The sequence below is a fragment of the Lissotriton helveticus genome, chromosome 4_1, assembly GCF_964261635.1.
Source record: "Lissotriton helveticus chromosome 4_1, aLisHel1.1, whole genome shotgun sequence".
NCBI classification, from domain to species: domain Eukaryota; kingdom Metazoa; phylum Chordata; class Amphibia; order Caudata; family Salamandridae; genus Lissotriton; species Lissotriton helveticus.
Genome location: NC_136063.1, coordinates 1,965,230,230 through 1,965,302,318, shown reverse-complemented (window position 1 = coordinate 1,965,302,318; position 72,089 = coordinate 1,965,230,230).

Sequence of the window (72,089 nt, the reverse complement as noted above, 5' to 3'; positions counted from 1 at the left end):
AAAGTCTCAAATTAAGTCTGTCAAATAAATGTGGCAATTTAAGTAAGTGAACTACCTTCAGTCACTTCAATTATTCTAGCCACACCGCAACTGTAACACAGGTAGGGTCTTAATCAACTCTAAAGGGTTGAACACACATTAATACTCAGCTTCTCCCTTACTCGGAATTGGCATTTCAGACACTACCTGAGCATGAGCATACATCCTCCTGTTTAGTTCCTTCCTTGTGAATATGCCCTAAAATGGCCATCTTTCACAGGAGGGAAGAAGGCTTAGCATTTTGGGACCTAGCCTTACCCAGCATAAGATAATAAGAGTGGCATGACGGGGACTTTGAACACAGATTGACGCTAGTCAGATCTCTTTGTCACTAGTCTTGCCATTCAAGTACACAGAGTGTCAATTTTGGATGCCCCAGTGTAAGAAATCATGTTTTTTGAGGGGTTGGAAGCCCCATTTAGGCTACAACTACAATCCTTATCAGGGTGAACCACAAAAGACAATAAAGTAACTTGGGATTAACCTCTGGTAGCTTAATACATTCAGTAGAATCAGAGATATACAATTTCAAAGTTTTATGTATGTAGATATAGCATCAATAACCACAACCTGACAATTGTGGTCATCTGGTCATGCTGGAAGTGGAGAAAGTTAAAAGTTCAGGCCGACTGCTATGAAATGCGGGTCAAATACAGGGACCGAGATATTCCCATTGAAAAAGTTACCATCTCAAAGTAATCAAAGTGATCCATTTGCGGTGGAGGAGGTTACAAAGGAGAGCATTGCAGATGGTCATTTGTGTAGCGCAAAGAACCGGATGGGCATCGTGGATGGTCGTTACTTGAGCTTTGCATTGGCGAGCAATGTGGGCTGTGGTTGCTGTAACGCGAAGTGCAGATCTCACATTGCACTTTGCCACTGTTGCGCCAAGACTCGGGTTCACCTGAGCTTCATGTTGGAGATTGCTGCAGGAGGCAGAGTCTATGCACAAATGGGCCCGTTCACGAGCTGAAAAGTTTAGTATCACAGGAGTAGCTCAACTGATGCCAGCCAAGGGTCCGGGATGGCACTGTTTGATGATCAGGAACTCACTCCAGCAGAGGTCAGGAGTTTTCAGGCAGTTCCAATTGCAAGTCCAGGCACCTCCCATGCAGCAGGCCAGCTGGGTAATTACAGCAAGGCCTCTGGAGCTTGTTGTGTTCCTGTTGCTCAGACAGAAGACCAGCCAACTTACACTAGACCCACTCAGCTTAGGATAGGATGAAGGGAGAAGATCAAGTCTTCCTTCTCAGAGAGCAAGGCACTCATTAAGTGGCAGGGAAGTCCAATGGTAGAAGCAGGGCAGTCATCTGTAATGTCCACATGATCATGAATGCACTGATGAGTGCCTCTGGTGGTACAATATTTATACCCGGTGCCAGCCTTTGAAGTGGGGGTTATTCCCTACACTACTGCCATAACTGGTTCTGAAAAGTTCTTCCCTTCCCCTCTCAAATCTCCAGTATATCTAGGGTGGGAAAAGGCTGGGCATGCCTGGTGTCAAATTCATGTGTGTGTGTGTGTGAGGCAGAGTACTTTGAAGGGATGTATGACATTACAACGCATGCATTTACCACGCATGCTTTTACATCGCAGTTTTTACAACCCATACCATTACAACGCATAGCGCTTTGGGGTGCTGGATAGTGAATAGTTTAATTTACTATTCCAACTCCAATCCCCGTGGATAGTAGGGAAGGTGTTGGATAGTAAATTAAATCTATTCCCTATCCTAGAGCGCCCCCAGCGCAATGCGTTGTAATGGTTTGCGTTGTAAAAGTTGCGATGTAAAAACACTGCGTGGTAAAAGTTGCGTTGTAAAGGATGTTTCCCACTTTGAAGTGCAAGTAGGACTGGGTGCCACTCCCCACTCCCATCCTTGCGGGATAACCCAACCTATACACACCTAATCCCCCCTTTGTGCCATTGTCTGGAAGGAATATTCAAACCCCAACAAAAAACCCATTCATGTGACCCACAACACAGACAGAGGCTACATTTGGATGAGGAAATTAAAACTTTCTTAAAGTGGCATTTTCAGAATTGTGACTTAAAAACCGAGTTTATCATTAAAGAGGGGATAAATTACAAGTTATTTCATTGTAAACATCATATCTCTATCTGCTCCTAATCTAAAGTTATCACTTATTAAATGTAATTAGGAAATCCAGTATTAGTCAATGGGAGAGATAAGTCTTACCATAGTGGGAAAAAACATAAGGAGGGATTCACTACCAGGACATATAAAACTTAAGCCCACATGGCATACCATTTAAATGCCATGCACCCTGCCCTAGGAGCCTTTACAGCCTAATTTATGGATGGCTTATAAAAATTAAAAAGGAAGGTTCAGGCTTGGTAAAAGGTTTATTTTACCAAGTCAAAATGGCAGTTTAAAACTGCACACAGGCTGCAGTGGCAGACCTGGGACGTGTTTGAAAATGCTGCTTAATGGGTGGCATAACGAGTGCCTCCGGCCCTTTGGTATTATTTAATTTACATGCCCTGGCTGCATGTGGTACTATTTGACTAGGGCCTAAAACGTACATTAAATGTGCCATATAGGTGTAGTTCAGTTTCACCATGTTTAGGGTGAGAGTACAAGCACTTTAACACTGGTTAGAATTGGTAAAATGTACTAAAGCCAACAAAAACGGGTTCAGCAACAGACAATTTGCAAAAATCTGGGGAAATGGGCCAGTTCCAACGTGAACTCCCTCCATCCAAAACTCGAATAGATTAATCAATACATTGATGGTCTTCCCTGCTTAGGCAATATATAATGCAGGCAATGTCCCTCTTATGTAGAGGCACTTGTCAGTTCTAGCCCAATCCAAGCCTAACTGTAGCCCCCTGGCACTCTCCTCTGGGGTTACTACTGTAGCCCGTGGGGAATCCTTCTCCTCATCAGTGGACACCATCCGTGAAGCTCCTGTTCTTAACTTGCTCACAGATGCATCCTTGTTGGCAGGCAGTACTACAATGGCCAACACGGTGATGTGGATCATTGCACCCCTTGGGTCAAACTTCTGCCCCAACCCAGGGAAAACTCTACCCCTAAAGACAGCTACCAACAGAGGCAACTGACAATTGTCATTGTTAAGATTCAGGCTTCTGGACATCTACTGCAAAGTAAAGGCTCCGAGCGGGGGCCTTCCACAAGCCTCACTTCCATTCTTGGCACTGGCAAGGGATTCCCTACTTCCACCTGAGGGTTCTCTGTACACTGTGGATTCTCTGAGTGGGTAGGAACAGCCCAAGGTGTTAGGGCTACCAACTTCCACTCTCTTTTTCACCAGTCCCGAGGTGGTATTCCTATGTCGGTCAATCTAAAGTTTGAGAAGGTAATCCCAGTGGTGTAACAATAGTCCCTGCAGCCCCTGCAGTGATAGAGGCCCCCAAGCCCCCAAGCTCCAGCTAACCCCCTACAGCACTGTGCATAGGTGGCAGCCCCCTTGTCTTGGAGTTCCTACTGGATCCGGAGTGTGGGGGGCCCCCTCCATGTAATTTGCAGAGGGAACCCCTCAAGTTTCTTTATGCCACTGGGTAAGCTGAGCAGTTAAGAGGAAAGGACCAATGAACTGTTGATGACTGGATTAGAGTAAAGAATGGAAGAATGCTTAGAGAGGAGTCTCTGAACTCTCTCAACATTTGAATTAGTCATGGCTGATAGAACACCTTATTTTTGAGTGATTGAAGGATGTGACGTCAAAGTCAAAGGAAGATAATGAAGATAACGGAGTGTTTGTTAAACAATTCAAAGAAGCAATTATCTAAGCCCAGCAAGATGAGAAGTAGCAGTAGCTAGAGGGTTAAAAAAACAAGAAAGAACAAAAAAACACATTCACTGAAGGATTATCAAGTGCTGCCTGCTATTACATTTTTAGAGGCGGTGCAACATTTTGCTCCACCGGCAGAGTTCGGGGAGTTTTTTTCTTGCACTGTTCACTAATATCAAATTGGCAAGCAAGAATTTGCTTCCCCTAGCATGAATTTCCACTGCTAGAATGCCTCCCAGGGAGATTTTCTCAATGCAGGTGGTCGTGGCAGAGTACGACCGTTTGTGCTGAGAAATCTGCTGCTCAAGTAGAAAATCTACACGAGGGGCAAAAAGAAGCAGTGACCTCTGGTATGCCGCGTGGTACAGTTTGCGCTGATTTTACATTGTGGAACAAGCTCCGGCATTAAAAATCAGCACGAGCGGAGAAACGCGTCTAAAACAACCCATTTGAGGAAACAACACGAAATCTCGCAGAGGTTCCACATAACTCTGTGGAATTTCACAGAGTGAATCTCTGCGAGCTCTGCCCACTCCTACTCATTTCGTCTTCGATCTTTGTCCCACGATAGATGTTGTATGTAAATGTTTATAGGCTGTCTATAGGTTTATTTGATATTTTGTTTCCTTTTTTAAATCTGTGCATATTATGCAGAATGGCTAACATTCCATTAATTCTATATAATCTTCTGCGAATGGAGAAGTGTAGCATCTAGCTGGAGCAACTGTGCAGTGAAGAGGGTCCTACCCTTGAACTCTATATATATATTTTGTATTTGTTTAAGTGGTGTTAGGATTCCAGTCTTGCTAGTTAGCTAGTGGTTCCTATCATGAACAGAGGTTCTTCGTTAAGCCCACCTTCATACCATACTCTGCAGTTCACTCTCCTGCTTTGTTTCGGGAATCTCTCAGCTAAACACTGTGTATAGCAGTAAGTCATGACAGTACTACCACTATAACACCAGGTATTTTCCCTGTGATTGGGATTGGTTTTTGGCAACAGACATAAATGATGGAACCAAGGTGATATAACAACCGTCACATGTAGCACCAAATTTAGGGTAGAGTAAAATCTATCTGTGGGACATGCTCCCATTTCCCAGTCCTAAAAGTGTCAGAGATAGATGCCAAAAAAGATGTGTTCTAAATGATGTATCTAGTACATCTAGTTTGACCCTTTAGACATACTGAAAAGGATCTTGTTTTATCTACATACATAAAAAATATAATTAATGCAGTTGTCAAAGTCTGAACACGGAGTCTTAAAGAAGATGGGGGACACTGATATCAAAAGATAAAAGAAATAAGGACCACTACCTGTTATTATCCAAGTTAACAAGAGCAGACCAGTGAAATGGCTAAAACTGTTAGTTTAAAACCTTCAAAGAATGAATTAACAAGTCTTGGTCAAATAAAGCAAACATGTTGTTAGGGAATGCCCTGCTCATGCTTTGAAGGTGTGACAAAACAACAAAGCCTCTTTAACAAGTGAATGGTCTTTTAAAGGCCTGTGAAGTACTCGGTGCTGCTGTAATAAGACGGATGCCTATCAAAAACTCTGTGTGTGAGGGAGGGAAGCTGTCTCAGGCCGGGCTGACACACACGATGGGGAACAGAATCTATTAAATTAAAGAAGAAGAAGCACACCATACCCTGCCGATCCAGCCCACTTCGACCATTGCATGTGTGGTGCTTTTAGGATGCATGCAGACTACTTTGAGGGTTAAGGATCGTCTTGCCACTAGAGGTGTGGTGCAGTGGCTAGGGCAGCTGACTCCGGAGCACAGGCTTCATGGTTTGATTCCCGGCTCTGGTGGCAGCTCAGCTCAGCACCCTGTGACTCTGGGCAATAGCTCACTTAATTTCCACGACGGCCCCCTGCGCATTCAGACACGTACAGGTGAGTAGTTCGCACTTTACAAATACGGATTTAGATTTAGATTGGCTGAACTAGACTGCATAAGGTAAATCAACATGATTGAACAGAGTCACTACAAAAACATATTTGTGCTTGAAGTCGGAAAAGAAAGGCAATCCGATTAACATAGTTTGTTTGGCAGTGGGAGAGAACCCCGGCAGAGCGGCATTTTCATTCTATTGCTGAAAGATGTCTAATTCCCTTCTCTGTGCAATATGCAGAGTATTCTAATGAAAGCTCTACTTTTTACTCTTTGGGTCCTGAATACGTACATATGGAATTACCATTCCCTTTCCCTGAAAATCTAATTCTTGACCCCTGAAATGATGTGCCCTCAGCAGCAGCTACTGGTTGACAAGACAGTAAGACTGCGGCACCCCATCTTTGGGGAGAAGATAGTAGTTGAGGTAAGGGTTGGGAAACAAACTTAATCTCACGAAGCCCATTTTCTAAGGAAACAAAATTGTCTTTTTCGGAGGCAAAGCAAGGTTCATTGACAGTGACACTAGTTAAACAATGATAATTCAAAAATTGTGGCAAAGCAGATTATTTCCAAAACAACGTTTTTTGAAGTATATAAGCGATTATTGCTTTAAACCCAGATCATACAAACAGAATGTTTATAAATATGGATTGTAAGCTTGTTCTTAAAAACACCTTTACCTCTGCCAGTCACACTTAAACACTTGTGTGCTGCTCTGACCACTGGTGTGGCAAAGAAAAACAAAGCAATCTTTGAAGCATGTGTGTGCTTCTGGTCACCAAAAGGGTGGTGTGATTGTGAGAAAACAGCAGGCAAGACCTGTCCTAGGGATCACGCACATGATGGCTGGTACCCCCAGAGTAGACTTACAGGAAGGCTCGCTATTGCAGGTCTAATTGATCTGTCAAACTCTGGCCTGCCTGCTCAGCGCTGTTCATGAATATTGTATCTCTGACACATAGCATTTTAAATTTGAAGGTGCAGTTGCATACATATTATGTTAGATAATTTTAACGTGCTGGTGCTGTCTCATGGCCAGTGCACCTCAAATTCAGTATTGCCAGAGGGGCACTAGAAAGAGTGACTAATGCATTTTATTGAGCTGATGCAAACACCATGCATTAGTCTAATACAAAGGTCTTCAATCTGTGAGACTCTACCCCCAGGGGGCCGTGGAAGCTTCGGAAGGGGGGTCTAACATTTCCCAGCTCCACTTGTAAAACCCTAGATTCTAGGCTGTTATAAATGCTCAAATAAATACATTGGCTCGCGGTTTTTATAGCTGGTTAAAGCTTACGTTAATTGATTCATTGATGAATCTCCGATCTGGAGACCAACACATGCATAGAGGCAGCCAAACATACCAGTACCCTTGCACATTAACCAGCATCCATATAGACACCGGTGCACACAGGACAATGAGCATTTAGGCACACACGTGCACAGGTAAATAAGCGACCAAAATGAATGCAGTCACCCAGAGAAATAAACACGGTAATACTCATATACACAGTCCACATGCAGGCTCCCATGACAGACCAGGCACACAGATCAGTAGGCATACAGAAACCCTTGCACACACACTACCATACACACATGTTTCCCCTCAGCGCCATGAAACCTCTGGGTGACCGTGCGCTTGACAAGTTCCGAATAACATAACATAACAAACACCCTTGAACATAGGCCTAGAGACACACACGTTCCAATGCACACACGCTAACAGATAGACACCGATGCACACAGATCGTGGTTACCCAAAGGCCTCCCAGCTCTAGAACACTCTACAATATCAATTTTTCACCTGTTACACATACAGTCATCAAGCACAGAAAACATTAGACATACAGCACTAATGCTTTTAGTTTGGTGCTTACTAGGGCTGAACCAATGGGATTTAGTTTGAATTCATTCCCCTCATGTTTCACTTGTACATTTGCTAAAAGGATTGGGGTTTGGGTATTCATATTCTTTATCTCCTCAAAAGTGCTATGTATCTCCTATAACTTTGTTTATGGCCAGTTGCTGCAAATAGGGGTTGATATTGTTGACAGAAGTGAAACCTGTTTCAGGTTTCCTACTGTCAAAATGGGGGAAGGAGGCCAGTTCCTCTACAAATTAAGGCTAGGTAATATGTATGTTGCTCTCTCCTTTTCTCATTTTTTAAATTGTCTGTGAAATAGCAATGAGACATTTAATTGGCTATTCAGTAATGCCATTTTAAACATTGTTAGCATTAATAAAATGAATAAATATATGTTATGTTACTGCCCATCCTGTTTGATGAAATTATGACAGGATAAATAGTCTAGATTGTTGTTCCCTTATTTGACCTTTAAGGGGAGCTAGATGTGGGTAGTTTTTGTTCTAAAATTCTTAGATTATAACACCAATATTGTATGTTTGTCCATGCTACATAGTTTTGCAAGGGCATTGCTAGTTTTGTATTAGCTAGTCTGTGTAAATAAACTGACAGTCCTTATTAGAGCTGATGTTGCATAGTTTGGATCATGAAAAGTAGAACGTAGGGAAGATGCCCATGTGATCCTTAGCAAAAAATGTTTTGAAGGAAATGTTGTTTTATAGATAAGAAACCCTGTTAAATTATCAGTTTTAGATTTTCCTGCTACTCCTATAACACGAGAGCATGGTCCTAAAGCATACAATGTAGGTGGTTTTATTAAGAAGAATCATTTTAAAAGTGTCTGCAGTCCTGTACAAGTAATGTAAAGTTTATGAGCAAAAGTGTAGAACATTTCCCTTTTTGAGGGTTTTCAGATTAGCAGACAGGAATACACCAATGTAAGGGTTTAGGGTATGTCTGTGTTGTTTTTCTCTTTTCCTCACAATTTAGTAAATGAATACAAACTTCCTTGGCTGCTTGGGATTGGGTGATATATTACTCTTGTTCACCAAAGAGTTCCTTTTATACTTGCCAATAGGTCCAGGCTGTTGTTTTTTTTTCTCTCTCTCATAGATAGATGAAAGTGGTTCTTGGGTGCCTTGCTAATATATGGGGCGTCCCAAGACTAGGAAGTATTCTGACTATCCTCTCTATTGATAGACTGTTTCTGTGCCTTGTCTAAAGACCTTTTGTTCTGTCCACCAATAGATATTTGCTGCCTTACAACCATTGCCAGCGGGGCCCAGGAATCAGATTCAGCCTGGGGAGTCAGCGTCAGCACCAGTCCAGCTTGAAGCCAAAGTGAAGGTAACCATCACAGGCATTGATGGCAACTAGGACCTCAGTGAAGGCGGAAGCCCTGGGATGTTAAGTGTGTACCCCTGCCACTGTCTTGGGCGAAAGACAGGGTCACAAATCAGAAAGGAGAAATCGTGAATCATGCCCAGCAGAGAGTCACAGACCGACCAGAATGGCGAGGAAGCTTTGCTTGAGGTGACCCCTTTAGAAACAAGGGATACTTCCGAGATCCTAGCATCAGGCCTCTGAATCCTGGTCCTAAAGTGAATGCAAGTTTGCTCCTTTGTTTGTTGGTCAAGAGACACCTGGGTACACTGGATGCAATGTGTGGCCCCAACGAATGAGCAGTGCGCCAGCAGAGCAATACAGGAGTTAGTGAAGGACTTGAGATTAGGGTACAGTTGCTGTGTCTCTGGTGCCTGTTAGATTGAAGTGAAGAAAACTGGTGCACTGCCTGAGACACTGGACAGGATTGCTAAGAGCATTTGCCTGGTGGGTGACTGCCCTATCCTGAAAGAAGAAACTTTTTCCTTGAAACTGGGTTGTGATTCTTGAGATGCGGGTTGTGCAGCTCCACCGTGGAAACAACAATGTGAGGCTCAAATGGACACAGGAAGAAGACTCCCCTCTGGTTTGTTGTACAGTGGCTTCAATTTCCCCAAGGACTTCTTCTTTTTTCTTGTCAATAATGTACCCCTTTAGGCATCCCATTTTTGAGGAGGAGGAGCCCTTTGCAGCTTTTCGTTCTAATTCTTATGACCCTGTGTTGTCCTCTTGGTCCCAGATATGATTGATGTTCTAGCCCTCATAAAAGGAAAATGTAAAGGTCAATTGGAAAATGTTTTTATTAGATATGTGTTGTTGGCTATTCTGAAATTAAAATTAATAGTCACTGAAATGCATAGGAGCCCTGAAAATGTTTACTAGATGATTTTAGGGTTTGCTTTTGCATAGGACTAGAAAAATTATAATTCTGTTTGTAATAGTGGTCATTACTTTCTCCTACTATCTGAATATTAATTATGACCCGATGCTTTGTTCCCTTTGTATTCCTGCTTATGCTTATATATATCCGCTTAATGAAATGTTTAGAATGGAAAATTCCCACCTAGCAATGAATTAGGAAATTGATAAAATTATGAAAATTAATGTGCAAATATTTTCTGTGTTCCTACTGGACCGTAGGAATGTCTTTAGCTCATGTTAACAGGACCATCTGTTAAATATTGGAGGGATTTGTTAACATGAGCTGAAAGCCATTTTGTATTTCTGGCAGCCATCTTGTTTTCCATGTGCTGCCACATGCTCGCCATGAGCTCTGTCCTCCCTCAGTGTTGACTGCTCTTGTAATCTGCCTAGAAACTAACTATATTTATCATCTTCCACCTTCGCACATGCCCAGAAGGGCCTAGCTAGTAGAATGCACGTGCTTCTCTAGTATAACTGTCAGGCTATTTTTGCTGCTGTATGGAGAAGTAACTCTCCTCCCACTTTGTTGAGCAAGCAGGTCTTGTATGCCCATCTTAGTCATTTTGCATGCTTACATGTGCCAGGACTGCCCCTTGGTCTTATGCTGACTAATTAACCCTAAGCATATATAAGGCCTCTGTTTTTTGTACTCCTCAGACTGCCTCATTCATTTGCTAAGGCTTCTGTGTGACGTAGTCTCCCTCATTTGAGGTTAATAAAGATGTTTTTAGCTTCTGTGCCAATTTTTTCTTTGTTGGTTTAAAAGGACCAAGTATCAGTGGGACCCCTGAGAAGGTTTCTATTTTCTACAGAGCATGTCACCAAACAACTGTTTGGAGCCCTTTTAAATAAAAGGAATGCATTTGGCTTGTTAAGCCGAGTGCCCAATACTTTATCTAGGGACTTATAATGGCCAGATGCATCAAAGGGTTTTGCTCATTCTGTGTCTATGGGAAAATGTGTTCATGCATATGGCCCTTACTCTCTTATGATTTTCGGACTTTCATCTATAAACCAGACCTATTGTCATTGCAAATGCTTGTTGATATTTATGTAATCAATGTATTCTGCATCGACTTGTCTTCATCTTAGGAAATGTAGCTTTCTTTTTTCTTGACTAGAATGCTTGTTTGGAGTTTTCACATTGTTGCAGTGGCATAACATAGGCCTCCAGCAGTCACTGCAGAGCGGGGGTGGAGGGGCACGCGTTCCAGGAGGGGCACTCAGCCCAGTACCTTGGCCTGAGAGCTCCTGACAGACTCCATAGGGGGGGCCCTCCATGTACTTTTCAAAGTGGCCCCTCAAGTTTCCTAACGCCACTGCTTTATTGTACCATGTCATGTGCACATTTCTTTGAGGGAGCCTTGCTGCGGGTGCCAAGTTGAGAAAGCTGAGCTTTCAATTCTTCACAGAAACCGGTGTACTTATGTCGATATATATTATATAGACTTTGTGGGATCTCAACCACATAGTGAGGTTTTTTCTGCCTATAGAAATCTGAGTTGCAGCTTATACTATTAAATTTTCCAGAAGAATTTGAGGTTGTATTCTTTAAATTTGATTGAAAGTGTAACCCTGTACTACATGTTTAAATAAATGTTGTATTCTATTGCATTAGGCGGATCTACCACAACCTTGGGGTCTAATTTAGAGTTCAGCGGACAGGCTACTCTGTCACAAGAGTGAAGGATATCCCGTCCACCGTAATAGAAGTGCATTACATCCAATGGCACTTGTTTACAGCGGAAGGGATATTCCTCACGTTTGTGACGGAGTAACCCGTCCACCAAAATATAAATCAGGCCTTTAATCTTGCAGCTGTGTGGGAAATAAATGTCCAGCTCACCTATAGAAAAAGGTCAAAGATTTATTGTTAACATGTAAAATAAAGCATAACATTGAAGTCGTATAAAAAAATCACATTCGAGTATTTATCTTTCCATGTAATTCACTATAATGAGCAATTCCCTGCTGCATTTTTTCCTAGACACCTTTACTATGCTTTTTGCACAAATTCAATTTTCTCTACTATTTTTCATATACGGCACAGGTTTTAGGAACAGAGAATTCATGCTTGCTCGATATTACTTAATTTGCAATTGAGAGCATTTATTTTCCTTTCACATGCAGGCCACTTTCTTTATCATTTATTCACACAGCAATGCAGTCCTCCAAACAGCTGCATGAATATCATTCTCATATGGTGAAACTACTAAATAAATACTGTTGTCTGAAGCATAAAAAGCGCTTTAGAAAGACTGCTGCCACAACGTGGGACTGTTAAGCAGTGCAAAAAACATAAAACCGATATATGGCAAAGTATCCTTTCCCCAAGTGTAATCTGAAAACAAACAAGCATTGTCAAAGCCAGTACATCTTGTCCTGATTTTTGCTGATACAGTTCATCACTGGTAAAAATATTTTTATTACCAATCCTGTAGAGGACTGGCAGAGAAATAGTCCCTAGAGCGAAAATGTATGGTTGCATATGCATTACTAAACGTGTGCATCCATGTGTCACGATACTTTGGTGGCCCCAGTGTGATGATGTACGCATTTGCATGCATTATGAGATGGCAGACATTTTTTTAATTATTTGCTATTCCAAGATGGCCAAGTAAACACTGTTAACGAGTAGGGGCAGTGAGTATGGAGTTGCATTGTAGAAAATACGGAAAGGGTCAGTAAAAAGCTAAATTAAAAGGGGAGTGTTAATGAAGCAATAGGGGAGTTAGGGTGGGGAAACAACACAGAGAACAAGGACAGGGATGTGAAAGGGAAAACAGCCCACAGGGTAGAAGCAAGAAAGGAGGTCTAAAAGCAATTTAAACATTATTTTCTTGATGTCAGCTGTGGAAGAATACAAGTCGTGCAGTCGAAACGAATGATAAAGACGTTATGCTGCAGGGGAGAGAAAAACACACAATAAAGAAAAGTCATTGATTAAAAAGCAAGAAATGAGATTGGCAAGAAAGTCAACCAATGATCCGCAACGGACTGACAGAAAGCCCACTACAATCATGGTGTTCTTGTACACTCCAGGCCTTGTGTCGATACCCAACAACTGGGGTCCCATGTGTCCTGGCATCCTCCACATAGGTTTGTACGTATAGTAAAGCCTCTCGGCATCTGCTGGGCCATTCTCTGCTGCCTTCCAGGTTTAGATCAAATGTTAGTCCTGGCACAAATAATAAGACTGTGGGAAGGTGTAATGAGACTTATCTCTGGCAAGCTTCATAATGAGCGAGAGGCCAGCAAATTAGCCTTCAATGATAGAAACAGTGGCCTGTTGGTACCAAACTCTGATGTATCTGCACTTTAAGATTCAAACAGAGCTAAAAACAGAAAATGTGTTTATGCTGCTGTATCTGTAGTCTCCGCAGCTATCTCATCTGGATGTAATTATATGACCGATTTCCGGTCCCAATAAATCTGCATTATAATCACATCTTTTAATCCAGACACTCACCAGCGTTTTACGGACTGGAAATGAACACAGGGCGATCATCAGTATTTTGCCGAAAACGATCTCTATTAAAAAAAAAATAGAAAGGACGGTGATTCCTTGCTTGAATTAGAGCCTAAAAGCCCGTGATATAGAATGAAAATGTTGTGTAATTGATGTCACTAAAGAGAAGAAAAAAAATATTTTCCACCAACAGTGTGACTTATCTCGCCAATAATGTCATGTTGCTTCTGTTCAATTGCGATTCGTACCCATTCTGCTCACTGTTTTAACTAAGACATGACTGATTTGATCATAAAATCACAGGCAGATGCAATGAAGAAACGAATGATTAGTCCGTGCATTACTTACAAACATTAGTGACAAGTTGTAATGCAGTTTTATAAACCCACTTTATTTCAAGAATTGCCTCGTTGCATTGTCGCTGAATGACTCCTGCAATGTAAGGTCATAGGAATGTATTGAATAGCATAGATGGATAGCGTGTGAGCATTGCTGATGACAATGTATAATAGCCAGGCTCCCTTTGCCTACCCCATGCGATAGAACTTTCTTGGGTGCCTGAGGAGCAAAAGGAGTTGGGATCAATTTAAATTTTCAATTACAGTGCAACCCATTTTGTCACACAGTCAGGGGCGTAGCTTCAGGGAGGGTGGTTGGGATTTTACAACCCTCTAAGAAATGTATTCTGTAGTTATTAGTTGGGTACATGTGCTTTAATTTGAGTATAATGAAGTATCTGTCGGATTTCACCTGGGAATTTTACATGCCTACACTGACAAAACAATACATAAAGGCACACTCGCTCACCTCTGTTTTTAAGGCCAAAAAATGTGGACTATTTTGGGAAATGTTTTTTAAGTGCCCCTATCAGCCCACCCTTTTCTGTCTTTCTGCTGCCCTTAAGCCCCTCTCATTTTGATATTCTCTATTAAAGTGTTTTAAAAGATGTTTCAAGGAAATCAATGAGAAATCTGAAGCTCACACAGCCTTCCATTTTTTTGACCAAGCTATGCCCCCGCACACTGTAAAGCTCAGAGTCAATAAGTGGGATTGAGTATAGATGTATATTTTTTCTTTTTTTTTTTATGCCTCATTTGCCTTTTTTCCACCCTTCTTCTAACGTAACCAACCCTGGGTTCCATACCTCATATACTGGGCAGGAAAGGAGAAACAGCACAAAGCGAGGCCTCCCCTCATAACACCCTCATATTCATCCATGGAGACCTCATCTCTGTTTAGCCATCAACAATCCCCAAGTCCTTGCACTTACGCAGACAAGACTAGAGGTAGCTGAGGTGGACGAAAACCATTTTTTTTTCCTTTTTCCCTCTCGGCCATCAACCACACCAAGAGAAGAAGGGAGTCCAAAAATCATATCTCTTTCTTGTCCGATCTGAGGTATCCAACTTAGCAATATATTTCATAGACTGAAGCCAGCAACATTCCAATGGGGGAGCAGGAGATACCCACAGTTTACACATCTCTCTGCGCGCCAAAAGTATAGCATAGAATAGTAACTTTGCACCATCTTTAGTAACCCCACTTTGCAGATCCAGTCTCCCAAATATTATCAGCTCAACGCTTACCTTGATCTGCACTTTTAAAATGTTGGCTAGACAATTACTCACGGCCTCACAGAAAGATTGGATCTTCGTGCACTGTCTTCATTTGGACTGCCACACTTAGGACACACCACCACACCTCCTGATCCAAATTTCAACAGCCTCCGTGGGGTCCAATGAGCCCTGTGCAGGGTGAAGAAATGGTTCCTTCTGAGATAGGCAGGTTTGACTACTTTATAGAGCATAGTCATAGATACTTGCCATTGGTCTTCCAGCATAGTCTCTGGCAAGCATCTTCCCCACAAATCTTCAGGTAGCGTGAAAACACCGCCTTCCATCTCGAGCAAAGCCAATACCACAGTGAAATTTCTTTTTGTACACTGTACTGGACAAAAGCTTTTCCTCAAGCTCGTTCAAACTACCTATTTCTTCACCCAATGGCATATACCAGCTCTGGATCTGAAGAAATTTAAATCTTGAAAGCCTCAAACCCGACTCCTGCTCAAACCAGGTCCATGAAACCAAATGTCTATCTGGAAACAGCTGCTTCCACCTTAAAAGACCTGCCTCTTAAGTGGGCGAGCCAAGAGATCCTTAGTCCATACAGGAGAGCCTGGCGCATCCCAAATCGGGGCTAACCCACTGAAATACGAAATCTTCAGGACTTTTCTAATTCTATACCATGTTTCAACCATGGATTTCAGCACCTTTAATCTAACTTTCTTAAAATACCTCAGATCGGCAAATTTAAACAGAAATACAGCTTCTGCTCCCTCTTCTTCTTTCAACATTTCCTTAAACATCCTACCTATCTCCGTCTCTATTGGGAATTCAAATAACATCCTCCCATTCTTCAAAAGAAATGCCCAAGAATAATATAACAAGTCTGGCAATGCTAAGCCCCCCTTAATCCGTCTTCTTCTCAATTTTTTTCCAAGAAAGTCGTGGTCCTTTTGCTGCCCAAATAAATGAACTAATTTCACTTTGCAATTTTATGAACAACTTTTAGTCAAAAAATAAGGGGATTGTTTCAAATAAAATAGTTATTTTCGGCAAAACACTCATTTTAACTAGATTTACTGTACCAAATAATGTGAGTGGGAGATGCATCCATCCTCGTAGACGCGCCGTAATCTCCTTCTTCACATTATCAAAATTCACCTTAGTGAGATCTGCAATATTCTGGGTGACCCTAACAGCCAGATATCTTATACCTTTTTTGCATCCATCCCCTCTGTCTCCATGTTCCAGGCCATAATTTCAGTTTTCTGATTATTAATACTATATCCTGATATCTTCCCAAACGTATTTGTTATAACCAACAAACACCCCATTGTTTGTTGTAAAAATTAAAAAATCGTCGGCATAAAGCCCAATCTTTTTATTCCAGCCATGAAATTTAAAAGGCTTTATACTCTGACTTCTCCTGATTTTTCTACCCAGGGGTTCGATATAAAGATCTAACAAAAGGGGGGACAGCGGGCAACCCTGCCTAGTTCCCCTCTCAATCTGGACACTCTGGCGTTCAGAGCCTTATTTATAGCTTTTAAAATTGTACAGAAGTTCACACCCAAATTAAGGCACTTTACCAATGTCTGCAGGTATACCCAATTTACACGATCGAATGCCTTAGGGACATCTAACGCTATTACTGCCAGAGGAAGATCGTAAGCCATGGCCATGTCAATAGTTCCTATAAGAGGAAGTTGAGCATAGACTTATTGCCAATTTAGAGCCAAGGTAATATAAACCAGTCTCAGAAACACAGTATAAAAGCACAGCTTTCCCAACAGAAAGCCAAATCAGTGCACAATGTTTATCCTGAATAATAGAAAGCAAATGAGCAAGTCAGTAGCCTCAGTACAAAGGCTAGGGAATACAGTCTGATGATTTAATTGAAACTTTCTCCTGCCTGTGATGCATGAGGAGATTCTAATTCTCCTTAACTAACCTAAACTAACTATTGGTAGATGGGAAAACCCTATTGAGATCCAGTAAAATGCAATGGTGTCTGTTAGCAATGGGAGTCTCTAGCTGGCAGAGGTAGGTACCTTTGTCCACATAGGGACCATTGCTTCTTCTCAGCATGAGGGGGATACATTCCTAAAATAACCCCTGCTCAACCCTTTGGTCACTTGGCACAAGCAGGCAGGCTTATCTCAGCGGCAGTGTGTGAAGCATTTGTGAACACGGACAATGGACACCACACAAGTTTAGAAAAATAATACATCTTTATCTAAACCAACAAGATCAAATACGATAAAAATCGGACATACGATTTTCTCGAAAAATAGTACATGTGCAAAATAACCTATAAATTGCAGGAAAATCAATAAAACACAGTTCCTCAACTCAGTAGCTCCTTCTGAGGCTACTGCGATGCTAAATATGAGAGAGTCTTACAATTCCAGCCAACCGCATCAAGACGGGCCAGCTAAACCACCAACAGACTCGGACACAGTACCTTTCTCGTTGCGACCAAAACGTCGGTCGAGGAAAAACGTCACGGTGGCTGTGTGAAATGGAGCGTTGTGGAGGACGGTGTCCTTGCGATTCGATGCAGGCAGCGACTTGTTGACGGAGTCAGTGAGACCAGGATTTGCATTGAAGAGTGAGACGATGCTCTTTGCGGTGCTGACACGCCATGGTGCGGCGACGGAGCCGGTCGATGTTTGGATCGTGCAGCAACAGAGTTGGTGACGTCCTTGCAGCATGTAGCGAAGCATTGTCGAGTGCGGTGCCCACAGGATGCAGTGCAAGCAGCGGCTCATTGACGGAGTTGGTGAGACCAGGGTTACGTTGCAAAGTGAGGCGTTGCTCTCGGCGGTGCTTTCAGGACACGGAATCCTGCGACAGACTCGATGACTGAGTAGGTTACCCTTTTTCTTCTGCGTAGATGATCAAAGATGGTGCCCATAGACACGTTGAGGTCTTTGCTATTCCTGAGACCTCTAGAACAGGGGGCAAGCTCAGTTCAAGCCCTTGGAGATCTTTTCCTCAATTAGGGGCAAAGCAAGCAGCAAAGTTCTTTTCTCCTTTCCTTTGCAGCAAGTAACCACTGCAGGCCAACCTCAGAGAGCAATCAGAACAGGGGTACTATTCCTCCTCAGCTTCCTTGGCTCTTCTCCTTGGCAAAGGTTCCTCTTGATTTCCCAGAAGTGATCTCAAGTTCTGGGGTCTGAGCCCCAATATTTATACTACAATATTGTTTGTTCTCTGGTGGCAGAGAAGCCCTGTGCTTGGTCAAAACTGGTTCTGTCCTCTCTGGTGTATCTTCCTGACAGCATTGTGGAAGACAGACCATGCCCATTCAGATGAAAGGACATCTCCTCCCCCTACTCTAAATGCAGTCCAGGAATATTCAGCCAAGCCCTGACTCACAGACTCTCTGGAACCACTGCTCCAGCCCAGTCCTTGTCATCCAAAAGCCAGACATGCAATACACAAACCAGGCAGTTGCATACCGGATGGCTAAGCAAGAAAATACCTACTTTCTAAAGTGGTATTTTCAAACACAGAATGTAAAAACCCCCTCACTAAAAGATGCATTTTAACAGTCTGAGTTCAGGCATACTAAATGTTCCTACCTTGTTCCCCAGGGTAGTTATGTTTATAAGATATTATACACAAACTCCCCATTCGATCCTATAGGAACAGGTAGACTTGCAATAGTGAGAAACGAAATTGGCAGTAATTCACTATCAGGACAAGCCAGACACATCAAGGAATGTCCTGTCATTCACATACACTGCACCCTGCCCACAGGGGTACCTTGGGCCTACCTTTGGGGTGACTAACATGTAAGAAAAGGGAAGGTTAGGGCCTGGCAAGTGTGTGCCATCGCCAAGTCGACATGGCATGCCCATAGACTCTGCAATGGCAGTCCAGAGTTATTTTTTACAGGCTACTTCTGTGGGTGGCACAATCAGTACTGCAAGCCCACTAGCAACATTTTATTTACAGGCCCTGAGTTATTTTTTACAGGCTACTTCTGTGGGTGGCACAATCAGTACTGCAAGCCCACTAGCAACATTTTATTTACAGGCCCTGGGCAAACACTGTACTAGGGTCTGCTAGTAAATCAAATATGCCAATCTAGGAATCACCAATTCATAACAACAATTTACAAAGGGAGCACTTGCACTTTGGTACTAAACAGCAGTGGCAAAGTGCCCAAAGCATCTAGACAAGCAAAAACACAGGAGTCAAAGGCAAAAATGCAGAGTAGTCCCACGCCAATGGTGCCAGGTCTACCGTGTTTGCATAGCAGAACTTCTGTAAATGTTCTCCCAATAAAGAATATTGCATAGCGTAAAGGTACACAACAAAATTAGCTCATAGAGGCCTGTACTTCTCATAGTCTGAAAGGAATCTGAAACAAACTAAAGGATGTTTGCTTAACTATATCCACAGAAGGAACCTTCTAGAATCCAATATCAAAGGTCTCACTAATGTCCACCTTTAAACAATACATTTTGGCAGCTACACTCGCGACTCCCTTCTTTGATCCACATATTAAGAACGTCCGTGTATTCCACCCAGGTCCTCATTCTGCACAGAGTGTAGTTCCCCTTTGTTGGTAAGCATTCTGGTCCTTTCGAGCTTCCCTATATCGTTCTTACAATTGGCCTTTCTTTATTCATTAGTTCATGCAACTGCACCTGCAGAGGAGAGAAAAAATAATGCACCCAAAGTAAATATTCACGTTGGAAGTTTAAATGTTGCAAAATCCAAATGCTTAAGGCCTTTGATCAACTTTAGTATAGCAAGCATTTCAATCACATTGTAACTGCATGAATACATTTTCTGTTATATAATAGATATAAAATGTTTTTTAAAAGAGTATGCCTATACATGAGGATTAATAATGTTATTCAAACCACAGATGTGCAGATATATATGAGAACTGCACTTCATTGTTACTATAAAGGAAAACGTTAATACACACACACACATATATATGTGGAGATTATAATGTAAATGCACTTTTATATTGGTTCAAGTGTACTAAACCTCATTAATCATATTAAGTAACACAGACACATGAGGCAATAAGTAAACATATATGGGGCATAACTAATCATGAAAGAGTGGAGCAAAGATTGCGCAGCTCTAATCCCCCATGATGGCAAATCAAGCCATCATAGATTTCAATTTGACGTTATCAGATGGACCATCTAAACCCTTGTAGTCTTCAGAGATCTGGGACCTCCTCGACACTCTCTCCCCAAACATCGCCTTCTTCACCGAAACCTGGACCAATGCCTCCTCCGGCCCCCACATCGCCACTCCCATTCCGGATTGATACAAGATCCAGAGGAAGGACCACCCCATCCGCCCAGGAGGAGAACTCACCATTGCACACAAGAGCTACCTCCACCTCTCCACCCCTAGCACAAGTGACTCCCCCTCCACCACCGAACACCTTCTCTTCCAGATCCAGATCCAGATCAGCCCTAGGACTACGGTGGGTGGCACCCTGCCCTACAGACCCCCCAGGCCCCATGCATCATTCATGACTACCATCGCTTATCTCATCGCACCCCAAGCCATCACTGGAGAACTGAAATTCCTCCTTGACAACCTCAGCTACCCCAACTCCTCTGCCCTCCTTGACAACCTCGCCAACATCGGACTGAAACAGCTCATCACCACCCCTACCCACAAAGCAGGACACAGCCTTGACCCCTTCTTCGCAGGAGTAAACAACATCCGCTTCAGCCACACCACGCAGCCCCTCTGTATGGACCACCACTGCGTACACATCTCTTTCAACACTGCCACAGCTCACAAACCCACTCCAAGCCCACCGTGAAGGAATTGGAGCAAGGTCACAGAGGAGCACCTCAACTCTGCTCTCATCCATGACCCCCTACCTTGACCGACGAGAACTCTGCTGCCAAGGAACTACACCGCTGTATCACCAACTGCCCAGACAAGCTCACACCCCTCCTCCCCCCGACAGACAGCACCCCTTGAACGCCACCTGGTTCACCACCGACCTCCAAGAAGCCAGGCAATCCTGCAGATGGCTTGAAAAATGATGGAGGAACAGCAAAACCACTGAAGACCAGACCACCTACAAGAACGCCATTACAGAATACCACCAACTCATACGATCCACCGAGAGGACCTTCACCAGGAATAGAATACTCGCCCACTCCAGCAACTCAAAGGAACTATTCAGCCTCATCCAGCAATTCACCAAAACCACCCAGCGAAGCCATGGACGTCACACCCTCCCTGGACCGCTGCAACAAGCTCAGCTCCAACTTACACCTGGAAATCAAGGCCCTCTACAACAATTTCATCGAACTGACTCCAGAAAACCACCCTTCCCTCCAGCAAGACAGCCAGCCCACCATTACCGCCTGTTCCCTGCTCACCAACGAAGAAACCACCACAACCATGAGGAGCATTCAATCAGGAACCCCCACGGACCCCTGCCTGTCGCACATCTTCCACAGAGGCATCGATGCCATAGCACTCAAGCTACAATGCGCCCGCAATGCCACCTCCAAATCCGGCACTTTCCCCGATGACTGGAAACGTGCAAAGGTAAAGCCCCTCCTCAAGAAACCCTCTGCGGACCCGACGGACCTGAAAAACTCATCGAAGAGAACGCTATCCTCGACTCTTCCTAATCCGGATTCAGCAGTAATTATAACACCGAGACTGCCCTCCTCGCCGCCTCAGATGACATCCGCACGCTCCTCGACCAAGGCCACACCACGGTCCCCATACTGCTAGACCACTACGCAGCCATTGACACCATCTACCACCCCACTCTCACAGCCAGCCTCCACGGCGCCGGGATACAGGGAACCACCATCGACTGGCTCCACTCATTCCTCTCTGGCAGAACCAAAAAAAAATCAGACTCCTGCCTTTCCTCTCTGAACCCACAAACAGCAACTGCAGAGTACCCGAGGATCATCGCTCAGTCCCACGATCTTCAACATCTACATGGCCCCCCTCACCGCCATCGTCAGAAAGCACGGACTCAGCATAGTATCCTATGACGACGACACCCAGCTCATCCTCTACCTCATGAAGGACCCCAAAACCACCAGACTCAGCTTCACGGACAGAATGAAAGATGCCGCAGCTCGGATGAGCTCCAGCTATCTGAAGCTCATCTCGAAGAAGTCAGAAGTCCTTGTCCTTGGATCCACCACCTCAGCTTGGGACAACACCTGGTGTCCCACTTCCTCAGCAAGCCCTCACCCCCATGGACCACGCCCACAACCTCAGCACCCTACTCAACACCTCCCTCATCATGACCAGCCAGATCAACGCCGTCACCTCCACCTGCTTCAATGCCCTCCGCATCCTCCGCAAGATTTTCAAGTGGATCCCCTCCAAAGCCAGAAAGACCATCACCCATGCACTCATAACTAGCAGAATGGACTATGGAAACGCCCTCTTTGCCAGAATCAAGAAATCACTGCTACACAAACTCTAGACTATTCACAACACCGTGGCCAGGCTCATCCTCTGCATCCCTCGACATGAGCACATTAGCCAACACCTGCAAGACCTCCTCTGGCTCCCAGTCAAGAAGAGAGTAACCTTCAAGCTACTCACCCACACTTACAAATTCCTCCACAACACCAGACCCAAATACCTCAACGAAAGAGTGTCCTTCCACATACCCAAGAGAAACCTCCACTCTGCCCACCTTCTCCTACATCGCGGCTAAGGCCTGGAACAAGCTCCCAGTCAACGTCAGATGCTCCCCCACTCTACACTCCTTCAGGAAGAGCCTCAAGACCGGGCTTTTTGGATGACCTGGAGATACACCCCCCCAGTGCCTTGAGACCCTCACAGGTGAGGGTCCTGCTGAATGATTGATAGATTGATTGATATAACATTTTATGTCTTGAGTCTTCCAGATGATTCAAGTCATCATGGTATTTGCTATGATTCTACTCTAGTTCAACATCTTCTCATTTCCTCTTCACTCCCTGTCTAACTCATATCCATTATGGATCATAAATAGCAATGTTGCACAAAGAGCAATTATTAAAAAGGGTTTCAAAATGGCACCCCATATTCTACTTCCCAGGTTTCCTAATCACTTACCTACAGCCAGCAATTCATTCTCAATGTCTTCCCAAGCTCCTGTTGCTTCTAACTCTTTCAAATCTTTTGTCAACCCAGGTATATTCCAAATATACTTCTCCAAGTCCTGACGGTATGAAACCAACCTCTCTTTATAGTGCACCACAATGGGGTACACTGTGCTGAGAGTTCTGAGAGACCCTTATTGGTTTACAGAGGTAAGAGTAGATAATGCTAATGATCTATTGTGTGGTAGTGTGGGTGAGCAGTTAGGCTTATTAGAGGGTAGTGCTAAGCCTTTATTGTACTCACAGAGGCAATAAATGGAACACACACTCAAGAATGAAGTTGAGACCGAAATATTAAAAAAATAGCGAGTCTTTGTATATATAATTTAAACCAAGAACTTCAGTTACAGTAAAAAATGTATTAAGTTTCCGAAATAGCCACGGTAAGTATAGGTAATATACAGTTGTACACAATTACACACAAGTTATTCTATGGAGAAGAACATAGAATGCAATAAATCATATGGCAGTAGGACGTAAGGGTTCACCTTCTACAATTTGAATGTTAGGGAGCCAGGGTACAAAGTTCTACCAGCAGTTTCTCGGGAGCATCCCAGATACAGGCTGGAGCAAGGTGCTGAGAAAGTAAGTAGCTGTCGCGATAGGAAGAATGGAGCCACCTAAAAACATGCTGCATGGTGGGACCTGTGGGCATGTCTGAGGACACTCAAAAGAGTGTAGAGGTCACAAGAGCCTGGGGACCATAGGAGCCCAAAGATGTCAGAGATTTCCCAGTGAGGGGGCAGGGCAGAGCAAACAGGTGATCCAATCTCTGGTGTGCAAAGTACACCTCGAGGTCAGGTGAACACACCTCAGAGGGGCTGTTGCAGGATGGCTGGGTCACTCAGCGAGTGGTTTTCAAAGCTGCTGATGTGCCTCAGTGAGCGATTGGTCCTCAGACAGTTGGAGTACTGCTTGGACTCCTGTAGTCGGTCTTAGGTTGAGCGTGTCTGCTTCCCCAGGGTTGGTTCTGCATAGATGCAGAACATCCTGTGCCTTCAATCTTTTTGAGGAGTCAGAGTTGATCCCTCAGAGCTGTGGTACCTTCTCCTGGGCAATTGTTGCATCAGCGGGGGCCAAGGAGCTATATAAGGTCCATGAGTTTGGACTCTGCAGTTTTAGGGCCTGCCATGAATGGGAGGAGCTCTTCTTCTCCAAGGGAGTTTGGCAAGGTGCTGGCATGTCCCGAGGTTTGTAGAGGTCTCTCTGTGGCAGTACAAGACAGGGCTCCACTGAGGTTCTGTGGTTTTCGGGACCGGACTCCATTTTGTTTAAATTGTTCGTGACGCCATTTTGTGTTGCCCTCACGTAGGCCTATCGAGGTAAACGAACGAACAAAGTTGCTTGGGCTTCGTTGTTCATGTATGCATTAACAGGCCCTTTTCGACTTGCGAGTGAACTGCAAGATGCTGACCCCGTCACCTGAAATTGACCCTTTCACAAAGCCAATTTTCCTAGCTGATCGTTGTTTGAGATTACCAATCAATGTTCAGGATATCGCTAACTTTTAGTTTCTTTTTCATATCTTATCCTACTCAACATCTGAATTGTTTCTTTCCTTACGACTTTTCATTACATGGGTAGTGCTTTCAATTATGGGTTTGTCCGGCTTGTGGAAATTGAATTTGGGACAGTCCTAATAATTAGCTTGTGGGTTGGTACCATGTAAAGTGAGCTTTTTGGAATGTAATAATGTATGTGAAAATGTATTCCATTGGTCAGAATTTGCCGCAGTGGGTGTGCATTCGTAATTAATCGAAAACAGCATAAAAAGTGATGTCTTGCTCTATGAAAATTGAGCAGTCTCCTGAGTTGTACACCGTGTTGTATTGCTTGGTTTACTGTTACTAGCTGCAGCTAATAAATTTGATCTCTGACGCCACCTAGAAGTATTCCGTGTCTCTGTATTCCAAGACAGGAGAACTCAAAGACTTCGGGTGTGTCCCTGGCACCGCTGGGTTCTAAGAAAACCCGGTTCTTCAGTTGGCGCCCAACGTGGGCCGACTTCAGCGGTACCGGTCCAAGCCTGAGGATCGTGAGGAGCCACGTGAGGAAATTCTGGAGGAAGGCCGCCACTTCATTGACCCCTGCATGTCGACTCGGACCGAAAGTCTTTTCTACGAGGCCTCCTGCTTTCCGATGGCTACGAAGGACTACTGCCCTGACTGTCGCCCTGTCTTGGACCCTTGATTGATCCTTTGTAAAGTGAGACGATAGACGGTCTTCTGGTGGCGTGACAGATACTTTGGTTAAGTATAAGTGGGTCGCTCCCACGACTTTGTTTTGGTTCTTGGTTTTGATTTGATTTTTGCAAAAATCTAAGCCGAGGGGCTCGTATATTTACGAGTGTATCGATAGTTGATAACCCCTTGAAGTTTGAAGCTAGACTAGTGAGCTATAAGATGCCTGGTCTTAGCAAATTTGGGAAATGGTTTAGTTGTGGTTGCAACAGGGATTCCCGATTGGAGGATTCGTGTCCGATACCTCCGGTTGGAACTCCGACTTATGAGCTCTATTCAAAACACGGAGTGGGTCCTATCACATATAATGAAGTGTTTGTCTGCTATACAAAGAAAGATGGTGTTTTACGATGGCCCCAACATGGTAGTTTCGAATTAAATATTTTAGATAATCTGGAAGTTGCGCTATTTAAGAAGAAAGCCCGGCCGGCAATGTTTGACTCTTTTCGCCTCTGGTGAAAGGAAGCCAAAAAGCGAGAAATTAAGCAAGCAAAGAGAGATAGGAATAAGATAAGAATATGTCAGTACTACAAGCTGTTAGGCAGTTTAGGGAAGATGGAGAAGAGCGTGCGAGTGAAGTTTCAGATAGACAGCGTTGCATGACCATAGATAAATGTTATCCGGCCTTGCCGTCTTCTCCTCCGAAAGTAAATGAAGATCTTGAAAAAGATCCTTTGATCTCTCATTTACTGAGATTACCACCCCCTTATGTGCAGGGTGCTACTGCACCTCCATTACCCCTGGTTGTTGCACCCTTTGTTATTCAACCTCCTGCTGTTGTTCATCCACCCGGTGCTCCACAGATGGTTTTGCCTCCTACTGCACAACCCACTCTAGGGTCGCCAGCTTTGCTACCAGTTTTGCCTCAAACTCCTTTGCCCTCTACTTCTGAATCTTCAACTCCTATTGTTCTTGTTCCTACACCTCTTTTGCCTCCAAATACTTATTCTCCTGTTCTTATGTCTGCTTCTTCTCCTTCTGCTCGAAAACGAATGACTGAGACTGTTGCTAATCTGTTGTCTCCATTGTTTGGGTCACTGAGCATGACCCCTGTTTCGGAACGTAAGCAGAGTCGTAGTCAGCTTCCTGGTCCAGAGGAACGGACAGTGTTGGATCTTTAGGCTCGTAGATGGATTTTAAATGTTTCCAGGTATAATTTACAAGCGGTTATGGATGTTTTCTTTCAGTGGGATGCGCCGAAGCAAAGGTATGTTTTTGATGTAATGTGTACTTTTCTCCATCAGGAATGGGAAGATAATGAGTTGGGTCCAATTCCGCAGGAAGTGCTTGATGTTCAGTCCGAATTTGCTAAAGGGACGATAGTGGAGTCTGATGTTGAGTAAGCCGTAGAGACGATACTTGTTTTTAGGTCTAGACTACCACCTCAGACATTGTACGAACCTGATTCCTCTGTTAGGAGGAAAGTGAAGCAGTATCCTATGAGAGAGGTTCCTCCAGTATGGATAGAGGAAGTTGTTGCTAATGTTAATCAGGGTATTCATGGTGTACCGGCACATTTTCAGCGAGTGTGGGTACATGTTCCTTGGAAGAGAGCAGAGGTCTGGGCTCTTAAGCAGACCTTGCCTGACCCCCGTAAGAATCCTGCCGGTTATTACAAGGAGTTGTCTCAGACAGTTGAAGCGTGTATTATGAATTTAGCTGACATAGATATGTTAATGCGTAATGTAGTTCCTCGACCTTTGTGGGCGAAGATTCGTCATGAGAATCATGCGCAAGAATTAGGAGATACGTAGGCTAATATTGTTGCTGCAGATGGTCGGCAGGTAGGAGGTGCCAAACCTGAGCCCTTATTTGCAGAATTACCTGGTAGGATTATTAATTTAATGAAAACTATGATGCCTCCTTTACGAGTGAATTGGGATATGTTGGCAGCATGCAAACAAAAGAAAGACGACAGTGTGTCTGATTTCTTCACAAGGTTTGAGGAAACGTTTATCGATCATAGTGGTCAGGACATGAGTACGGAAGGTGGTCAAAGGTTGTTCGTGGACAAATTTGTCTCTAATTTGCTTCCCGAACTTTCTAATAAGTTAAAGGACTCTGAGAGTTCATGGGCTGTTTCTTCGTCGGCCCAGATATTGGCTACTGCACAATATTATGAGAATAGGCATAAAGATGAGAAGGATAAAATAGAGAAGAAGACTAAAGAATTAAAGACGAAAGTTCTTTTGCAGCAAGCTTATCCGCCTCGTCAGAATCAGCCTCAGTTACAGCAACCCCCACAGTTTCAGAGATTGTTGCAGAAGCCCAAGCCTTATGCTCCTCGATTCTTTCCTGGACCTAATCAGTGTGCTTACTGCAGAGAGGAAGGTCATTCAAGAATAGTTGCCCGGCTTTGCTACAGCGTGCGAATGGTGTATCTGGTCAAAGAGGTCGTGGTGGTTTCCAGCAAGCTCCTAGGGGTAGGGGACGTGGTGTGTTACCCCAGAATGAGCGTTCCTCTTCCCTTCAGAATTCTGTGAATTATTTTGACAGACAGAATGTTCCGACTGTTCAGTCTGCCCAATACTACGTTGAGGATTATTGTGTCGAGAGTGAGAGTGCTGGTTATAATGATAGTTAGGACAGCCATGGGCAAAGAGAGGGAGTAGTGTCAGTTCCAGTAGACCAGAGTGGACCTTATGTTGAGGTGATTACATCAGGTGTGGTAGATCCTTTTCTTTTGGATACTGGTGCGACAAAGAGTTCTATTATGCACTCTAAACTTCCTGGCGCACCTTTGTCTGGCTTGACCAACGTTTCAGTAGGATTTTCTGGCGCCCCAGTTTGTAACCCGGTTTCTAGTCCTTTGTCCCTTTCTATTGGTCCTTGTGAAATGGAAGCTCCTCTTATTTTGACGACTGGTTGTGGTGAGAATCTACTGGGTTTGGACTTGCTGAAAAGATTGCATGCAACATTACATTGCTCTCCTGCGGGAGTATAAATTACCTTGGGTAAGAGAGTGATTTCTCCGATGTATTTGTCTAAAGATTGTCTTCCACTGGAATCACGTTCTCTTCCTGATACACTTTGGGCTACAGGTCCCAATGATGTTGGTCTCTTGCAGATTCCATCCTATGTTGTTACCCTTAAGTCGAATGCTAGACTACCTCGTATTCCCCAATATAAAATATTGAGCTATGGCAAGAGAGCTCTTCTAGCGATTGTCTATGATTTGGTTGAGAAGGGTGTAGTTGAAGAAACGAGAGGTAATGTGTGTTACAGTCCTGTTTTGCCTGTCCTTAAGCGTACTGATGCTTCTCAGTCACCTGTGTATCGGTTTGTGTTTGATCTTCGAGAAGTGAACAAAATTGTTGTGCCACAGTTTCCTGTTGTCCCTGATATCACTGCTTTATTGACTCTGATTCCTGCTTCGGCAGCCTGGTTTTCAGTTATCGACCTGAAGAATGCTTTCTTCAGTATTCCGATTGCCGAGGAGAGTAGGGATATTTTCGGCTTCTCTATAGGAGGCCGAAGCTTCCGGTTTAAGAGAGCTACTCAAGGTTATTGTGAAAGTCCCTCCATCTATAGTCAGGCGTTGAAAACTCAGCTTGATGATTTTGTGTTGCCTACTGGTGCTACTCTTATCCAGTATGTTGATGATTTGCTGGTTACTGCTGATAATGAAGAGATTTGTAAAGAGGCTACTCTTTCTTTGTTACGACATTTGTCTGATCTTCATCATAAAGTGTCACCTTCCAAGTTACAGTATTGTCGACAAGAAGTAAACTACTTAGGTCATCTCTTGTCGAAGGAGGGAAGATGATTGACCCCAGAACGAATTCAAGCGATTGCCCAAATGAGTGTGCCATCGACACAGAGAGAAGTACGTGCTTTTTTAGGTATCACGTCGTATTGTAGGCAGGGGATTCCGAATTTCTCATTGCTAGTAAAACCTCTGTTAGCACTGACTCTTAAAGATACTCCGTATCCTCTCCCTTGGTCTGATGAATGTCAGAATTTTTTTTCTGAATTACGTGATGCATTGTGTTCGGCTCCGGTATTGGGTACTCCGGACTACAGTAAACCTTTCACATTGTATGTTCACGAGAGAAAAGGTTGTGCATTGTCAGTGTTGATGCAACAATTTGGAGACAAGCAACGCCCATGTGCGTATTTTTCAGCGACGTTAGATCCGGTAGCTAAAGCGTTGCCGCGTTGTTTGAGAGCTACAACGACAGCGGCTGTTTCTATCCGACAGTCTGCTGGTTTGGTATTGGATAATACATTGATTGTGATGGTCCCACATGCAGTGGATACTTTATTGAATAGGACCAAGACACAGCACCTTACTAGTGCGCGTTTGTCAGGATATGAGTTGACGCTTTTGGCTAGCCATGTGCACATTAAAAGATGTAATGTGTTGAATCCTGCTACGTTGTTGCCGATTTCTGTAGAGACAGATGTTCAGGAACAGCATGATTGTGTTCTCCGGACAGAGGAGGAAACGAAGGCTAGAGTTGATTTAAAAGATACTCCTCTCACGAATGTTGATGGTACCTTATGGGTAGATGGTTCGTGTTTCAAGCTTCCGAATGGTGAGACGACTGCGGCATATGCTGTCACAACTTTACATACAGTTGTTGAAACAGCACGCATAGCACAGAATTCTGCACAAGCAGCAGAGTTGATTGCATTGACTAGAGCGTGTGTATTGTCAGGGGGAAAGCAAGTGAATGTCTATACTGATAGCCAGTATGCGTTTGGTGGTGCCCACAGTTGCGGGCGTTTGTGGAGAGAGAGAGGATTTTTTACTTCCCATGGTACGAAAATACAGCATGGGCAGTTAGTGAATGAACTTCTGGAATCACTTACTCTCCCAAAGCAGATTGCAATTGTGAAGTCTAGTGCCCATAAGAAAGTTGTGGATGATGTAGATCGAGGAAATGCATTTGCGGATGAAGTTGCGAAGGAAACGGCGTAAGACATGATGAGCCGTATGTATGTCGCAGGCCCTGCTAATTGGGTTATGGCAGGTGGAATGTGTGAAGACACAATAGAAAGTGTGAAGGCAATTCAGGCTGAAGCTACGGAAAAGGAAGTGAGTGCGTGGAGAGAAAGTATGGGTATGTTGGATCCGACGGGTTGTTGGGTTGAGTTGTCGGAACACCAGCGATGGTTGTTGCCTGATGCGTATGTGTTCCCAGTGGTTACTATGGCTCATGGAATGGCTCACATTAGCTCGAAAGGGATATGCAAGTTGTTGGCTCCAGTATGGCAGAATGCTGGAATTCCTAAATGTGCTGAGAATGTGGTAAAACATTGTATGATTTGTTTGAAGTACAATCCTGGAAAGGGAACTCCAACTCCAGCTGGTCATTTTGCTCCTCCGACGTATCCGTTTAAGGTGATACAGCTAGATTATATTCACATGGAGAGATGCAATAATTTGAAGTATGTCCTTGTGGTTGTTTGCGCCTATTCCAGATGGATAGAGGCTTCCCCCTTAAAGGATAATACTGCCTTGTCTACAGCCAAGGTTTTGCTCAAAGAGTATTTCTCTAGATTTTGTTTGCCGAGAATCGTATGGAGCGACAATGGGAGTGAATTTGTGGGCCAGATCATGAAGAAAGTGTGTGCTGGTTTGGGTATCAATCAGAAATTCCATGCTGCGAATCACCCCCAGTCAGCTGGTCTGATAGAGTGCTATAATGGCACCTTGAAGCTGAAATTGGCTAAAATACAAGCGAGCACTGGTCTTACATGGCCAGATGCCTTGCCGTTGGCTCTTTTGTCAACAAGGACGACAGTGCATTCTCATGTGGGACTTAGCCCATACGAAATAGTTTTTGGTCGTCCAGCGAATGTTTGGGGTGTGCCTCGTCCTAAGAAATATAGTGAGATTGAGTACCCTATGTGGTGAATTCCTTACATGACTTGACTGCTAAATTACGTGTTCTCCACCAACAGGTCTATGACAGTTTGCCGACAGCCACTGCAGATCCAGGCCCTACGATTCAACCTGGTGATTTTATCTTGACGAAGAATTTCCAACGAACTAAGAATTTGGAACCAAGATGGACTGGACCACTTTTGGTCCTTTTGGCCACTAGAACTGCTGTTAGGGTAGCTGGTAAAAAAAACTGGGTGCATGCCACCCCTTGTAAATAAGTTCCTTTGCCCTTACCGTATGATAGGTGGGTGAGGGATGGTATAGCCGACTCTGAATGTGAAAGAATTCCTAGATTTGTACCTTTTAGCGATGCACATTTGACATGGACTCAGTCAGAACGCGAGGATGATGACATTCTGTAAGCTGCTGTGCCTTCCCATTTGAGACTCGACACAACGAATCCGGAAATCCTTTTTCAAGAGCAAACTGTGCCTGGTAAAGAGCGCTACAATTTAAGACCGGGAAAGACTGAACCTATGGACAAATAAAGATTGAACGTTTTTATGTAGTGAATTACACCTTGTCAGATCAAGAGACTATTTTTCTTTTTCTTTTTCGAGTCACCATCCAGACTCAGCTGCAGGGTCGCGGTACAGCCGTAAGGGGTGAGCCGCGTATTGACATAAGGTCTGTGGTTCATGATCGTTAGTACGATCTTGACGCACACTTAAGTGAAGAAGGTAATAGCCGTGAGCAGCACGTTAGAGGATGGAGTCTTTTGAGTCTGATAAGGGTGTTAAGAGAATTGATCCTAAAAGTGAGGATGTGTATATTGATCCGTAACAAATGTTTTTTAATACTGTGTTTTCGAATGCTTTTGAATATTACGTTGGCTTGCGTGGGTTGGATTGTCTATGTTACACAACAGACGCTTGCATCTACATCCCAACCTACTCTTTCTCTTTCTACTGTTTCCCCACATGAGTTTCATACGTTGCCTGAACACGAACAGACACAAAGATCAGAATTTGTGAACAATTAGTTTATACAGATGTTGCATCAGCATCAGCTAGTCGTAAATACAACGAACTGTTGGGTTTGTGGTCTTATGCCACATATGACAGATAAGGGAATGCCATATTTGGTTTTGCCTTTTTCGCCTAATGGGTCAGTATGGGCACTCCAAGCAATGTTTATCTATGCGAATGAAGCATCTCCTGTACGTTCCGTCAAAGATAATGCGAGTAATAATGCCTTGAAACAGGGAATAGTAGATATGATCAGAGATATTGATGCATATAATGCTATCCCTAAAGATGAGGTATGAGCATATGTTGGTTGGAACAAGACTGGATATAGCATTACCCTGACAGAGAAAGAGAGACAGAAAAGGTCTCCTCCTATTTGGATTGTACCCAACCAAGGTCATTTTTGTCTGCAAGGTAATGGTCAGAATCCGAGAGCTCAGCTTGGTAAGAGTGTGTGTGTTCACACCTATGTCTATACGTCCCAGAAATCTTCACCGTTCGTGCCAGCTAAAGGTACGTATTTTGTTTGTTACGACAGAGCATATACATGGTTGCCTTCTGATTTTTCAGGCACATGTTATGTGGCATTTTTGCTTCCCCCTACGTATACAGCTGCTTTCAATTACCATAAGACAAGATATGGTAGAGGGGTTATCGATGCGAAAGATACTGTTGCACAAGAAGTTGGAGACTTCTTTAAGGGTTTTCTGCCCGTTTGGGGTGCTATGGCTCATAGTAGGAATATTCGTAGGCTTACGAGTGTGGTCGAGGCCACGATAAATGAGACTGCAGGTGCCCTTAGCAATATTACAGCTGAGCTACAAGCGGATCGCCTTATGACATTACAGAACCGCTTTGTTTTAGATATTATACTTGCAGATAGAGGTGGAGTATGTAAATTGATCTGGTCTAGTTGCTGCGTTTTCATACCTGCTAACGCCCCGACAGTGTACCAAGCCATCTTGAAATTGCATAAGTTTGCTGAGTCTATACATGTAGACGAAGGGAACTGGTCGTTGATAGAATGGTTTTGGGAACTGCTGTCCAAATGGGGATGGAAGATTCTGATGTTTCTTGGTATGGCTTTAGCAATCCTTTTGTCGTGTTGTTTATGCATCCAGTGTGGTCCCGCCATTGGTGGCCTTTGTGCTACAATCTGAGTGAGAAGACCCGTCTCGAGAGAAGTGAAGGATAATAGGATGATGTTACAGCAACACCTTGATGACCTGATGAGAATAGATATAGACCTGGATTCAGATTGACGTGAGTTTAGGTCATTGCCTACGTAATGGCAAAAGGAGGGTCTGAGGTTTCGTGGTTTTCGGGACCGGACTCCATTTTGTTTAAGTTGTTCGTGACGCCATTTTGTGTTGCCCTCACGTAGGCCTATGGAGGTAAACGAACGAACAAAGTTGCATGGGCTTCGTTGTTCATGTATGCATTAACAGGCCCTTTTCGACTTGCGAGTGAACTGCAAGATGCTGACCCCGTCACCTGAACCTGACCCTTTCACGGAGCCAATTTTCCTACCTGATCGTTGTTGGAGATTACCAATCAATGTTCAGGATATCGTTAACTTTTAGTTTCTTGCACATATCTTATCCTACTCAACATCTGAGTTGTTACTTTCCTTACGACTTTTCATTACATGGGTAGTGTTTTCGATTATGGGTTTGTCCGGCTTGTGGAAATTGAATTTGGGACAGTCCTAATAATTAACTTGTGGGTTGGTACAATGTAAAGTGAGCTTTTTGGAATGTAATAATGTATGTGAAAATGTATTCCATTGGTCAGAATTTGCCGCAGTGGGTGTGCATTCGTAATTAATCGAAAACAGCATAAAAAGTGATGTCTTGCTCTCTGAAAATTGAGCAGTCTCCTGAGTTGCACACCATGTTGTATTGCTTGGTTTACTGTTACTAGCTGCAGCTAATAAATTTGATCTCTGACGCCACCTAGAAGTATTCTGTGTCTCTGTATTCCAAGACAGGAGAACTCGAAGACTTCGGGTGTGTCCCTGGCACCGCTGGGTTCTTAGAAAACCCGGTTCTTCACCACTATTGTTGAGTCTTTGGGCTGCAGGCATTGTTTCAGTCCAAAATTCAGTCCAGGTTTTCTGTTCTCTGGGTCAGATGCTCTTCTTTGTTCTTGATCTTCTTTTGTCCGTCTAATCTAAAGTTCAGGGCTCGAGCACCTTAATACTACATTTAGATGTGTTTAAAGTGAGCGAATGATTGGTAGTAACCCATGGGCTACTAACCTGATGGGTCCATTTCTGCTCAGAGCACATTAGGCTGTTTTTCCAGTCTATCTTGCCACCAAAAAGTGAGGCATGAATGAAATGGGCAAATCCACTAGCTGGAGTGGCCAGTTGTTGAAGAACAAAGGACGGGAAGCCTTTGAGGCATGCAGCCCTGCTATGCTGTTCTTGCAGATGGTACGTGTGAAGCACCTTTGCATAGAGCAGGCTTTGTTTCTTCCTCACAAAAACAAAAGGCTCTCACCTCAGGGGGTTAGAAACATCTCTAGAGGTGGCAGGCTGGGAGGGTCCAGTCAGGCACAAGCTAGTGGGCTGGTAGGATTTAGGGTACCCCTGTAAGAGTTTCCCTGTGTTAAATATTTAATAAATCTGACACTGGAATCATTGCAGGTTTATTATAAGGGGATGTTTGATACCAAACAACCCATAATTCAGTGAAAGCATCATGCAGCTGGGCTACGAGAGTCCTGCCTACTTACTCATTATGGCTTACCTGTTTACTTACAATGTCCAGGAATCAACATGAATCTTGCAGGGGCATATCTGCTAATGCAGATATGCCTTCACAGGAGATATAGTGCACCCTGCCTTGGGACTACAAGGCCTGCTATAGAGATGGCTAACCCATATCCCATTCAGTGTGTGTTGGTAGTGTATGTCCAGACGTGGAACCCTTGCTCACTTTGCCAATGGATTTAAGCTAGTCTGGCTGATGAGGGCTGTTAGCCAGAAACCTGTCCCAGGATGCTTGTTTCTGGTCCAGGGAAGACATGGCTTGGCATTGCGGGCTGGACTGTTCCCATGAAGTACAGGGTCAAGACTGATTTGCACATAGCTGTCTGAACTGAGGTGGCGAAGTGAGCTAAAGAACAATGATGTATTCAACTCAGATCTGTGACTGGGGGTGAGTGTATGAAAAGTTTCAGCGCTTTGTCCATAATCTTGTTGTGTTTGCTTTGTTCACCGTAAGTTGGCAGGGTATGCCCAGGCATGGGTCCCTTGCTCACTTTGACACTGGATTCAAGCTAGTCTGGTTACTGAGGGCTGTTAGCCCAAAATCGGTCCCAGGATGCTTGTTTCTCATCCAGGGAAGACAAGGCTTGGCAGTTTGCACTGGACTGTTCCCATGAGGCACAGGGCCAAGACTGATTTGCATATAGCTGTGTCTGAACTGGGGTGGTGAAGTGAGCTAAAGAACGGTGCTGGATTCAGCCCAGATCTGTGACTGGGGGTGAGTGTACGAAAAGTTTCAGCGCTCCGTTCATCATCTTGTGGTGCTTGCTTTGTTCACCCTAAGTTGGCAGGGTATTCTCAGACGTGGGTCCCTTGCTCATTTTGGGACTGGATTCAAGCTAGCCTGGCTGATGAGGGCTTTTAGCCCAAAACCAGTCCCAGGATGCTTGTTTCCGGTCCAGGGAAGACATGGCTTGGCAGTTCGGTCTGGACTGTTCCCTTGAGGCACACGTTCAAGACTGATTTGCATATAGCTGTGTCTGAACTGGGGAAGAAAAGTGAGCTAAAGTACAATGATGGATTCAACAAAAAGCTGTGACTGGGGGTGAGTGTATGAAAAGTTTCAGTGCTCCGTTCATCATCTATTTGTGTTTGATTTGTTCTCCCTAAATTGGTAGGGCATGCCCAGATGTGGGTCCCTTGCTCACTTTGGGACTGGATTCAAGCTAGCCTGGCTGATGAGGGCTGTTAGCCCGAAACTGGTCCCAGGATGCTTGTTTCCGGTCCAGGGAAGACATGGCTTGGACTATTCCCATGAGGCACAGGTTTAAGACTGATTTGCGTATAGTTGTGTCTGAACTGGGGTGGCAAAGTGAGCTAAAGAACGATGATCGATTCAACCCAGATCTGTGACTTGGGGTGAGTGTATGGAAAGTTTCAGCACTCCGTCCATCATCTCATTATGTTTGCTGTGTGTGTGGGTATGGCACACAGGTTTGCATGCCATGTCAACTCTTCAGTTTGGTCTGCAGTCTGAAATGGCAGGGTCTTGGTAAAGGGAACCAAGGGTGGCACCATTTGTGCTGCATCCCTTGGGGTTCTTTTTCATTGCAAATGCCCTAGGTACCATCTACTAGGGACTTAGAAGGGCCACTGAAGTTGTGCCAATTGGGAAACAAAGGGTACAGTTGTTAGGGAAAGAGCACTGGTAATGGGAAGCTGGTTAGCAGGGACCCAGTACACGTCAGCCAAAGTTGCATCAAAAACAGTGCAAAAAGTGATGTGTACTGCCACAAAACCCAGTTTCCTACACTGACTTTCGTCAGGAATATAAGAACAGCACTGTTGGACTTTGAGCATCGTGTAAATTCCAGCCTCCTTTGCGAGAAAAAGGTCTAGGAGAAGTTCGTTTTTTAAAGCCATAGACCTTATCAGAACCATCTCAGTATATGAAAGCAATACAAACATTGGGATACTATTAGCTAACTTATCCACTGTTGTATGCAGATTTATAATCCTCAAATAATTCTTAATCCCATCTAAAGACAGGATTACAGCACCATAAACGTCTATTACCACTTCCGCTGCACTAACACCTCGCTTTGCTCTTTCTATGTTCCTTTTACCACACAGAATCATCAAAATGTTCCACATGGCAAATGTTTGTAAAAACTATGCCAAGATAGCAGGTACCATGCCATCCATTGGTCAATTTAAAATACTCATTTTGTCCACAAAAGAAATACACTCCAGGAATCAGAAATACTGTTGTTCCAAGTAAAAATCATTCTTTGCTCTTCCCTCAAAAACATGTTCACAGTGAATCTGCCCTAAAAACACTACCATAATGTCAAATTACACATTAGGTTAGGAACACATATCCAATTAGTGCACAGCACATATAGTATATGCAGTGATCACGTGCCCCTCATGTCGGACGTCTGGACACGTTCCCCATAAGCCCAAATTGGGTCCATGCAAGGTCGAGGCCCACCTTCATTTTTTTAGGGGCCTTAATTATGACTCCACAGACAAGGCCCACATTCATTTGCCAAACAGGGATCATGAGAAGTATTTTTATGCTACCTAAAAACTGCATAAAGACTCGGCCTGGAAGTAGTTTGTGGAGTTGCGCTATGTAGATCTCCGTTGAGTGGCTAAAAAACTCTGATGCACTATGCAGAGTTCCACGAGTGGGCAGAATTTTTCTAGCTACCCATTTGCATTGTGAAATGCAACATAGAGTATGTCCTCGCATTTCAAATTGCACATGAATGCCACCATGCGGTTTGCATGGGTGTGGCCATCTTGTGTTTGTACCCCGTTTATTCTCACCCTATCAAACTTATCTACCCCTCATTTTTATATATTCTATATTAGTTTGTGTCTTTTGTTTGTTATTTTACATTATTTTGTAATTCTTTTGGTGACTTTATGCATTTTGTTTACTTTTCCTCTTTCTTCCATATTTCTTCTTTCCCTTCCTTCCTTTCCTGTTTCTATCTTTTCTAATCTTTCTTTACCCCACCCACCGCAATGGCAGAAGGTTGCCTACCTTGCGGACAGCACTGCCAACCACGTGTACAACCCTGGTTGATCTTCAGCAAGGAGTAGGTTGCAGTGATAGTTTTTTTTTGTGTGCAGTACCACCTCCCATTTATGCTGGCAGCAAGACTGGTAGTGGATACCCCCTGTGGGGGCGTCGGCTGTGTACAGCACACCAGCCAGGTCCGCCACACCACAACCAGCTGGAGCACTCTTGGGTGGATATACTTGACCAGGAGCAGGAAATTATTGACCTGCTTGACCTGCTTGTTGTTGATATTCCCAGGACTCTATGAGCATTATTTGATGTGTTTCTCCAACGATAATCCGAATAGCAGCTCACACTCAGAGGTAAGTTACATTAAGTTTATGTTAGGAATATTATTATTATGTGAACCAGTTTCTAGTTTCTGCTAGGCAGGTGCTCAGTGCTTCCTAATCATACCCATCATTGGTGCTTGGTTTGGCTGGTTAAATAAGAAGCCATTGCAAACTGTCCTCCTGTCACCATAGTGAATCAGTGATAGGAGTAAGTTAGCTTTCTTTCTGTGCCTCTTTTATGTAGCTTGTACAGTTCCAAGCTATATTACAGTGATGTGTAGTATGCATCTGTGCATTGCAAAAAAGGGAGACTGAGTTGGTCAATCAAGGGGATTGAGAAATGAGAATAGATTTAATGATCATTTACTGCAATGCTTTAGGTCCAAATGTATTTTTTTGTTAAATTACTTTGAAATAGGAATGATAGGATTATTATGGGCAACTCAACAATAGTTAAATGACTCGAAACTAGTACTGTTGGTGATCTGTTTTAGAGAAGAACAATTATGTGACTGTGTTTGCCTGTAATAATAATTGTGTGGATATTAACTGAATCACAAATCTATTTTTTTATCTTCTTCATTTCATTTCTCACATCAGCACCCAAGGGTAAGAAGAGGGACGTTGCAGATGGTTCGGGAGTAGCTGGTCAGCAGAAGGCGCCGACCACCAGCACAGCTGCTGAGGGCTCTGCTAACCCCAGTTAGTCCTATTATTTATTATTAATATTTCCCTAATGAGGGGTTTTATGATTGTTGTGGCTTTGGGAAGAATCTTGGGCTATTGGATCTTTGGTGCTGGGTTCTTGGATGGGAGTTACTGCCTGGAGGCTGGTGTTGTTGGCAAGAATTAAAATAGCTCTGACATCCTTACCTGCCGTCTTCCTTTCACATGGCAACGAGGACAGAATACGGACCCACCCATGCAAAGCACATAAGATTAGCTCTTTTTCCTCTGCCCACTTTGCTACTATTACATTTTGCCATCTCTATTTTTTTCTCCTTTTTTCATATACACTCCTATTCAATTTTTGTTTCATTCCTGTTAACCCTGCACTTTCTTTTATTTAGCTTATTTTACATGATTTTCTTTTTTGGTAGCTGACCTTTTCCGCTCTCCTGTCTCTAGTTCGCATATCTTCTGCTTTGTTGGTAATGTTTCTCTCTCTCATATATATCTTGTGTTACTGTAAGAGTAAGACTAAGAACACATTTTTGGCACTCTGCCTACTGTGAAAATTGCAAGCCCAAGTAAAGCTAGTATTATAAATAACATTCACCACATATGTTTGTTGAGAAGGCTTTCTTTTTCCTGCTCATACTCTAAAAGTTGAGTTCACAAGAGAGTGGCAATGGTCATGGATCATCCCCCAATGATGTGTTCTGTCTACATCATTTATACAGTATACCAGCAGTTTCCAATACAGTGCAGCATGGCTGGAAAAAAAATATGAGGTCTTATTGCATTTGCCAATAAAACACCATTAGTCTTTCATTGATCACTATTCCACCACTTTATAGTGCTTCAATGACTGAGTCATCATGATTCATGATCATCATAAGCTATAGCTCTGCCCCATTATTATGAAAAGTTTTTTGGTTTACATACTGGCTTGTCTGACATTGTCAACCAACCAAATCCCCAGAGTAATATTTGTGTTAGATAGTAATGCAGTGCTAACCGAACTGTAGTGATGTATTGTGGTTGTTAATGTTTGATTGAAAAAACTAAGGGGAAGCATATCTGGCATCTAAAATATGTATAATGTTTTATTCTAGCTACACAGACCACCAGTGATGCCGGCTCAATTAGTGCCGCTGAAGGAGGAGAATTAGTTGGATGGGGAGAAGCAGCAGCAAGGATGGGCATTGGTAAGTCACATAATTGCTTGCTTATTGGCAATTACTATTATACTCACTAGCTAGTACTAGGGAGTCATCAACTTGTTACCCTGAACCCCCGAGCTTTACCAGCTCCAGCAGTAAATTGAGTTATTATGCCATCTTTTTTCTGCAACTAACAAAAGCTCCCATAATGAACATTGATGGCTTGAGGGAAACGTTAAAGAACGGAAGCTTAAAAGAAATGAAAATGGTACAAGAGTGAAAGGGTGGGTGGGTGAAAGGGTATGTGGGAAGGTACAGTGATTGATGGGTGAAAGGATGGTTGAAAAAAGTGTGAATATTGAATGGATGGACAATGGATTGGAAATTTTGATGAAAGACTGGATGAGAGAAAATGAAGCATACTCATGGTGGCTATGGGTGAATTAGAAAGAAAGCATAAATTAATATTTAGATTGTTTGGATGAATAAGCAAGGCAGCTCTTCTCATGGATATGGGCATGCTGCTCAGCTACTTGGATTACTATGTTTATGTAGGGTTATCAAAACTATGGTTTAAAGTGGGGGGTATTTTATATATGTTTGTTCTACTCCCTTGATTCACTGTACTTATTATGTGAGACAGATGCATCCCACCCATCATTCATCACCCCCCTCCCCGCCCATGACATTTTCCACCTATGACCGAAGTGCAGTACGGTTCAAATTGGGACTGCAGTGTAGACTGTGCAATGTGCATCTGCTTTAGTTAATGCTGAATTTACAAAGTTTTCAATGCATTGCAAACCGAACACCAGAGTTGTTTCTTTTCGCCCACCTAGTCACCTCTTAGTATTTCATTCCTTTATTTTTTCCTACGTTTTTCTGTACCAGCCTACCAAAAAAATGCAAAATCTATTCTTGGTATGAGCCACATTTGATTATATACACATGTGATATGATTCAAAAATATATTTCAAGATTTCCCATAGCAGATTTATTTTACGCCTGCTTTTTCCCTTTCAATTTCCGTCTACTAGTAAATAGACTGAATAAGCCAAAGATGATGAATCAATGATCAGTGTAGTGACCCCTTTATTGTAAATCATAAGCTCTATCCTACCCACCTAATCTATCTACTCTATCCTGCAGTAGAGTACGTCATATTTCCTTTCCTTACTGCCCAGCGATTGGAGTTGGTGGAAATAATATGTGGTGGTGGGTGAGGCCAGTGAGTAAAGTAAATGATTTGATGTCATGTGAGGTCCTACTTATGGCAGACAATATAATATCCACAATTCATAAGTGAGGTGTGTGGCATAGTATCTTATTTATTATTCAACTGCCAATTTGGAGTCAGGGTATAGAGGGAAAGACATTTGGAGAAGAGCAGGGCCATTGGAATTAAGAATAGCTAATTGTCAAGTACAGCTGCCCCAGCTGCAGACAGTAGCAAAATACCCACGCACTGACTAGCAATGAGCATGGCTCCATTAATTTAGTACAACACATAACTTGTACTCCATAGTGCATAATGCCTTACTCCTTAATGAGAGGTAATTCATTTTTAAACTCAAAGTGTGTTTAGTTTCTTAAAAATTCTTTAGAAGAAACAAAATCACAGTTATTTAATCCGGTGTGATTCTTCTTCTGCCTAATACTTTTCTGCCACACAGTCAGTGCTTTTTATGCAAGGTATGTGTGGGTAAAACATAAAATTGACCTTGTGACTCCCCTAATCATAATCAAATCAAATTTCAATGACGCTAGGGGACCACCAATGTACTGCTACTGTGCCACCCTCAAACGTAAAACAATTGTTTGCACAGAGAATATTTACAACATGTCTTTTTTGTTTTTCTCAATATAGCTACTTTTGCTGATCTACCCATACCACCCACCAGCCAGGAGATAGCGGCTTGTCTGTGGCAGCAGAGGCTGGACCATATACGTTAGGTATACTGGTGGCTGGTGGTCCTGGAGGAAGAATAGGCAGAAATAGCTGTCTCTTAATCTCAGCTGGGCCCCAGTGCAGCCGGTTCCCCTCAGCCTCTAGCTTCCCAGCCAGCCCATCACCGGCGCCACCGTCAGCTGACGTCAACTGCTGCCACCCACTTCAATTCTGACAGGCCATTACTGCGGCGCATCCTGCAGCAGCTGGATGCTTTGCAGAGTCTGCTCGTCAGGATAGAGCAGAGAATGGACCAGCTCCAGACCCAAATGGACAATGCCCAATTCTAGTTCTTTTTTAAAATATTTTGCTTTGGTGGGAGGGACTTGTGGGTGGGATCAGAGTTGGAACTGTTTTTTTTTATTCGTTGGACACTTCAGAATTGTGGACATTGGTGGTTGGGGCAATTTGTTTGGGGAGAGGGGTGGGCCTGTTGTGGGTGGAGAGGAGGGTTTGTTTGTAAATTCATGCCTGTAGTAGTTTGTTTTAATTTAGTTTTTAAGCAGCCTTTTTATATGCCTATAAGAATGTATATTACCGCTTACTTGTAGAGTTATTGCTCTCTAACTATCTTGACCATTTGGGGGGATGCGGCCATGAACTATATTGTCTACAACAACCTAGATAAATTATGACTTGCAGTAGTAGTTAGTTACTTACTTACTTAACTAATTTACTTCACTCCATAATTGTCTTACCTGAATGTAGATGAAGCAATAACAGGGAAGGCATCACAAATTCACAAGTGAGGTCCCACTTCCACCCAGGTAAGCTCCAATTGTAGGATTAATCAGAAAGATTATCCATGGCAGGCAACTAAATGGAAATAAAAAAACTGAGTTAGTGGGTTATATCAAAGCTTTGCATGAATTGAGACCAAACTACAACATGCTGACACAACAAGTGTACCTAATAATGATCAAATTACATAACATACCTATAGTAGTAACTTGAGCAATGGGGGACTACTAGTTAAGTGATAAAGGTTAGGCAACACAAGGCCTGATGATAATGCTGATGACTGATGTTCTTGGTTATATATCTAAAATATGAATCACTTTAATGCGCAGGTGTGTAAATGGGGACAGTGTGGGATATTGTTTAGAATATCCAACATTGAGTTGGTGTTGCTTTCACTACATCCACCCCACCAAGTATGTGATCCATTGATGGTGTAAATTAAGCCACACTTCAATAAATCACCCTGCCCGGGGGAAAAGGTTTAGGGGTTTGATGAATGGTTGGGAAAGGGGATTTGGGGAAAGGTTTGACAAAGACAAACACTATACAAGGACAACATGCATCTGGGCAATGAGCAGCACACCATTCATCATCAATCTGTTGTGGATGGAAACGAAGGAATGAGAATAATACAGTACAGTTAAATGCATTACAAACAGTCTTTCTGCCTCCGAGACCAAAGTTATGTGATATCTAAATGTTCTATGTTGGAATTAAACCCACTCACCCAGTTCTCCAAATATGATTGTTAAAAGAAAAATTATACTTTATTGCAAAATTATGTGGTGCATCTGCAGTCTTCTCGAGAATGTCCATCACTCTTGGCTGCCTGTCTGGACTGGTTCGGAAGGTAAGCTGGAGTGTTGAGCTCAGCTTTTACCTTTCCTTCATGCAGGAGGCAAAAAGGCCTGAAGATTGTACAACAGAAACTGTATTTTAGAGTCAAGGAGAAGGACAGAATTATGGTGAGCTTCATGAGGAGTGTATCATGAAGACCCACAGGCAGACCAAATAAATACAAAAAGGGGGACTCAGACTTTCACTTTTGTCACCAGTGCAGCACACATGAATAGCAACATTTCACATCTCAATACAAATCTCTCCATTCCACATAGCTGAGTACTTGGCATCAGACTCATGGTTTCTCTTTGAAGTTGATAACTTCATGCTTCTAGCTGTTGGGTTAGTCCTGTGGCTCCCGCCCTGAGTTCTTCCATCCTCCTCCTGACTCTGAGAAACTCTGTCCCAGACCAGTCATGACCCAAGCAAAATAGACGTGTAGTGCACTGCTGTTGAAGAATGAGTAGAGAAACAGAATTGCAGTACTTTGCACAGGTTTTAGTTTGTAAACTAAAATGATTGTTTTGGTCTCTGAAGAACCAGGAAAAAGGAGAGGAGCCTGCAAGTAAAACTGAATAAGTGTGAAAGAGCCACTCACCTCCAGGTAAAAACTTATTGCCCATTATTCAGGCCCCAAACTTTGCAAATCATCTCAAGCTAGTTCCCAATTTACAGTTCAACACCTCCCTCACTGTTTGCCCCCACATGAATCATCAGTCATCACTCACAATCACTCAATAATCAGACTACTCATTGGTGCAATGGTTACCTGTTGCAATCCAAGCACAATGGTAGCTACACTACATCCCCTTTGATGCAAGAAACAGATTGGAAGTTGGCAGTCTTGTAAATAAAATGATTGTCTGTGGCAGTCCTCCTAGGTGATGAAGAAACAGAAGGATCATAGGAGTGGACCATACTGGTTAATTAATTTTTGCTAAGTATGTACACTTGTGAAGGCCAATCACCTCCAGGGAAAAAAATTGTTGCCCATTATTTAGGCCCTGAACATTGCAAATTATCTCAAGCAAATTAACCAATCACGTTTTAACACCCTCCCCCACTGTCTGCGACCATATGTAACCATCAATCATCACTCACACAATCACTCACTCACATTTGTAGTTACCTCTTCCAATCCAAGCACAGATAAGCTAGGTAGCAGGTACACAATTAACTTTTGACACAGGCAACACATTTGAATTTGGTTTTGGGACCCTTGTAACTCAACATTCTTCTGGGACTACCCTGCTAGTGCTAAGTAATGCAAAAAAGGATAGGCATGCATTGGGGACAGGCATTGTCTCCAATGTCATAAAGGAATTGTGGAGTCTTCTTCAATGCACACTGGTCCAATTGGAATCCAGAAGAATACGCGACTAAAAAATGGTGGGAAACCATAAATCTGACACAAATATCATAATGTTCCACTAGCTACTTTTGTTTTTGTTGCAAAGATAGAAGTTCAATGGGAAATAATTAAATGGTTCTATGGGGGCACTGGCAGACTCACTCTGGAAAGTAGAGTTAGTCCTCAAACTCAGGTGGTTCACTCAGAAGGATTAGCTAACACAAATAATGCAGATTTTCCACAGTTTTAATGTATAGAAAATCATGATTTTTTAAAGGCACGGCGGCTAATATTCTGCATACACCTTTTATTACCCCTCAAACACAGCAGGAACATCATATAGAATTAGAATATTATGAACACTCTAGAACGCAGAACATGCTTATAACCCTAGAACAGGTAGCCATCTTCCTCTTTTGTAGCTGCAAAAAAACAAAGTCCCTAAGACCATAATTCATTTGTTCTTTCTTCAAACTTAAAATTCATCAATCTCCTTTAAACTTTAACATTCTTCTTCTTCTTCTTTAACTTATATAAAAAAAAAAATAGTAATAGGGCGGGTACAGCGGAGGGAAAATATTAGCCTCCTTGCCTTTAATAAAATCATGATTTTCTATACATTAAAACTGTGGTAAATCTGCATTTTATGGCAAGGCCCAGAGGCCAATATTATGCATGTTCAATTTTCATCCAAAACTCTTTCCAAAACATTTTCCACAGGTTTAAAGTAAAACTTTCCTAAAGTTGCATCATTTGACCAATCTGCAACTTTCATAATACCATTCAAATTAAAACCTTTCATAAAAGCCTTACTAGCCATAGCCCCTCTAACTGAATGTAACCCAAACACGCTAATATCCACCACTGCCTTAAACATAACACTCCTTATCCATCTCACCAGGTAGGTGCAGAAACCGCTTTATACGGTTTCACATAAGAAATTAACAGTTATGTACAATTAACTTGTCTCAAGCTTGAAGTTCTCTTCTCATATTCCTTTAGCCATCTAACCACACATAAAACATTTTCACCCTCCAAAAAAGGATAATAAATTGTCCCTTTCCTAATTTCAAAACAAGCACCTTCTGGTTGAAAACGTCTAGAATTAACCTCTAAAGCTCTAATATCTGAAACCCTTCTAAAGGAAACTAGACATAAAAGCATAGCTAACTTCCAAGTCAAAAACATTAAGTCCAAACTCGAATTCATTCCCCAACTCTCCAGTTCTCTCAATACCAAAGAAACATCCCAGAGAGAATCATATTTCGCTTTAGGTGGAAGTACTTTTAACTAATCTTTTAATCAAAACATGCTTACCCACTGGAATCCCAGTCACCAAAGCATGCCCCGCAGAAATGGCTGACCTACTTGAATTGACAGTATTGTACACTAAACCTTCATTAAATTGATCTGACAAATAATTTGCCACCTCTACTACAGTTGCCGATATGGGATCCAAACCCCTCTCAATACACCAACATTCCACTTTCTCCATGCTGATCCATAAACTTTTGATGTCCCACTAGACCATGATTTAGATATGAGTTCCTCAGCCTCCTTGAATAATCCATGCATTTACCATATTCTCCTGAAATCAACCATGCTACCAATCTTAACTAACACGATACCACTAGATTGTGAACATTTTCTTGAACATCCATCAAAATTTCCCTGTAATTTGGCAGAATGACTGGATCCTCCACTAAAAGATTCATTAAATCTGGGAACCATACCTGAGTCTTCCAATAAGGTGTTACATAACTAACTTTGCTTGCTCCCTTCTGACCTTGCTCAATACCCTTTGGCTCATTGAAAATGGAGGAAATGCATAATTCCTGCCCTCCTTCCTTATCTGAAGAAATGCATCTATTCCCTTCACCTCTGGATCCGGTCTCCAACTGTAAAATTCCTTCAACTGTGTGTTCAATCTGTCCGCAAAAAGATCTACCTTCAAGGGACCCCACATCCTCTCTAAGCTCACAAAAACTTCCCTGTTCAACCTCCAGCTACTCGCATCCCTCAGGTATCTTGAATACCAGTGCGCTTCTACATTGTTCAATCCTAGTATATACTGAGCCTGAACCATTATCTCCCTTTTCAAACAAAACTTCAAAAATTAATTGGCAAGTTCCACCACCCCTCTTGATCGAGGACCTCCCAACTTGTTCACATAACGAACTGCTGACAAATTGTCCATTTTCAAAAGTACACAACATCTCACCTGATCCTTCACAAAACTCTTTATCGCAAACGACCCTGCCAGTAGTTCCAAACAATTTATATGCAACTGACCTTCTTCTTTGGACCATTGTCCCCCTGTTGCAACTATTCCATACCTTGCACCCCATCCGTACAGACTCGCATCCGACTCTGTTTCCATCTCTGGCATTTCTCCAAAAATTGCCCGTCCGTTCCAGGCTTCCAAAGTCATCAACCACCAATCTAATTCCTCCAAAGTCTCCTGGTTCATCTTCACCCTCTAAGAATATCTCACATCCTGTCTTAAATGATAAGCCTTCAATCTCTGCAATGCACAATAATGAAGAGGTGCCAGAAAAGTTGCTTGAATCGACGACGACAGAAGGCCTAGCAATCGAGCCAACTGCCTCAGGGTAATCCAATCCGCTGTCCTTACTCTCTTTTGCCTCTTTCCTGATCTTTTTCACCTTCTCCACAGGCAACTTCAACACACATTCCAATGTCTGTATCCGGAAACCTAGAAACTTAATTTCCTGCATCGGATCTACACAAGAGTTCTCCTTGTTCACAACAAAACCAAGATCCTCTATAACTTTCACTGCAAACTCTGTCTGTTCCTTCGCTAAATCCTTCTCCTCTGCCATCATCAAAGTATCGTCCAGATAAACAATCAAACAAGCCACTACTGGTCTCATTGCTTTTGTGAAGCACCATGGAGCCGAAGTTAGGCCGAAAGGTAGTCTCTTGAACCTCCAACGTTTTCCCATCCACCTGAATTGCAGATAATCCCTTTGCTCGTGACACATCGAATCATCAGATACGCATTCTTTAGATCTAACCTTGTCAACCAATCTCCTTTCCTCAACAAATCCCTCAGCATAAGAATCCCTTCCATTTTGAGGTTATTGTAAACAACCCAATTGTTTAAATCCCTTAGATTTATGACTGGTCTAATTTTTTTGTCTTTCTTCTCCACCAAAAATAGATTGCTTAAGAAACAACCCGGAACCACCCTTGCAATCTCTATTGCTCCTTTTCTCTCCAATTCCTCTACTTCTTTTGTTACTAATCTCTCCATCACTTTTGAAAATCTCAACATTTTTTAAACCCTTTCTTGTACTGAAGTACAGATAAAATCTATTCTGTACCCAGCTACAGTTTCCAAAACCCATGGATCTTGAGTAATTTCCTGCCATTTCGAAACAAACTGGGCTAGTCTGCCGCCCAATTTTATTTGTGTAAACATAGGGTCTTACTTGAGACTCCCCTTGGTCTTTTTTCCGAGCGTGAGTTCCTTCTTCTGCCTTTCTGTCTTTGTGGGAAGAAACTTCCCTGGTCTGATCTTGAATAGGCATATCCTCCTCCATAACTAGCACCATAGGGTCTATTTCCTTTTCAAAACTGCCCCAGCCGGGGAACCGATCCCCGTTTGTCCGGCCATCCCAAAAACCCTTCTAATGTCCTTTTGGGCTTTTTGCAAGGAGTTAAAAGTTCCTACATATCTCGCCATATCTTTGACAAAACCATCACCAAAAAGCAGACCTTCACTCTGTTCACCTAATTCTTTACTAGCCAAGACCGCAAGTTTTCGATCAATTTTGAACATAATACTCTTCCTCCTCTCTAAACACAATACCGCATTAGAAATACCTAGGAGACATATGGCTCTCTGCACCCAATGGCGCATCTCTCCAACATCAACACCAGTATTATTAGTGTGTGCTTCTTCACACATATCGAAGATTTTTGTTAATGGTCTCAAGACATCTAGTAACCTGTTTTGGCAACCTTTTCAACCCTTGGTCTAATCCAATCCTCTCCTAGAATCCTTTCCACTTTTATTTAGGAATGCCAAAATTTTTTGGTCCAATTCAGGCGTGAAATCCTCCTTGCTATTAAGATTAGGTCTTGGGCACTCTAACCTTAACCTTGTTCTCACCTCCTTAGGGATTTCCCTTCTTATCCAATATCTTATCTATCTTGCAACATGTTCAACTGGAATCCACTGTGGAGACAGCGGATGTTGAATTAACAAAGGGTCGTACATTTCCTCACCCTGAGCATCAACAAAATCACCTGCCTCCAATTTTATCTCTTTTTCATTTACTTTTCTTAATTGGAACCTCTTCCACATCATACTCCTCCAAACTCGAACTATAGGTCAACTCAACATCCCCACTGGATGAACTTGAGTCACATGCCACGGCACTATGTCTCCTCTTATGTGCCTTTATAGCGCAATCTCTGGCCTTTGTAGCCAACCCTTTTTGAACCTTACGTTCATTATCCTTTGACTGCTTTTCCTTCAAAATATGTCTCTTTTTCTCTTTCTTTTTAAATTTTCCTCTCAAGACTTTTGTCTAGTGTTCTTTTTCTTAATACTTTTTTCTCAATTTTTTTGTCAATTGAGGCTGATAATTCCCCAAATATTTTCTCCATATATGATTTCATTCTTTCTTCCATATTTGCCTCTACATTCTCCATTTAATAATATATTAATTCCTGTCAACACAGTAATACAATAACAACTATCTAACTTCCTATTTTAAACTCCACTTCAATCTAAAAAAAAACCTATTCTAAAGCTTCAATAATCACCAAAATCTCCTCACAACTCGACCCAAAATACTCTCTCCCTCATAAACTGACCTTTCACAACAACTCTTAACTGGTGTCTGACTGAAACTGACTTCATTCAGTCAGATGCTATTTATTTCCCAAAATATGGCTGACCTACTCTAAATCCACATAACTAACCTCTTCCCAAACTTTTAAAATGGCCGCCGCACGATGCATGCCTACGGCGGCTCATTTATACCATAAATCGTGGTTCAATTATGTTGCAACCAAAATCTTCACTCACACGCGCACAAAGCCGCCGGGCTGCCGAGGTGACAGGTAAGCGCTCGAGCGAGACATTTAATGGATGGGCTCGAGCGTCACACAATGGGGGCACTTGAGCGTCACGCGAATGCCTGCATTCTACACCCAACCTGAGACGGCTGACACGCGATCAACAAGCCTACGTGCTCTTCGTTTGAATAACGCCATATAATGGTAACCACTTAATCACCATTTCCTAACACAATCAATTTATCAAATCCCAAACTTCAATAACTCCTAACAATAAGCGCTACGCTTCAGCTAACCCAAACATAAATATCATCTATATAAACAATATCTGAACTTAAGAAAAGGATCTCAACTTTTTTTGATTTAAATACCAAATCCTTTTCCCCATAGAAAAAAACATTTCTGTCATATTTAAAACATAGATTCCTTCAATAATTGTATATATCTTTAAACTTAATATTCCATATAATTAAAATCATTCCATACACAATAAGTCTTTAAAAGAATGTACTTATCTTGTGTTTGAGCAGCAACAAAAGAGGAAGATGGCAGCCTGCTCTAGGGTTATAAGCATGTTCTGCATTCTAGAATGTTTATAATATTCTAATTCTATATGATTTTGCTGCTGTGTTTGAGGAGTAATAAAAGGTGTATGCATAATATTGGCCTCCGGGCCTTGCCATAAAATTCAGTATAATTGGGCGGTAAGAAAGGTTAGTTCATTTTGATCATAGTCAATCTTTCCACGTTTGGAGGCTAGAGACTTGTTCTTCTCAATGTAACAACCGTACTAGCTGCACTGAGAACATGCTCAGCAGACATACTGGCTACAGGATAAGCCAGATACTTTATTGTCAGCCTGCTGAGCTCTGGTTATTGGTGCATCTTCCCATACCAAAACATCAATGGGATTTCATCCACACAGATCTCTTTTGGAACATCTCCTGGAACATCCTGTGGCTGGTCATTGGTGCTGCCACTTGCTCAAACTTTTTTTCTATCACCTCTGCACTGGACTTAAGCCCTGCCGATTGAAACCAATGCAATGCAGAGGTTTAGTTTGGTCCTTAGAATACAGGGAGGAAATTAGATCTTATAAACCTGAGATTAAACTTGCCCAAGCTGCCTTCTATGAAGGACAAATTAACTTAGAGGCTAATTCCCCCACAGAAATTTTCTGGATCGCCAAAACCCTCACCAAACTGCCTCAGAAACAGCCCTTGTCGGATGGTGCTATTTCGCGCTGTAATAGCTTGGCGGAATTGTTTTCTCAGAAACTTCAAAACATTTATGTTTCATTTCCAACTCCTCGGAACCTTCCTGTTGTGTTGTCTATGCCAGATCCACAACCTGGAATCCAAATTTCTGTTGAACAGTTCCCCCTTCTTGATCTTGCACTACTGGGTTCAATCATTACGAAATTCAAATCTGGTTCCCCGACAGACCCTGCTCCCCCACGAATCTTAACTTTAGCCATCAATATCATTTGTCCAGTTATTCTTGACCTTGTGAACTCCTCCAGCTCATCAGTCATTGTTCCCCCGGCCTGGAAGTGTGCCATGGCCAAAGCCATCCCAAAGAAACCCAACTTAAATCAGGACGATCTTTCCAACTACCGGCAAATTTCCTTTCCTACCTGGGTGAGAAAAATTCTTGAGAAACACATTAATACCACACTGGTGGATTACCTTGAGTCAAACAATTTACTCTACCCCTCCCAGACCGGCTTTCGCCCCCAATTTGGGGCTGAAACCACCCTGCTCGCAGCAACTGAGGAGGCAAGGAGGATCTTGGATGGAGGAGGTAATGCTGCGATTATCCTCCTCGACCACAGTGCCGCTTTTGACACTATAAATTATAACACCCTCATACTCCGACTCAAAAATCTGGGAATATCCGGTATTGCTCTAACATGGCTACAATCCTTTTTAAACGAGCGGTCATTCAAGTTCTTCGAAGGTGATGCAGTCTCCAATCAATGGCCTATTAACTGTGGGGTGCCTCAGGGCTCCTCTTTGAGCCCTACACTGTTTAACGTGTATATGAGGCCCCTGGAAGAGATTGTTCATCCATTTGTTATAAAAAATCATTACCTGCGCAGATGACACTCAACTCGTGATGGGGCTAAACCACCATGAGCTGTCATCTATCACCCTAGGTTGTTGCCTAGAGGAGGTTGCCGGATGGATGAGGCTCTCCTGCCTCAAACTTAATCGGGACAAGACGGAGCTTATGCTCCTGGGCAATTCTCCCACATTTAACTCTGCCTGCCTTTGGCCCAACTGCCTTGGACCCGCACCAGCCCCAAAAGAGCAGATTAAGAGTCTAGGCATATGGCTTGACTGTTCCCTCACATTCATTCACCAGGCAGCGAAACTCTCAGCCACTTGCTTTGGCCTACTTAGAAAGTTGTGAAAGATACTCCCACTTCTCCCCTTTCAAACAAGAAGAATCATGGTCCAGGCTCTTATTCTCTCTCGTCAGGACTATGGGAATGCTCTTTATCTGGGTGCTCCTCAATATACCACCAGGAAACTCCAGACTATTCAAAACTGTGCTGCTCATCTGCTCTTGCAGATCCCCCACCAACAGTCTGTAAAATCAGCCTTAGTGGCCCTGCATTGGTTGCCGATTAGAGAAAGGATCCAGGTTAAGGCCATGTGCCTGGCCACAAAGCTTTCTGGAAGAACGGCCCTACTGTCATCCGATCTCTGGTCACCCCCTACCAACCTAATAGGCCCTTCCGTTCAACTACTGCCTATCTTCTCCTACCACCTAAAATAAAAAGAACCAGAAGTGGTGGACGATCATTCACATATAATTCAGCCATCCTCTGGAACCTTCTTCCGATTTCTCCCCGTCAGGAGACCAATTTGTTGGCTTTTCGTAGACTTCTGGAAACATGGCTTTTTATGAACTGCATTTAGCCCTCCATAGCGCTGAGAGGCCTCAGGGTAGCCATTGCGCTGTATAAATTGTATTTCATTCATTCATTCATTCCTTATGTTGCTGTTATTGCCAGTGTACTAGTTGATGGTGCTGTTGGGTGCTGTGAGACAAAATTGCTCTCTCTGGACTCTAAGTTCCAGTTGTTCTTCTTCCCGGTCTTCAGCTTGCTCAACAATCCACCTCTGGAATTTTGAAACATACCCTTCAGAACAGGGAATGAAAGTGGGCAGATTTTTTTTTTTTACAGTGGATCAAGTAGTGTGGCACTGATGTACTGTTTGGACCAGATTATATAATTTTTAGCCTTCCAATTATAAGCCAATCATAAGAGTAAGATCTCAAACAAAGCATCCGCTTCTTTGTTTTAACATTCACACTTGTGGGGGGGCATACCTTTTAGACACCTTCTTTGCCTGCACCTGTAGCAGATGCAACAACGAGATAGCTTGTCCCATCATACTGTCCTCCTTACTAACTTCCTCTGTGAACACATCCAAAGGGAGTAGTGTCTGTGTCAGGCATTCAACTAGGCCCCATTTTTCCGCATCCATTGCCATAGCTTTCCCAACTGCATCCTCTCCTCTTTGAGTGACATAGTCATATGTCTGTTTGTACTGCTGAAACAGACATTGCAACATGTAATAGGTCAAGTTCCAATCTGTTGGCACATCCTGTATCAGGGCTTTAACTGGTGCTCTGTTAGGACGCTGAATAATCTGCAACTGCTTCTGGGCTCTAAAAGAATGGCATAAATGAGTGAAGGTTCTGCAGGTGGTCAGTATGTTGCTGATTATTTCTTCTTTTTCAGAAACTCGTGCACCAACCGGTTGATGCAATATGCCAAATACAGGAACCTGATACAGCCACCTTCTGACATGGCCTTGAATTTGTTACTACCATTGGCAGTGGCAACAAATCCAATTCTGAGACCTCTGGTCACAGACATTCGTACACCTTGCTGTTAAATTCCTCCAAGATGATTGTAGATGTATGTGATTGCTCCATGTGGAACATGGCAACTGTTGCATGCTGCAGAACGATCAGAAAACTTTCCTCAGGGCCAAGATCTACAGCTATCTTTTGCTTTACCCCCGCAAAAGAGATCCAGTACGCAGTGATGAACATATAATCAGTCTCCTGGCAACTGGTCCACATGTCTGTTGTCAGGTGGATAATGTGAGCACTTTTCTGCAAATCTTGTCCAATCAACTGCAGCACTTAATGAAGCAGTGCTGGAACAGCAACTCTGGCAAAATGGGTCCGACTTAGTACCTTCCATTTCAGGCAGATGGCTGCTACAAATTCTAAGAATCCCACTACTTCCAAAAAAGAAAAAAGTGAGTAGGTCCAGTGCTAACATTTTTGCCTGTTTCCTATAGTACAAATGTGCTGTTGGGTGGATCTGCTTATATTATCCCTCCTGCCTAAACTTGCCTGTAATAGTAGCCCAGATTTTCTTCTTTTCCGGAGCCACTGACACAGGCGTCTTTTGAGAATTAGATGGTAGTGGTAGATTCTATGTGCATTGTGGTGGTGTTTTGTTTTGTGCAAGAAGCCTTTTTAAAGTTTTCCAACAAAAACATCATGTCCCAGAAACTACAACTTCCTGTTTCTGGCAAGCAGTCTCCTCCCAGTGCTTTTTCCGTTTCCGGGTCACTTTTCAGTTGGTTTTGGAGCTGGAAGGATCACTCATTTTGTCTGCTGCATACATGCCATTGGTTTTCAGGACACTGTATTTGAGATTTCACAAGTAAGTTAAAGAACTGATGTATAAGGGTTTGTTTGTTTGTTTGTTTGAATAGCAGCATGGAGCAGAATTTATTTGCACTTTTATTCAACTTTTAAAACTTCATTTTGGTGCATGGCCAGCGGTTTCAATAGGGGCCTAGTTATTTTTTCATGCAATTTTTCTTGTTTTGTGAAGGAAATAAGTTGCACATTTTCTTTATGTTTTGTGATACATTTGCAATATTCATTTAATTAATTTTGTTGCCGAGTCTTGAAAAGGGCCTTCCAGCCAGTAGGCCCAGCTCTAGTCATGGGTGCACAAAACAACTGTTTCTATGGTGTCTGTTGACATCATTTAGGCCATGGATAGCATTAGATTAATTTGTGTTTTGTTTGGAGTATTTCATATTTTTTTCTGCAAACAGTGTATCGGTGAAGTAATATATTTGATGTCTTTGGAGGATGTGTGTATTTTTAAAAGGTTTCAGCCCATCTAATTTAGATTTTTTCAGGTGATGAATTATTGCTGTGTTCTCCTGTGTTACCATGCCTCCTTTGTCTGGCCAGTGTATGAGTGTGTGTGCCATAGACCAACATTTGTCTTTGTTCCCCATGCCATGTGATCAGGGGGCATCTTTTTGTAAAGTCAGTGTCCATTGACCTGTATGTCTTCTTTGTTTTCCATGCCTTCTGCATGTTGTTTGTCCATGTGGCAGGTGGTTATTTTGTCTAGGCAGCCAGTATGCTATTGCTAGAGGCCTGCATGTGTTCTTTGTTTTTCATGCCTCCTGCTTGTTTGACTATGTTACATGGTGGCCATTTTCTGTAGGTAGCCAGTGTACTTGTGCCATAGGCCTGCATGTGTTCTTTGTTGTGGCAATGCTTCCTTGCAGTTTGTTGTTTTTGTGACCATGTTGCTGGTGGCAATTTTGTGTAGGCAGCTATTGTTATTTCGCCATATGCCTCCATGTGTTCTTTGCTGTGGCCATGCCTCCATGCATGCTGGTTGTTGTTTTAGTGACCATGTGGCTGACGGCCATTTTGTGTAAGCAGCCAATGTGCTTTTGTCATAGACCTGCATGTGTTCTTTTTTGTGACCATGCCTCCTTGCTGGTTGTTGGTTTTGTGACCATGTGGCATGTGGCCATTTTATGTAGGTAGAAAGTGTGCTTTGGCTAGGCCTGCATACATTCTTTGTTGTGGCCATGCCTCCTTGCTGGTTGTTGTTGTTCTGGCCATATGGTTGTTACCCATTTTGTGTAGGCTGCCAGTGTGCTTTTGCAATAGGCCTGAATTTGTTCTTTGTTGTGGCCGTGCCTTCTTGCTGTTTTCTGTTGTTGGGACAATGTGGCTGGCGGCAATTTTGGGTAGACAGTCAGTGTGTTTTCCCCATAGGCATGCATGTATTTGTTAGGGTATGGGTCAGGGGGATTACAAAATATGCCTGGTAGGTTCGAAGAAGGTGTTTATTGCCACTTTGTGTTACTTCTTCGATGAGGGAATTTTAAGGTGCTTGACACATCAACAATCAAAGGTATAAACAAAAGAAAAATGTCACTGAGGCAAAGGTTTGTCCACAGTCTCTCCAGATCCCCTCTTAATTGGGCTCTTAGGTAATGGGGTTTCTTGTTGCACTTGGTCTCTTCCACTAGTCCGGATTTGTCAGTCAGCGTAAAAAAAAAAGACAAACAAACCAGGGGATTACCGTTTTACGTCACAGGCCTTTTTCTGTCTTTCCTGTGTGCTATCGTCACCCAAACAAGCAAAGAAAATAGGTAGTAAGGGAAGGTTGTGAAGGGGGGAACCAACATGGTGTAAACTCACACAAAAATAAAATAATGGTGACACTCACATGATTCAATGCCCCATACCTCCCAACCCCCCCACCAGAAGGACCCCCCTAATGGTACTCGCTTTGAACCACGTTCCGAGTCCAGGACCGTGGTTAAGGTACCCGGGGCACCTTCTCTCCTTGCTGAACCGCCGGGCTGGGTCGCGATATATGCGTCTATCTTTGGGAGCTTCTCTCTCTCCGGTGTTCTCCTCTCCCTCCTTTGGGTCAGCTCTTTCTCTCAATTCTCCACTCACCTCTTCTGGGTCAGCTCTCGATGACTCCGACTCCGTCGCAGCGTCTTTTCTTCTGTCATCTGTTGACAGAGGGCGACCGCTGAGCCTGTAACAAGGCGAGGTCGCCCCCACACACCCCTGCTACTGCCTCAATTGCCTTGTTGCCTGCTGTGCCCTCGCTCTTCTGCCTCGTGTGCTGCCTCATTTTTCATTGTGCTGTGGCCTCGTTTCGCTGACCCGTTTCTTTATTCTGTTGTGCCCTCGTGTTTCTGATTTGTTTCTTAACCTGTTGTGCCCTCGTTTTTCCGACTCGTTTCTTAACCTGTTGTGCCCTCGTTTTTGCCACCTCGTCTATCTATTCTGCTGTTTGTCACCCTGCTGTGACCTCATTTCCCCATCTTTGCTGCCTTGTCTTTCTTGTTTACATTCCACAGGACAGGACGACCCAGCCGCCGCTGAGCCGCCCCCTGCCCTCCTTTCCCGCCGCTGCCTCCCTGCGGCCCCGCCCCCTCCTGCCCATTCGCCACCCCGCTCCCGCCACCCAGCTGCTCCTCCCTCCTGGCTCCTTCTTAAGGAGACAGCACAGAGGTGCAGGGAGCGACCGCTGAGCCTGTAACCAGGCGAGGTCGCCCCCACACACCCCTGCTACTGCCTCAATTGCCTTGTTGCCTGCTGTGCCCTCGCTCTTCTGCCTCGTGTGCTGCCTCATTTTTCATTGTGCTGTGCCCTCGTTTCGCTGACCCGTTTCTTTATTCTGTTGTGCCCTCGTGTTTCTGATTCGTTTCTTAACCTGTTGTGCCCTTGTTTTTCTGACTCGTTTCTTAACCTGTTGTGCCCTCGTTTTTGCCACCTCGTCTATCTATTCTGCTGTTTGTCACCCTGCTGTGACCTTGTTTCCCCATCTTTGCTGCCTTGTCTTTTTTGTTTACATTCCACAGGACAGGACGACCCAGCTGACGCTGAGCCGCCCCCTGCTCTCCTTTCCCGCCGCTGCCTCCCTGCGGCCCCGCCCCCCTCCTGCCCATTCGCCACCCCGCTCCCGCCACCCAGCTGCTCCTCCCTCCCGGCTCCTTCCTATGTCGCCCATGCATACGCGCAGCGTTGACGCGCAGCAGGCGCACCGATTGTGCGCCGAAGGCGCACCAAAGGCAAGCACGTCTGCGCCCGTCCGCGCCTGGACTGCGCCCAGTGCCAGGAACCCTGGCCCCCGCCGGTGCAAGACTACCCGACTGACCTACGACGCCGCCGTCCTCAACGCACTCAATGCCGGCCGGAACCCCGCCTGCTGCCGAGCCACCCCGAGACGCATCCACGGACCCTTCGACTGCAAAACCTGCAAGTTCACCTCCCTACGAACCTGCACCGCACCCGCCAAGCCTAGCACCAGCAGCAACCACCTCAAGTGCATCCTGCTCAACACCCGCTCCGTCCACAGACACGCCGTGGAACTCTGGAACCTCCTCGACGCAACATCACCAGACGTCGCCTTCCTCACGGAAACCTGGATGAACGTCTCCTCAGCCCCCGACATCGCCATCGCCATCCCGGACGGGTACAAGATCATCAGAAGGGATTGCGTCAACCAGACCGGAGGAGGCATCGCCATCGTCCACAGGAACACCATCCGCATCACAACCGACTCCAACAACACCTTCACCACCGCCGAGCACCTCCACTTCCAGATACACACCGACCCAAATACGACCTTCAGAGGCACACTCGTCTACAGACCACCGGGACCACGTACACAATTCAGCGAAGACATCACGGACTTCATCAGCCCGCACGCCCTCCGCTCCGCTGACTACATCCTCCTAGGGGACCTCAACTTCCACCTGGAGAACAACATGGACCGCAACACCGCCGCCCTGCTGGACGACCTCACCAACCTCGGACTCAAGCAACTGGTGAACACCCCCACCCACTACGCCGGACACACGCTTGATCCCGTCTTCTCGTCCAGCAAGCACATCACCTTCAGCCACTCCACCGGACTCCACTGGACCGACCACAGCTGTGTCCATTTCAGCTTCAGAAGAACCACGACCCACCACCACCCGCCACAGGTTCCCCACAGAAGCTGGAGCAAGATCACCTCCGACCAGCTCACCACCTCCCTCAGCTAGAACCCACCCGCCAGCACAACGGACCCCAACGAAGCAGCCCGCAACTTCACGCAGTGGCTGACCGCCTGCGCCGACGACCTCGCACCCCTGAAGAACCCTCCCAGCCGACCCATGAACAAGAAGGCATCCTGGTTCACCGACGAACTCAAGGACTCCAAGAAGACCTGCCGCACCCTCGAGAAAGCCTGGCTCCTCGACCAGACCACTGACAACATGACCGCCCTCAAACACGCCACCCGCAAGCACCACCAGCTTATCCGCACCACCAAGAAGAAATCACTGAAGGAACGACTGGACAACAATGCCCACCACAGCAAGGAACTCTTCAGCATCGTCAAGGAGTTCTCCAACCCCAGCACCGGCAACAACGACATCACTCCGTCACAATACCTCTGCGACTCCCTCGCCTCGTTCTTCCACCGCAAGATCGCCGACATCCACAACAGCTTCAGCGCACCATCCACGCATCCAACCGTCGAACCAGCGCCCCCCACCACCACCCTCCGCACTTGGACCACGGTGACCACCGAAGACACAGCCCGCAGGATGAACACCATCCACTCCGGATCTCAAACCGACCCTTGCCCCCACCACGTCTTCAACAAGGCCGACTCCACCATCGCACCCCAACTCCGGAACATCATCAACACTTCCTTCAACACCGCAACCTTCCCGGAGAGCTGGAAGCATGCCGAGCTCAGCGCCCTACTGAAGAAACCAACAGCGGATCCCACCGACCTCAAGAACTTCCACCCCATCTCGCTCCTCCCTGTTCCTGCTAAAGACATTGAGAAGATCGTCAACAGACAGCTCGCTGCCTTCCTCGAGATGAACGGATCCCTTGACCCCTCGCAGTCCGGTTTCAGAGCCAACCACAGCACCGAGACTACCCTCATCGCAGCCACCGACGACATCCGAGCCCTGCTCGACAACGGGGAAACTGCGGCACTCATCCTCCTGGACCTCTCTGCAGCGTTCGACACTGTCTGCCACCGCACCCTAGTTCAACGCCTCAGCGACATCGGCATCCAAGAAAAGGCACTGGAGTGGATCATCTCGTTCCTCACCGGAAGAACACAGAGAGTCCGCCTCCCCCGTTTCGATCCGAGGCTACCGAAGTCATCTGCGGCGTACCGCAAGGATCATCACTCAGCCCCACCCTCTTCAACGTCTACATGAGACCTCTTGCAGCCATTGCATGCCAACACAACCTCAACATCATCTCCTACGCCGACGACACCCAGCTGATCCTCTCCCTCACCAGAGACCCGACTACGCCAGAACCAGCCTACACGAAGGGATGAAAGACGTCGCCGAGTGGATGAGGAACAGCCGCCTGAAGCTGAACTCTGACAAGACGGAAGTCCTCATCCTGGGACCATCGCCCTCCGCCTGGGACGACTCCTGGTGGCCCCCCACCCTGGGCACCGCACCCAAGCCAACAGACCACGCATGCAACCTGGGCTTCATCCTGGACTCCTCTCTCTCGATGACCAGACAAGTCAACGCAGTCTCCTCATCGTGCTTTCACACCCTGCGCATGCTTCGCAAGATCTTCCGATGGATCCCGACCGAGACCAGGAAGACGGTCACCCAGGCACTCGTCACCAGCCGGCTGGACTACGGAAACGCCCTCTACGCCGGAACCACAGCCAAGCTACAGAAAAGACTCCAGCGCATGCAGAACGCCTCCGCTCGACTCATCCTGGACCTCCCCCGACGCAGCCACATCTCCAGCCACCTGAGAGACTTGCACTGGCTCCCCGTCAACAAGAGGATCACGTTCCGGCTCCTCACCCACGCACACAAGTCTCTCCACGACCTGGGCCCCAAGTACCTCAACAACCGCCTGACCTTCTATACGCCCACCCGCCAGCTACGGTCTACCAGCCTCGCCCTCGCCGCCGTACCATGCATCCGAAGAGCCACCGCCGGAGGAAGATCCTTCTCCTACCTGGCAGCCAAGACATGGAACTCCCTCCCCATCCACCTTCGTCTGACCCAGGACCATCTCGCCTTCAGGAGACAACTCAAGACCTGGCTGTTCGAGCAATAGCGGACCCCTTCCCCCAAGCGCCTTGAGACCCCTCCGGGTGAGTAGTGCGCTATACAAATGTTATGATTGATTGATTGATTGATTGATGACGTCAGGTGGCCTTCTGAGTTCTTCCCTGCCGATGCTAGACTGTTGTAATTCAGCAGCGATTAGATTAAGCATTAGCAGAAGACATCTTGTATTTAGAGATTATCTTGCCTGTTTTATGGAATCCATTTTGTATTTCCATCGGCCATTTTGTTTGCCATGGCTCACCTTGTGCTCTGTCCTACCTTTCTGTTAACTGCTCATGAATTCTGCTTATATTTAGCTTCTGCCACTCCACGCATGCTCAGTTGAGCTTGCAGCTGTCCCTAGCATGTAACTGTCAGGATGTGTTTACTCCAACTAGCTAACTGTTAGCTCCTCCCACTTGTCGACTGTGCATTTTCTGTATGACCTTGTATGTGCCTAAGAACAGCAGCTTGTACTTGTACCGCCTTCTTTTGAGCCCCTGTGGGTATAAAAGGACCCAGCTCCTTCCAGCCAGTGTGCTACTTCATGCATTACCGAAGGGTGTTGTGTGAACGTAGTTCCACCTCATGAGGTTTAATAAATACTTTGTTTTCTATTCCAGTTTCTGTGCCAACTTCTATTCTATGGTCTAAGGACTCTGTGCAGAGAAGGGAGAACCACTAGCACTGGTAGGCCTGGCTGAGGCCCACTACTACAAGACTGCGCACTTCATCCGCTCTATGCAGCAAGTCAGCACCTTCCGTCATGCGGTCCCGGCGTATCTCCTCCTCACACACCTCCTCCCTTAGGAATGGGTGTTGGGGCCATTCAGATAGAGGGTGTTGTTACAAATAGTCAGCACTTATTTGCTTAGCTCCTGGCATGTGTATGGTCTGGAATGAGAGAGGTTGGAGGGCTAAGAACCAGCAGACGATACGGGGTTTGGTATCTTTATTATTAGCCAACCAGGTGAGAGGGGTGTGATCAGTGAGAACAAGAAAAGTGGGTCCCAGTAAGTAATGCTGTAAGGCTTCTATGGCCCATTTTACTTGTTTGTTAGGAGATCCTTGAGAGGGCTTGTCATGGACGACAAATTTGGGAGAAACCTTCAGTAGTACTCGATGAAACCCAGAAAGGAACGGACCTCTCGTTTGGTGTTGGGGACAGGGAGTGCCTTGATCGCCTCAACTTTGTCCATCCGGGGTTTTATAAAGCCATCCTGTATGGTGTACGCTAGATAATGGATGGTGTTTGTGCCTAGTAGAGATTTCTTCGGGTTTATAGTGAGACCCGTGGATTGAATGGTGGTGAAAACAGAGCTAAGCTGTTGCACATGATCTTCCCAGATTGGGCTAAAGACGACAATGCCGTTGAGGTACACAGCGGCGTATTCGCTATGGGTTTTCAGGATTTTGTCCATTAGGCATTGACAGGTGCCGGGTGGCCCATGCAAACAAAAAGTAAGCACCTTAAAATGGTAGAGACCTGAGGAAGTTGAGAAGGTGGTCTTTTCTCTAGGTGGAGGTGTTAGGGGTATCTGCCAATAACCTTTGGTTAAGACAAGAGTTGACATATACCGTGCCTTTCCTAGCCGTTCAATTAGTTCATCTAAGCGGGGCATGGGGTAGGTGTCAAACTTTGTTATTGCGTTAACCTGTCTAAAGTCTTTTCAAAAACGTATGCTACCATTGGGTTTGGCACGATGACCACCGGGGAACACCAGTTGCTCTGCCATGGTTCAATAATGTTGCCTGCAACATGGCTGTCACTTCATTCTCTACTGCCTCTCTTCGAGCTGCTGGGAATCGGTAAGGTTTCTGTCTTATTACTTTCTTGTCGAGAAACACTATGTCATGTTGCACTAGTGTGGTCAAACTGGGGATGGAGGAAAAAAGACTTGGGAAGGAGGCTAATAATCCTTGCAGTCTGATTTTTTGCATGGGGGACAGGATACCTCCAATGGGTACTGTTTCTGTTCGGGTTTCCTGAGTGGTTAAGGGTGGGATGTCTATGGGTTTGTCAATACTCACAAGGTGTACGGGTTTTCCTGTTACATCTGTCTTATGGGGTTCCTCCCACTTTTTTAAGAGATTGACATGATATATCTGTCTGCCCCCAGCCCGCAGGGGCAAAAGGATACTATACGTAACTGGGGTGACTCTCTTTTTGATGACAAAGGGTTCCTGCCACTGGGTTAGCAACTTATTCTCGGTAGACGGCAATAAAAGCAATACCTTATCCCCAGGACTGAACTCTCTTAAACTGCTATTCCCGTCGTAGTATGTCTTTTGTTTTTGTTATGCTTCCTCCATGTGTGTATGTACCAGTCCCCATAACTTGGTTAACGTATCCTTAAGATGAGCGGCATACTTTAGTAATGGTTTTCCCTCCTCATCTTTCCCCTCCCACTGCTCTGCAGCCATATCAAGCAAAGACCGGAGTTTCCGTCCGAAAAGTAACTCAAATGGCGAAAAGCCAGTGGATCTTTGTTCGTGTGATCTTATAGCGAAGAGTAACAAGGGTAGTTTATGGTCCCAGTCCCTTCCTGATTCGGAGATGACTTTGCGGAGCATGGTCTTAATAGTTTTGTTATACTGCTCCACCAAGCCATCTGTTTGGAGGTGATATACTGATGTGCGGATTCTATCAACTCCCAGTATCGTGCATATCTGTGTCATAAGGCGGGACATAAATGGGGTTCCCTGATCAGTCAGGATTTCAGACGGGAACCCCACCCTGAAAAAAAGAGATATCATGGCTTGGGCTATAGCGGAGGTGGTCATGCTTTTCAGGGGTAATGCCTCGGGGTACCGGCTTGCGTAGTCCACTATGACAAGGATATATCTATGCCCCCTGGCCAAGGGAGTCAGGGGTCCCACCAAGTCAAAACCCACCGTTTTGAATGGGATATCGATTATGGGTAGAGGGTATAGCGGAGCACAATGCTTTGACACGTTTCGATAAACTCCTGGCCAGTGAAACTTCTCTAATATGTACTTTAGGGTGCTCTCCTTGCCATAATGACTACCCCTACTTGATTGTGTGCCAAGTGTAAAACATGCTCATGAAAAGGTAAACGAACGCGCAGCTGTGTGGTGGTGTGGATATCCCCTTTTACAACCCTATATAGCAGTCCCCTTTTTGTTATGAAATAGGGACCTACCTGTTCCTGCTCTTGGTCCTGAACTTGCTCCCAGGCATGAGAAAGCGTGTTGTCCTCTTGCTGTGCCATACGAAAGTTAAGTGGGGTCATCCCGTCTGCATCTTTGAGTAAAAGGGGAAACACAGCAAAAGGAGTGACGTGAGCGGGTATAGTTGTGTATTTCCCTCCATCTTTCTTGTCTGCTTTTTTTTTTGTCTGACCAGTGAAGTGTCTATGTGACTCTTACTAAAGGGGGCGTCTTGTAACCAAGTATTAGGAGTTTCTTTAGTTCCGTCCAAATAGTGTCTGAACTTAGGATGATCAGTTCTGATAATCACTGCTTCAGGGAGAGAAGGGATAACACCCACTTTGCATAGGTGGGTATCGTTGTTGACATCTAACAGAACCTCAGCTACTGGGTATGTTTTCGTATCCCCGTGCACACATGTGACGCTCACTTGTTCTCTTTCTATCATCTGTGGCATGACACCCAATGTCTAGGAGGGCTTCTTGTTTTCTCCCATTTAGGAGGATCTCCTTCCTAAACTGTTGGTGTCTTTTTCCTGTTACATATATTCATCCTCATGAGTAACCTATCTCCATAGGTTCACCGGAAGGAGCCCGATGGGAACATTGCCCAGTAATGTGTCCCCATTCAGCGCAATTATAGCATTGGGGGCCTTGTCCACTTGGTGTGGGGGCAGGCAAGGTGGGTTTAGGGGACATTCTGGGGTTTACTTGGGGTCTGGGTTCTGGTCGATTTATGCTATGCGTGGAGTGCAGAGGGGGTCTGGATACATTAGCCTTAAAGTCTGGGGACCTATGAAAGGCGCAAGGTAGATCAACCACGGTGGTGGAGGCGAGATTGGGGTGTTGTTCAACCCAGGCCCTAGAGTTGAGAGGTAAAGCATTCAGGAATTTCTCAAGATACACTTTTCCAGTGAATTCCTCCACGCTAGATACATGGGGTGTCAGCCACCTGTTGCCCATATCCTGTATTCTATAATAGAGGGCAAATGGCTTAGCCCTTGGGGTCCAGCATTCTTTTCTGAACCTCGTTCTGTAGTATTCTTGGCCACAGCCCAGGAGTACCAAGATGGCTTTGTTCGCATCTTCGTATGCTGCAGTACCAGCTGGGTTGGCCGCCTGGCAAGCAGCCTGTTGTTCTCCAGATAAGAAGGGTGCTATATACTCGTCCCACCTCTCTTGAGGCCATGCTGCAGTTGTTGCCATCCTCTCAAAGTTAATAAAAAAGTAGTCCAGGTTGTCCCCATCCTGGTACTTCTGGAGGACAGATCTCGGAACATTTGCCTCACTTGTGTACTCACTATGGCGTCAGTGAGTCGCAGAATTGCCGTATCTTGGACCTGCTGGTTATTTGTAAGGAGAGTGTCCTGCTTCTTTAATGTCTCCTGCAGGGCTTCCCGGTCCCTTTGGGCTGTATGTGCTTGCTGTTCTAGCACTAATTGCAGGTGCCGTTGTTACTCAGCTAGTTGGGCTATTATGCCATCTACTGGAATGGGTTGTGTCATGTATAGACACTCAAGTTAGGATCCCACTTCTGACACCAAGATTGTTGGGGTATGGGACAGAGGGATCACAAAATATGTCTGGTAAGTTCGAAGAAGGTGTTTATTGCCACTTTGTGTTACTTTTTCGATGAGGGGATTTTAAGGCAGGTGTTTGACACAACGACAATCAAAGGTATAAAACAAAAGAAAAATGTCACTGAGGCACAGGTTTGTCCACAGTCTCTCCAGATCCCCTCTTATTTGGGCTCTTAGGTAATGGGGCTTCTTGTTACACTTGATCTCTTCCACTGGTCCGGACTTGTCAGTCAACGTAAAAAAAAAAGACAAACAAACCGGGGGTTACCGTTTTACATCACGGGCCTTTTTCTGTCTATTCTGTGTGCTACCGTCACTCAAACAAGCAAAGAAAACGGGTAATGAGGGATGGTTATGAAGGGGGAACCGATGTGGTGTAAACTCACGCACAAAAATAAAATAATCGTGACAATAATGTGATTCAATTCCCCATATCTCCCCACCACCCCCACCAGAAGGACCCCCCCATTGGTACTCGCCTTGAACCACGGTCCGAGTCCAGGACCGTAGTAAAGGGAACCGGGGCGCCTTCTCTCCTTGCTGAACAGCCAGGATGGGTCACGATATATGCGTCTCTCTTCGCGATCTTCTCTCTCTCTCCGGTGTCCTCCTCTCCATCTTCTGGGTCAGCGGTTTCTCTCGATTCTCCACTCGACTCTTCTGGGTCAGCTCTCGACGACTCCATCTCCGTGTCTTTTCTTCTGTCATCTGTTGATGACATCAGGTGGCCTTCCGGGTTCTTCCCTGCTGACGCTGGACCGCGCACTTCATCCGGTCTATGCAGTGAGTCTGCACCTACTGTCATGCAGAGCCAGCATATCTCCTCCTCACAGTATTCTTTGATGTAGCCATGCATCCTTGCTGGTTGTTGTTATTGTGACCATGTGGCTGGTGGCCATTTTGTTTAGGTAGCCAGTGTGCTTTCTCCATAGGCCTGCATGTATTCTTTGTTGTGACCATTACTCATTGCATGTTGTTGTGACCATGTGGCTAGCGGACATTTTGTGTAAGCAACCAATGTGCTTTTGCCATAGGCCTGGATGTGTTCTTTGTTGTGGCCATGCCTCCTTGCTAGTTGTTGTGACCGTGTGGCTGGTGAACATTTTCTGTAGCCAGCAAGTGAGCTTTCGCTATAGGCCTGCATGTGTTCTGGGTTGTAGCGGTGCCCCCTTGCTGGTTGCTGTTTTTATGACCATGTTGCTGGTGGCCATTTTGGGTAGGTAGCCAGTGCGTATTGTATTGTATTGCATTGTGCATTTATATAGTGCAAAACTGTCACCCTACGGGTATCCTGGCGCTTAGCCCTGCTTGTGTTCCTTGTTGTAGCCATGCCTCTGTGCTGGTTGTTGTTGTTGTGCCCATGTGGCTGACGGCCATTTTGTGTTAGCAGCCAATGTGCTTTTGCCATAGACCTGAATGTGTTCTTTGTTGTGGCCATGTCTCCTTGCTGGTTGTTGTGACCATGTGGCTGGTGAACATTTTGTGTAGCTGCAAGTGCACTTTAACCATAGGCCTACATGTGTTCTTTATAGTGCCCACGCCTCCTTGCTGGTTATTGTTGTTGTGACCATGTGGCTGGTGGCCATTCTATGTAGGTAGGAAGTATGCTTTCGCCTAGGGCTGCATGCGTTTTTTGTTGTGACCATGCCTCCTTGCTGGTTGCTGTTTTTGTGACCATGTTGCTGGCGGACATTTTGTGTAGGCAGACAGTGTGCTTTTGCCATAGGCAAAAGCACTCTGTTCTGGACATATCTCCTTGCTAGTTGTTGTTGTTGTGCCATGTGTCTGGTGGCCATTTTGTGTAGGAAGGCAATGTGCTTTCGTTATAGGCCTGCATGTTTTCTTTGTTGTGGCCATGCCTACTTGTTGTTTGTTGTTGTTGTGGCCATGTGGCTGGTTGCCATTTTGTGTAGGCAGCCAGTGTGCTTTTGTTAAAGGCCCTCATGTTTTATTTGTTGTGCCAATGCCTTCTTCTAGGTAGTTGTGAACATGTGGCTGATGGGCTTTTTGTGCAAGCAGATAATGTGCTTTTGCCATAGGCCTGTATGCGTTCTTTTTTGGGGTCATGACTTCTTACTGGTTGTTGTGACCATGTTGCTGGTGGCAATTTTGTGTTGGCAGCCAGTGCACTTTTACCACAGGCCTGCATGTGTGCTTTGTAGTGGCCATGACTCCTTGCTGGTTGTTTTTGTTGTGACCATGTGGCTGGTGGCCATTTTATGTAGGTAGCCAGTATGCTTTTGCCATAGGCCTGTATGTGTTCTTTGTTCTGGCAATGACTCTTAACTGGTTGTTGTTAGTGTTGTGACCATGTGGCATGTAGCAATGTTGTGAAGGCAGGCAGTGTGCATTTACCATAGGACTGCGTGTGTTCTTTGTGGTGGCCATGCCCCCATGCTGGTTTTTGTTGTTGTGACAAAGTGGCTTGCAGCCATTTTGGGTAGGCAGTTGGTGTGCTTTCCCCATGGCCTGCATGTGTTTTTTTATGTGGCCATGCCTTCATGCTTGTTGTTGTGTTTGTGACCATGAGGCTTTCTGTCATTTTGTATAAGCACCCAGTGTGCTTTTGCCATACAGAAACAAACAAAGTATCCCACCTCATGTCATGGTTAAACTGTGGGCACACATTTTTTCAGATATAGCTCTGCCTTGCTAAACGAATAGAAGGAAAGGGTTGCTTTTCTTTAAATAACCCTCACACACTCTGATAGTGACATGCTTCATCATCTGGTTCACTTTGCTTCCTAAAGGTCAGGGTGGGCTCAACCATGTTCCAGGGAGCACTTGAAAGAAAAAAGACCAGGGGGCATAAAGATTAAAAATCCCTCAGCTCGCTCCAAGGTATTCCTTTATTGTTGGAGCAGTTGGGGATGTTAAAAATTAAAATGAATATGTGGGGATTAAAGGATACAATGGTCCTACGACCCTAAGTGAACATGTTTTAGCCCTACTCTATGGCCCCATTGGGTATGGGGCTTTCATCACGATGACTAATCTCACCTCCCTGGAATGTCAGCTCAATAAGCTGTTAACTTTTGTGCAGACTAGATGCAAGTACCTAACTGCAAGGGTGAAGTGTATACTTTACCTTTTTTTTTTTTTTTCTTAGGTCCAACCCGTAATTAAAAACAGCCAAATTAGTGACTGTTTGCATGTAAACGTATTTCATGTTTTGACTGGTCAGTGCATCACATTGAATCCCAATGTCAAATTCTCTATTCTGGCATGCAACACCCAGTGCGTGCTCATATTGTGAAAGCTAGTTTAGCCATTCGTTGTGCCTCATCTGTCTCTCTCTCATGGAGATATACCAATGCAAATTCACGGACTCCTCACCTGCTTTAGAGAAAACCTGAGGTGTATCAATCACACCTCCCTACAGCTCAAAAATGATAGTTTACCCTGTAGATGTTACTTGTTGATGAAGTCATTCAGCCATTATTTATTAGAGTGATAGAAAAGAATATCCCTCATTAAACACCTCATGCCTCAGGTAAATTGCATCTCTTAGTACTTTTGTGTTTTCTTTAATGTAATCTTTTATTATAGCATCCATAGAAGATCTTTTAAAGCAGTCAACACGTTTCGTTCTTTAAAGGCACAAGTCTTGAGAACTTCTTCAGGGCTCAACAGTCAAAAATAGAATAACTTCTATATCAGGAGTACAGTCAGTGAACATATCACAATAAATGGCCAAATCGGTGTCTTCAGTTCACACAACAAGTTGTGGGGATGGCGCGACAAAGAAGAGAATGTCTTGGGATACGAAGAAATGGATAGAAGGATACTCTTAGTGAAATCAAGTAGCTCCAAATAACAAATGCTGGTCCACCATGATAAGCGTTTTTCCAGCATCTCGGTTGACAACAGCAATGTGTTGGATTACACATTGCTGTTGTATTTCCTTTTCTACTGCAGCTGTAGCTGATTGAGTGTTTAACAACACCCTCGTCGGGCACTGTGATGTCCCTGTGACACACTCAATGGTGTGTCTGGTATGTCAAGAACCACACATACCCCCAGGGAATCATGGGATATGTAGTGCTGTTTTGCCCTCATTGGACATGATGATGTTAGTATGTTGTGCACAGTAGGTTCATATGGTATGAAAAACAATAGATAAAAACCAAAAGATCGTGGGGCTTGTGGTATAAAATGGCTATTTTTTTATACATTTGATATTCCAGAATCATTCTGGTTTTGGATCTTTGTTAACCCTAGAAATTACTTAAGCAATCATTTCAGGTGGTTTAGTTGGAAACATTATTATGCTGTGTTTGGGGGCAAGTAACACTTATTTGCCAATAAGTTGGTGTTGGAATGATTAATCAAAGCCATTTTTCAGATCAGGTAAAGGACCAATCTGATGCCCAAAGAAGAGTGGTCAGCATCTTCTTTAGTCTGTTTATTCACTCCTGTTAATCCAAATGATGGGTAAGTAACCGTTCCAGGGTATGTTGTTTCTCTATCAAACACTTCGACATGTTTGGGGGCTCTTATATCATTATGCATTATCTGTATGATTTCCATGTAATGGACTATGTTTTGAAGTTGGCAGCCTAAGATTGTCCTTTAGGTGTGGGTCAGCTGGCTTCAAGTATTTCGTCATTGAGTCCCAATCTATGTGTATTAAGGGGCTCATTAGGATGGCGGACGGAGGAGCTACCGCGGCCCTGGAGTATGCGGAAAATGCCTTTTCCGTGTCCGCCTGCCGCGGACACTCCGTCCGCCATATCAGGATAGGAAACAGTGTCAAATTTCCGTCCGCGACAGAAAATCACGCACCGCCGCCCAACTACACCCGACCACGCGGCGGACGGAACACATCCTGAGACTCCGCCGTACGTACTGACGTCTAAGACCGTCCCCCAAATCAAGATGGCGGAAATTACACATAAAACCGCACCGGAAAAACAACCTGACTGAACACGGCGGATTCCCCACAGCGAAGAAAAGATACATAGCAGAGATACCCACCACAAGCTGCTCGCCACCATGGACCCAGCGCTACACGCTTTCCCGATGCTCTTCGCGATCCACCACGTCCTAGTCTTGGCCCACCATGGACGCCGACGCAGGTAAGGCACAAACCATTGGCTGCATGGAGGGGAATGCCTGCAAGGGTCGTGACGTAGGGAGGGGGAGTGTCATGTTACCGAAACCACTGATCAGAAGCAAATAGAAATACACATTTGTAGTACGCCAGCATGAATGACAACGACAAACCACGAGACTTGATTGACTACCTTTATTGCACATAATAGGGGTATAATCACAGTGTTTGCGTGAGCATGGGCAAAGTGGGCACCAGAGCATGAACATCAGAGGCAGCACGTGAGAGGGCATAATGCAGTATCATAACAGCTACAGGGCATTGTGGACAACAGAGCAGGTACATCATTGGCAGTAAACGAGAGGGCAGAATGCAGTATCAGAACAGCAACAGGGCATTGTGGACAACAGAGCAGGTACATCAGAGGCAGCACGTGAGAGGGCATAATGCAGTATCATAACAGCTACAGGGCATTGTGGACAACAGAGCAGGTACATCATTGGCAGTAAACGAGAGGGCAGAATGCAGTATCAGAACAGCAACAGGGCATTGTGCCCAACAGAGCAGGTACATCATTGGCGGTAAACGAGAGGGCAGAATGCAGTATCAGAACAGCTACAGGGCATTGTGCCCAACAGAGCAGGTACATCATTGGCAGTAAACGAGAGGGCAGAATGCAGTATCAGAACAGCTACAGGGCATTGTGGACAACAGAGCAGGTACATCATTGGCAGTAAACGAGAGGGCACAATGCAGTATCAGAACAGCTACAGGGCATTGTGGACAACAGAGCAGGTACATCATTGGCAGTAAACAAGAGGGCACAATGCAGTATCAGACCAGCTACAGGGCATTGTGGACAACAGAGCAGGTACATCAGAGGCGGTAAATGAGAGGGGCTACGTGCATCAACAGTCCATAGCACTGAACATGTCCATCAGAGGCAGCACGTGAGAGGGGCTAAGTGCATCAACAGTCCATAGCACTGAACATGTCCATCAGAGGCAGCACGTGAGAGGGGCTAAGTGCATCAACAGTCCATAGCACTGAACATGTCCATCAGAGGCAGCACGTGAGAGGGGCTAAGTGCATCAACAGTCCATAGCACTGAACATGTCCATCAGAGGCAGCACGTGAGAGGGGCTAAGTGCATCAACAGTCCATAGCACTGAACATGTCCATCAGAGGCAGCACATCAGAGGGCACAATGCAGTATCAGAACAGCAACAGGGCATTGTGGACAACAGAGCAGGTACATCAGAGGCAGCATGTGAGAGGGCACAATGCAGTATCAGAACAGCAACAGGGCATTGTGCCCAACAGAGCAGGTACATCAGAGGCAGCACAAGTACGTGTCCCAACTAACCCGTCCCAGGG